This window comes from Quercus lobata, chromosome 3 (genome assembly GCF_001633185.2).
Source record: "Quercus lobata isolate SW786 chromosome 3, ValleyOak3.0 Primary Assembly, whole genome shotgun sequence".
Classification (NCBI taxonomy): Eukaryota; Viridiplantae; Streptophyta; class Magnoliopsida; order Fagales; family Fagaceae; genus Quercus; species Quercus lobata.
The window spans coordinates 70,215,419-70,287,507 of record NC_044906.1 but is presented as its reverse complement, the minus strand read 5'-3'; the positions used below and the strand labels follow the sequence as shown (position 1 = coordinate 70,287,507).

At 34.4% G+C, this 72,089-nt stretch overlaps 1 protein-coding gene and 1 pseudogene across 1 annotated transcript; both read left to right on the top strand.

Annotated features, from left to right (window-relative positions):
- Positions 1-48,693: 48,693 nt before the first annotated feature.
- On the top strand, positions 48,694-51,870 carry LOC115981371 (receptor-like protein 6). The gene has a single exon (XM_031103515.1). The coding sequence runs from the start codon at positions 48,694-48,696 to the stop codon at positions 51,868-51,870; it is 3,177 nt and encodes a 1,058-aa protein (XP_030959375.1).
- A 4,653-nt stretch (positions 51,871-56,523) lies between these two features.
- Positions 56,524-59,625, top strand: LOC115978826 (annotated as a pseudogene).
- The last annotated feature ends 12,464 nt before the right edge of the window (positions 59,626-72,089 follow it).

Genomic DNA, 72,089 nt, shown 5'->3' with positions numbered 1-72,089 from the left:
CTTGCGAACACCTAAATGCACACCTAGTTTCACCGAATATTTTGGTGTTAATTTATAATTAGATTATGGGTAATTCTACCGTACCCCCCACAAAAAAAGGGGTATGTTACCCCCTAGTAGGTAACCTGCTATACCAAGTTATCTTTTTCTCACATTTGATGGTTCTATCCTCACATTGTGCAGTTCTAACGTCACATGTAACAGTTCTTTTGTCATATTTGGCGGTTCCCTTACTTTTTTCTCACAATTGATGGTTCCTTATTCATATTGTGCAGTTCCAACGTCACTTGTGACATTTTTTTGTCACATTTGGCAATTCCCTTACTTTTTCCTCACATTGTGCAATTCCAACATCAAATGTGATAGTTCTTTTGTCACATTTGGTGGTTTCCTTAATTTTTTCTCACATTTGATGGTTCCATCCTCACATTGTGCAGTTTCAATATCACATGTGACAGTTCTTTTGTCACATTTGGTAGATCCCTTACTTTTTTCTCATATTTGATGGTTTCATTCTCACGTTGTGCAGTTCCAACATTATATGTAACAGATCTTTTGTCACATTCAGTGGTTCTCTTATTTTTTTCTCACATTTGACTGTTCTATTCTCACATTGTGTAGTTCCAACATCACATGTGATAGTTCTTTTGTCACAGTTGATGGTTCCCTTATTTTTTTTTTCTCACATTTGATAGTTACATCCTTACATTGTGCAGTTTCAACATCAAATGTGACAGTTCTCTTGTCATATTCGATGGTTCCTTTATTTGTTTTCTCACATTTGACGATTCTATCCTTACATTATGCAATACCCACATCACTTCTGACCTTACTTTTTTCACATTTGGTGGTATCCTAATTTTTTTTTCTCATATTTGACAGTTTCATCGTCACATTGGGCAATTCCAGTATCACATATGACTGTACTTTTGTCATATTCAATGGTTCTTTTTTTTTTTTACTCACATTTGACAGTTCCATCGTCACATTAAGCCGTACCAACATTATATATGGGCATAGTGCACCTAACCTAACCCCACCGAATTACTCAATAATCAACGAATATATATAACAAAAATACTCGTAAAGTCTCTAAAATTCCAAAATACCCCTAAATATACTAAAATTACCAAAATGCATTCTAACAATTAAAAATTACCAAAATAACCTCGAAACTCTTGAAAATTATTGGGATATCCTTAAAACCTAAAAAATGATCGAAATGACCTTAAAATCTAAAAAATGATTGAAATACCCTCTAAAGCTAAAACATTATCAAAATACCCTTAGATACTAAAGACAATTACCTAAATGACAATGAAATCTAAAAAATGACTAAAATGACCTTGTAACTTAAAAAGTGACAATAATGCCTTTAGAACCTAAAAAACAACTGTAATGCAGCTTAAACCTAAAAAATTATTGAAATACCCATAGAGTCTGGAAAATTACCGAAATGACCCTAAATCCTTAAAAAATTTTGAAATACCATTGAAGCTTATAAAATGACCAAAAAAATACCTTATTAAACTTAAATATGACCAAAATACTCTCAAAACCCTCAACAATTACCAGAATACCCTTAGAACCTAAAAAATGATCAAAATACCTTTAGAACCTAAAAAATGACCGAAATAACCAAAAAACCTAAAACAATGACCAAAAATACCCCATAACCTTTGAAAATGACCAAAATACCTTCGAACCCCTTTAAAACTACCAGAAGACCCTTTAAACCTTAGAAATAAGTTAATGATATTGAAACCTAAAAAATGACTTAAATGATCCCATAACCTAAAAAATTACTTAAATATGCTCAGAATCTAAAAAAATGACCGTACTTTTGTTATATTCTGTGGTAATCTATTTTTTTTTTCTCACATTTGACAGTTTTATCGTCACATTGGGCAGTACCAACATTACATTTAATTGTACTTTTGTCACATTTGGTGGTACCATTATTCTTTTCTCACATTTGATAGTTCTAACGTCACATTAGGTAGTACCAAATCACATATGATTATACTTTTGTTATATTCAATAGTACTATTATTTTCTTCTCCCAAAAAAAAAAAAAATTTTGTCCTATTTTTTTTTAGTCACATTAGATAGTACCAACATCACATATGACTGTACTTTTATCGATTCATAACAATCTTGATAATAATTAAAATGTTAACAATGAATTATACCAAATTACCAAATCCTCACATTTGATGGTTCCATTCTCACATTGTGTAGTTCCAATATCACATGTGACAGTTTTTTTTGTTACATTTGGTGGTTCCCTTATTTTTTTTCTCATATTTGACAGTTTCATTATCACATTATGCAGTTCTAACGTCACATGTGACAATTCTTTTGTCACATTTGGCGGTTCTCCTTTTTTTTTTTTTTTTTTTTTTTTTTTTTTATTTGACGGTTCCATTTTTATATTATGTAGTTTCAACATCACATATGACAGTTATTTTGTCATATTTGGTGGTTCCCTTATTTTTTTCTTACATTTGACAATTTTATCCTCGCATTGTACAGTTCCAATATCACATTTGACAATACTTTTGTCATATTCAATTTTTTTTTTCTCACATTTGATAGTTTCATTGTTATATTGGGCAATACCAACATAATATCTGACTGTACTTTTGTCACATTTGGTAGTACCCTAATTTTTTCTCATGTTTGATAGTTCCATCATCACATTGGATAGTACCAACATCACATTGAGCAGTACCAACATCACATCTGATTATACTTTTGTCATATTTGGTGGTACCATTATTTTCTTCTCATATTTGATGGTTCTAATGTTACATATTGGGTAGTACCAAATCACATATGATCATACCTTTGTTATATTCAATAGTTTTATTTTTAGTCATATTAAGCAGTACCAACATCACATATAATTGTACTTTTGTCGATTCATAACAATCATGGTAATAACTAAAATGTTAACAATGAATTTTTCCTAAATAGTTATAAACTTGAAAATTAACAAATATCACTAGAAATTAAGGATTTCAAAAAATAGTCCTAAAATATATAAAATTACTAAGATACCCCAATGCCTCAAATATTACCAAAATACCTTCATTAACCTATAAAATGACTAAAATACTTTTTTAAACTTTCAAAATTAATAATAAAAAAACATTAAAAATGAACAACGTACGCTAAAAATACCTAGAATGATTAAAATACTAAATATTTTGAAAATGACCTTAATAGCATCAAAACCACTCAATTTGGCCATTTTAGAGTGATATCTTTGATTTTTTTTTTAGTGATTGTAAAGATATTTCAATCATGTTAGAGGTTTTCAAGACAACTTGATGATTTTTGACATCTCATTGGTATTTTAATCAAACACATCTTAGCTTTTTTGGTGCCTTTATGGTGTTAAATTTTCTCAATGAAAAAAAAGTGACCCAAAGCAAACGTTATTTGTTAGGAAACATTTTCTCCTCTAAATGATTCCAAACAAGCTGTATGTTTAGACCATACAATGCTGTAACTGTGAACTCTAAAGAAGAAAAAAAAATTGAAACTTAAAACAATTGTGTTTTCTTGAAGAACTTGAAATTGAAACCTAAAATAAATTTAGGCCTCAGAGTGTGTTCTTGAAGAACTTGATATCCAAAATATGAAGGGAAAGAGAGTGTAAAATTGAGAAGCAAATAAATTATGCATTCTAATGAAAATAGTTAATGATATTCTTGTCAGGAAATAACAAAATGAAGCAACCAAGCAAAAGCAAAAACACATCAAACCAGACGCAAGCTATGATTACATTTCAAAATAATTTTAGATTTCAAATCTACCTAAATACGATGCTATCAATAGTTAAAAATTACTTTCAATATTTTTGCAACAATTTTCTCATCAACTACTTGTTAATTTTACAAATAAAGATCATAGTTGTAGCCAATTAGCTCAAATAGTTGCTCAGATGTTATAGAAACTTATAATGCACTGAGATTTGGTTTGAAGGAAGCTCTCCATTACCAAATTTAGCTCCTGTAAATTGATAAAGCAAAGGAAAAAAATTAAAAAATTTCCCAATAATGTGAATACGGATAGAGTCAACTAATAATGCAAACCTAAAAGAAAAAAACAATTGGTTGGATTTGTTGCTCATACAAAAGCTTGATGATTGTTTCGGCATGGGAAATTGTTTTGGACCTATAATTAGCCTAGGTACTAATGAATAACCAACGTTAGTAATTTAGTATTCTCTTGAGAACTTTGCAAACACTATGTCAAAAGAGAAACAAAGCAAGTGACTTTAGGATATAAATTAAAATAATCATAATGGGACTAAATCCTTTCTACCATACCTCCATTTGTGGATTGAGGAAGGGTGCTTGCCAATGGTAATATAGTGGATGCTGATATGACAAGGAATGAACCAAGTTTGATGGCTAGGAACTTGAACTCTGCACATTAAATAAAAAAGAAAAATTAATGTAGCCATTACATGAACAACTAACTATATAGGTAGGAGGAAGGGTATTTAGGGAATGTTGACATGAATCTTTCCTACTCCTTTTTTTTTTTTTTTTTTTTTTTTTTTTTTACGAGGCTCAACTACATAACTTGTTTATACTAAATGTTGACATGGTTGGTGTGCATTAGGAGAATTCACCTCATTACCTCTTCCTCATATACTTCCATCTCCTCTCTACTATGTTTTCATTGAGTGGACATATCTCTTCCATCTCATTTTTGTCTTTGTTTATTTTTTAAAATACAAACTATAAGAATCTATAGCTAAAAAAAAAAATTCGTGCATGTAATGTCACTATAGCAATCTCAGAAACTAATGTCACTTCAACCCAATAATAACAGGGACAACTAAGAATCCTAATTAGCAAATATTAATCTGTACATAAAAATATCTGGCTTAATTAACTAAAACAAGATAATATTTGTAAATGCATGGCAACATGCTTTGTAAATCTACAATGTCTTGCCAATAGAGTAGTCACTGTACCATCTCAATGTTTCATAAATTTTAAATGCCAAGGCGTGGCTATTACATTTTACTTATCAAAAGCGAAAGATTTCTAAATCCAAGGTATATTACACAAAGATGTCTCATTAAAGATATGCCCAAAATGGTTCCAGAAATTATCTCTTGGAAAAATGAGAAAAAAAAAATTATTTTTTCTACAACTTTGAATTACAGAATTTTCACAACTAGAAAATCCAAGAAATAATTTCCACTCAAGCCACTCTACAATAAAGATTGTATTTTATTTTCCTCTGAATTTCTCAGTACCTTTAGAAGAGTGACAACAATCCAGTCTACTAATAATAGGGACAACTACCCGTTGATTGACCAAAGGATAAAATTGATACTTCAAAATTGAAAGTGCAAAGTACAGTAAACCATTTCTAACTCATTCTAGTAATTTAATCACCATTTCCAGCAATACAATTATACAACTGATACAACCTAACCAAAACAGTCAAACACAAACACAAACACAAAGAATATATGTACATGTATATGTGTATACCTTGCCTATATGACCTTACAGTGTTCTACAACAAACCGAAGGAGTTTGAAGCTAACCAGGGTCCAAGCCTATGACCTAGCATTCCCGGAGCCTGTAAAACTTGATACAAAAACCAACCAAATCTAAGAAACAACCAACACACAAAAAAGCAAAAGCATTGAAAAATGAAAAAAAAAAAAAAAAAAAAAGAAATTTAGTACCACTTTCAACCTTAGCAAGCTTAATGGGAAAACTATCTATATTTTATAGTGGTAAGTTCTCCTTGTTATTTTAGTATTTGCGTGTTTTGGCTTTGAGTTAATTGTCACATGCTTGTTCTGAATATCCCTCATTGTGAGTTTGTGACCAGGCTAGTAACAAAATTACCTGATGTCTGCCTTCAGTCAAGATTAAGATTCAATCACAATGGTGTACCACCTTTACATTATCATCATGAAGATTATAAACAACTAAGAATGTGATAAATTATGACTATGGAGCACTTAGATGGATAAAAATTATAGTCAGAGAAAGGGGTGACAATCTGGACTACATCATTTACTTCGCATAAATTCAGTTTGAAAAATTTTCAATGCAGTTTGAATGGAATGGTTTTATTGATGCTTTGAATATGTAACCTGGACATTAAATTAACTATTGATAACAAAATTTAAGATTTTGATAATTTCTTGGTCTAATAAAAGAAAAAAAACATGTTAAAGTCTGTATTTTTAATATTTTTATAGCTACAACTTTTAAAATTTGTATCACTGACTCATACAAGTATCTCCTAAAAATTCCAGCTCATAGAAGCATTTCTTCAAACACTTTGCATTTCAACAATTTCTTAACAAAACTAAACCAGCCCAGTGCACATCTATAAATAGTTGTGCACTATTCATGAGAGCTAAAAAAAATATTATTTTATTAAATTTCTCTCTCCTTTCCATTAAAAAAATATTTTCTCTTTCTTTCTTTTTTTTTTCTCTCTCTCTCTCTCTCTCTCCAGCTTCTCTTCTTTCCTCCTCTTTCCTTCTCATTTTTTTTTCTCTCCCTCATCTACTCTCTGCTTCACCGATCTATTATGGATCTTCATCATTGCCGATCTTCATCGTCATCGCCCATGTTGCCGTCCCACATCGCCGACCCATCTCGTCCAATCCTCCATCTCACCGCTCACCCAACGCTGACAAGCCTAGTCCTTCATCTCACCGCCAATCCAAGCTCCAATGTCGACCTAAGCTTCATCATCGATCCAAGCTCCACTGGCATCGCCTTCATCGAACTCAAGAGCGCCGCGGATTTCGCGGTTGGATTTCGTTGGTTTCTCTAGGTTTCGTGATGGCGGTTTGGCTGGGTTTCATGGTTGTTGAGTTTCGTGGTCAGTGATAGTGTGGTTGTGTTGGTGGTTATTTGTGTGGTAGTTTTTGACTAATTTGGATTTTTGGCAGTGGTTGTGGGTAGTTGTTCTTGGCTTGCTAGTTGTTGTTGGGTAGTTGTGGGCGATTGTTTTTGGTTGGCAATGGTTGTTGTTGGGTGGTTGTGGGCGGTTGTTCTTAGTTGGCCATTGGTGGATCGGTTTGTGGTGTTTTTATTATAGTGAGATAAATTATTTTATTGTAGTATATATATATATATATATATATATATTATTTTATTATGATATTTATATTATTTTATTATTTTGAAAGTTAAAATAAATCCACTACTGCAGTATGTATGTAAGTAAAATTGATAAAATAACTTTTGATGAAACTAAATTGATAAATTTTTAACTCTATTACTGTGGATACTCTTACCAAGATTCCAACATATTTTGTCCGTACAACGTTTTTTTTGGGTTTCATCGCAACAAGATCTAAATCCTTGGCCTTTCGGCGTAAACTATAAAACTCCCTGTCACTCTATCTCCAATCCCTATGTCGATCTGCGTCCACGAATCTTGGGCTTTTAAGCGACTTGCCTCACAAAAGCAAAGACCCCTACTTTTCAACAAAATAACGACAACGCCCTTACAAACGCTTGACTGACCGTATTGCCCCTTTCCTCATTTCTTGTGTTTGTCAGCCTAATCTCACATGTGGTCCCCATGCAAAATCTCCCCATTCTTTCCCTCCCATTGGAACACAATAAATTATTATTAAATTCCACTATTTGTTTTTCCTCGTGAATGTTTTTGATTGATGGGCTATAAAAAATGGAAATTCTTTCTCAACTTTTTACCATAATTTTAATGTGATAGATTATAAGTAGTTGTCAATTTATTTACACATGAACTTATCATTTTTTCTATATCATCATACTCTGTCACATTACAATTGTGACAAAGAAGTTGAGAAATAATATGTTATTCTATGCATTTGACCCATCATCATAACTGGTTATTAGACCTAAGTTTTGTCTTATTATAAAAAATGATATTAAGGGTGATTATGCATTTGTTAGAAAACAATTTTTTTTTCGGTCAAAAGTATGTTGAAGTATATTTGTACTTTAAAAAAAAATGAAAAAAATTGAGGTTTTATAAAACTGTACATAAAAAATAAAAGCAAAAAAATGGCTTGTAATCCAATGCCAAACGCAACCTCTATATAATCATAATATGCTATCTTAAATATTGTGAAAAAAGACATATTTGAACTATCTTACACTAATTTACTATGTAACTTGTATAAATAATACACATAAATTATCTTATAGTTGTCCCTAATAAGTTTATTTATTTATTTATTTATTTTAGAGAAAGTGTTGCCCCGAATAAGTTGGGAAAACAATTGGCTCAAACACGAATTTTCAAAGTCAAACTATTTCATGTGAAAAAAAGTAGATAAAACTTATTGTATGTGTAAAATCGTCTCTTTCTCCTAAAATTATTCTGTACATCCCGTGTATTAAAACCTTTTTTTCTTTTTTTTACCAAAAAAAAAAAACCTTTTTTTTTCAACACAAAATGGACCCCACACATATAGGTCAATGATCAAATGTGTATATTATATAAATTTAACTTTTATATGATAGGACGGTTTAGTACAAACGGGTGTTATCGAATGATTTCCTTCTCTCTCTACAAACATCTGACTGACCAAATTGCCCCCTTTTTTCCATTTTGTGTGTAATCTACCTATCCATCTATCTCAGTGTGGTCCCCACGAAAAATCCTCATTATTATTTATTTATTTTTTTCAGTTTTACGATTATATTCCCTTGAATAGGCAGTTAAGATTGTATGCAGGAGCTCTGTTCTGTGAATAACAAGGATATGATGTTCAATTTCTAGCCAATTAAGTTGACAGGAATGTCTCTAAGTGGGTCCAATGTTTGGTAAAATATGCAAATCATGGGGTACATCAAAAAAAGAGTTTCATTTGATTAGGCTTGTGGTGTGGTGTGGAAGTGATGGAATGGATTCTCTCTCTTTTTCTTTTGGGGCAGAACAGAAAAATTTTGGAAAGGGTTTTATTTTGGCCCATTTGGCCTGCAACATCTTGAGCCTAACAGTTTTGTTTGGGCCAATCTTGGGCTGTACTGATGCTAAGCGTTTAGCAGAGGGCATAAATAATGTGCCAAGAGGCCCAGAACTCAGAAGATACTGCACATTTCCAATTTCACCAAAGTTGAGTTCCTTTTTTTTTTTTTAAATCAACCGTACTCCTACCTCTTCTTTTACAATCACCATGAAGAATTTGAATCCTAAATGTCTTTATTAGCAATATCAAGAAGTGCTGGCTAGTGAGCTACAACGTCCTTGACAAAAAACTGACTGGGTACTTGAATAGTTAACATATACATACATACCTATATAAGGAAAATAATAAGTAAGTTGACATATATGCACCAAGTTAATTGTTTTTGAGTATTCATTCAGAACAGCTTGAAGTTTGACCAAATAATTTAGTGTGTTGGACCAAGTTATGGAATTAATAATCTTTTTATTCCTAGAATTTATTTATTTTTGAATAACATTACATGTCCTTGTACCATGAAAATTTGCTTATATTTGGTTTTCTTGTTAAAACAGTACAAGGCCATTCATACGGGTGTTAATTGTGACTTATAAAGCATCATGAAACATTTATTAACAATCAATTCATTTTTTGATGAACTTTTTTTTTTGATAAACTTAACAATCAATTCATTATTTGATTGTATAGACCTCTTGCCGTGGGTAGCCCAAGCCCCAAAGCATTCCTAATGGTTAAGTAGACTCAGTCCAAAATAGTACAAGGCCAATTCAATTTTCCTTTTGACTTCCAAACTACGGGCCTATAACTTTGGTGAAGATGGTTTTACAATGTTTTACTATTCCACAATGTTCTTATTTTATAGAGTATAGCATAGATTCATCATTCCGTTCATGAGTTCATCTCTAAATTAAATATGCTGATGAAAATTCCGTTAAGTCCTATATAATGTGGATAGAAAATTCATGATATGAACAAGGTAACATTTTTACTATAATTATACATGTGTACTCTTTGCAGCATAATTTTTGTCCAATACGGAAAGAGTAATTACAAAACATATAACATTAACCAAAAAAAAAAAACCTTATAAGTACCACTATATATGTTAAATTGATACAAGGTATTTTATAGCTTTCAGTCATAACTACAAGGGTTTGAAGGTGGGGAAAATAAGTCAGTTAGTCCAATGGTTAAAAACCCAGGTTATTATGTGATATCCAATGGAGTGTTAAGTGTTGGTATCAACCTTGACTTGTGATGCAATCCTTATATGTTTAAGACCAAAAAAAAAAAAAAAAAAAAAAAAAGACCGGAAATTGGAGAGATAGTTCAACCTCTTGCTCAAATGGCATCTCTTCTCCTTATAATAATTACCTTAAAAAAAAAAAAAAAAAAAAAAACTATCAAATTAGCCAGAATCCAAACTCAATCCTAAAGAGAAAGGGAGATAAAAAGCCACAAAATTTGGCTAACATATGACGAGAATTTTGCCCTAACAAAGAGGTAATCACTCACAACCACTAAAGTTTCACAATGTTCAATATTAATTAAATCTCACCACTCAGGACAGCTATCTTTTTTCATTCCAGGAACAAATAGCATGGTTAGGTTTCGATTTGTCAATTGCATGTCAAGAAAAGTGCAGTACCAAATAAAGAGTGGTAATTTAAGTCCGGTCCCAACCACCTAATTGCTAGCCACAACTACAAAAAGACACTTACTGTCAGATTAAGAACTCCATGTTGATGTAATCTCAAATTAGCACATAAACCCCCCTAAAAAAAAATTTCTAATTACAAGAAAAACATTTTTAGCTGATGTATTCTAGCAAGCCTCTAACTACAATTTGCATTTAGGAAAGTTACTTATGAAACAAGTAAAATGGCATATGTGGCGGCGGGCTACTATTGATATCACAAAGTACTTTCTCTGTTATAGATAATAAATGTTGATATCAAGGATAGTAGTTAATGAAGACTACCTCATCTAATTGCCTGAACTTCTTTGGATCACGTAATCTCTTGTATCATATGATTGTCTTTTGTGTGTGTATCATTATTTTTTATTTCTGTTTTTTGCATCTAGCAGATCTTGAAATTTGTATATATTCGGATATTCCCAACACTTCCCTGGATCATCTCCCTTCCGATTTTTTTTTTTTGGGTGGAAATCTCCCTTCTGCATTGATTTCAAAGGAGTATTGCTTACAGTAAAATTAAAGAAAAACTAACTAACTAATTAAAACAAAAAAGTTGGCACTCAAACCCGATACAAAGCCTAGAAGGTATTAACACTGACAAATCAGAACTAGGAAAAAATAAACACATAGATCTAATAGCCAGGAACAAGTCTAAGGACAGGATTTTTCGATAGGAAACATGGGAGTATAAATAGTTAAAGCAGTGAGGTGTCAAAGACATAAACTAAACTGTTACTCCAGTTTTCAGATGCAAATGGTATTATCATGATTGATTTGAAAGTAAATAGATATTTTTGGAACAATTAAAATGGGAAAAATCAGAATAGGATTTTTGTTTCTGATCTAAACCACCATAAATTTTAATTGTACCTTTATTCTCGCTTCCTTAAAAATGGGCAGAAAAATAAAAACATGATCAAGTTGGAGTTTCGGAAGATAGGCTGCCATATATGTAATGGAAAAAATAAAGCTATATATAATTAGAATTTCTGGAAAGACAAACAAATAGAATTCAAATCAAATAGAGTTGTATTAGTTGCCTAGATTGTACCATGTGGATGGAGGATATTTCGTCTCACATATTCGCTGTAATTCAAGCCAATATAGCAAGTTTGGTTTAATAAAGTCTGATGTTTTTCTTCTCAAAAAAAAAAAAAAAAAAAAAAAAAAAAAATCAAATAGAGTCATCAGAGGTTTCAAGATGACCCAGGACAAAACAGAACTATGATAAGAGAACTAGCACAAACATGAGAACGATATAATTAAAAAACAATCAAATTAACTAGAACCAACATTTTTGTTTCCCCTGGAACTAAAATGATACAGCCAAAAGCATTAGAATACTCAAATTGATGAAAGGAAGTTAAACTGCTTAGAAAAGTATAAAACAAACAAAAGTCAAGAATCACAAAAATGAGAGAGATTTAAAAGTAATCCATTACCAAAAAAAAAAAAAAAAAAACCAGATTTAATTTTCAAAGAAAATTTCTCAACACCTTTAGAAACAGATTTAATATCCACAATTGTTTTCTTTAAGATTAAAATACTTAAAGAGAAGATTAAACCCAGTTAGTAATTAGTTTAACTATTTACAGAAGGCCATCAAATTTCTTTCTTGATCATTAATAATTTTCTACTGAATTATAATTTTTTTGGATTATTTTATTGACTTATTTAATTTAAATAGAATTATTTTATCAGGCTCCTAAAATCCTAATTAGGATTCATATCACAAATTTGACCTTCGAACATCGATTATTATAGAATCACCCCATCTTTAATTTTCCTACTCTTTCTTGTTTGTTTGTGAACATGTAAAGAGAAATATTGTTTTTATGTCTGTAATGTTTTTGTGGTACTTCTTGTTTATGGTTGGAATCTGACCACCCATTCCCCTACTATCCATCTATCTTAAAAGAAAAGAAAAAAAAAAGGAGGTTTTAAAAAACTATATGCTCCTTTTTAGTATGAAAATAATCAGTCTCTCTTTTTCTCCCTCTATATATTTCATGACCAAAACATGATACATATATGAGATACAATCAAACAAATAAAATGAAATAAGCATAGATTTCAATAGATATCAAGAATATTCAGATCCCTCAACATATTCATTTTCATCCAAACAATTTGAAATTTCAAAATATAGAAACTGAAAAGTGTTGTGGGATCATTTTGTGATAGGAGTGTAGGACCAAATTAATCAAAAAGAGGTAAGTTGTGATTGAAGCTTGCCTACTAATTAAAACAAGATACAAAATCTATTAATTTCGATAGAATCATAATGATTTTATTTTAATCCAAACTTTAATTGCACTATAGGCAAATGGGAAGTGATGAACAATGTGATTTGTAGCCTCCAACTCAAATCTATGGTTCATGCCTTGTGGGAGTGTACCTGCTAGCTAGAGCTTTTTGGATGGAGGGAAGTGCTGTCATACAAAAGTGGAGGAATAAGCAAGGTAGCGATCCAACCCTAGTTTAAGCAATGTGCGATAAAGTATCTTGCGAGAAGTTTTAACTACTCTTCCTGACAATGGCAAAGGAGATATCTTGTTAATATGTAATACTTCGTTTGCTTTGATAGAAAACCTTTTGTGTAAATAGGTTTTTTTATATTTAGTAGTATCAAAAAAAATATATTAAAGGAAAACATCTTTGGTTAATGGAAAATCCTATTAAAAATAACTTATATTTGTTTTTCCCTAAAATTCACCCCCCCCCCCCCCCCCCCCAAAAAAAAAAAAAAAAAAAAAAAAACTTCAGTTCATACCATGCTAAATTAAAAAAAAGTTAAGATGTAATATGGAAACTATTGAAAACAACTCTATTTCATTTTTAAGGACACTACCAAATATAGGAAAATGAGATAGTTTTTCTAGGAATACTACCAATTATAGGAAAATTAAATGAGATAGTTATCCAAAAACTACATTTTGAAAAATCACTCATTTTTTAGAAAATAATAATGTCTAAACAAATGAACCGTTAACAAGAGGCAAGCCAACCCTTTTATTTATTTATGTTCTTTTCATTTTTTTTTTTTTTTGAGAAACTTTCATTTTTTTTATTAAAAGAAAGTAAACAAAATTTTCAACTTTTTTTTCTATCTTTTTTTTTTTAAAAAAAATTTAAAAATTTCAACATGTCAAAAAGATGTTGTTTTGGGACATTAAGGGTCCATTTGGATTGAACTTATTGTTGCTGAAACTGAAAACTGAAAAATGAAAACACTATAGCAAAATAATTTTTAAATGTGTGAATAGTGTCATGGGACCCGTGAACAGTGCATGAACAATATATGAACAATGTTTTTTTCTCTGTACAGTGATTTTACTGTTCACATGCAGGGAAAAAAAAAAAAAAAAACGCAGAACTAAAACGCAACTTTCAGCCCACCCCAAACGCTCACTAAATGGAAATTGCTCTACTAGATGTGGATGAAATGATTGAATTGAATAAAATTAAAAGTTAAAGGACTAAATTGATGAACAAAATTAAAATTACATGATTGAATTGAATTTTAGGCTCAATTATATGGTATAATTTGTCATTTAACTTTTTTTTTTCTTTCTTTAAAAAAAAAAAAAAAACTCTCAGCCCCATATTATAACCTAACCTCATGAGTCATTACTCAAACTTCATCTTAGGACTTAGATACTTATGATACCTAATAAGGACTTAGAACAGCTAGTGATGCACCTGTTATTTTCAAACCAATCCACTTCACGGACCCCAAGTTCACCCAACACTCTTTTGTCACCTTTTAGATAATAAATAATTGAAGGGATACAATATTTTACATTTTTATTCATAATTGTTAAGATGTAATATTCAGATTAATATTAATAAAAGTGAAATTAGTGATACAATTAAAGCGATATTGTTCTAATTACAATTTACTAAATTAACAAGTGTGAAAAAGAGTGATTTTTTTTTATCCCTTGTTGTTATTGTTTTTTTAACATATAAGATAGAATTTTAAACCTATGATGTCTGCTCCATGATAATTTCTCTTTATCATTTAGTTACAACACTAATTAAATTTTAGTGTAGTTAGGTAGAGATCAAATTTGGGATTTAAACTCCAAATTTTTTATTCGATGATAAAAATCTTTACTAGTTGAGCTAATTAAAACCGTCCAATAATTCTTTTTTTTAATGATAGTTTAAAACAATTTAAACAAGAGAGAGTAAGACTTGAGCGGCTGCTGACTGTTGTCAAGTGTCAACCCTAACCCGTGCATGATTATTTTATTTTATTTTATTGATAACAACTAAGAACTAATCCATGCATGGTTTACATTACACTATAAATGGCAAATCATTTCTGACTTTTCAAAAACATATGATTCGTCAAGAAAACTTTTATTTGGTAGGCGTGCTTTCTTTACTTACATAGTTAAATGCATTTCAAATATAATTTAAGCTGTCTCTATTGAATCACATCCCAATGTCCATAGAAAGTTTTCATTCAAGAAATAAGAGCAATTGAGCCAAAGATCTAACAATTGCATAGAGTTATTCTTTGCTTGTTAATGTATATTATGTTATGGGCTTAAGGCCCAGTTAGGTTACTTTACTTGTATAGTACACTTTACTTGTACCGCACACATACACTTTACTTGTACCGCACACATATGCCTCCTATATAAAGGCACTGATGTATATTCTTTTACTCATGAAATACAATACAATTATTCTGTATTTCTAACATGGTATCAGAGCCACTGCTCTGACCTTTTCTTAGCAGTCTTGTCTTCATTAGTGTGACTTCCTTCTTTTACTAATGCTTCCGCCATCACAACTGCCGCCGCAGCCTCTCGCCGTTGAACCTCCGACGTCATCCAGCCGTCGTCCTTGGATTCCGGACTTGCAGCCGCCATCGTTAAGGAGTTTCACACTGCACAGACTACTGCTCTTTGCATCACCGCTGCGAATATTGCTCCGATTTCATTTTTGAAGGTACCACTGAGATCGTCCTGCGCCGCTCTACACATTCATGGAAGCTTCGCCGCCATCGGAGACCGCACGCGCTCCCACGCGCTACTCAAAGCTGCTGCAACGCTGATCACGCGCCTCACGCGCCACCACGCGCCGCAGTTTCCTTGCATGAGCCTCCATGCGCCGCCACGCGCTGCCACGCGCGGGACCTGGTTTGCTGACGTCATCACCTCTGCCACGTCAGCCTTAGCTGCGTCAGCATCCACTGTTCTGCTGACGTCATCGCCACGTCATCCTCTGACGTCATCTTCTGACCGTTGACCGTTGACAGACCGTTGACCAGCCGTTGACCGTTGACTTTGACCGTTGACTTTTCCAGGGTTGACTTTTTCTGTCCAGGTTCTCCTTACCCAGTTTTTCGCGTAGATTTCATTTTTGCAGTCTGTTTTTGCATATTGTGTCTCTAAATGGATAAAAAGGATGTTTTTCTTCCTCGCCCCATCAATACTGTATTGGAGGGGAATAAAAATTACTTATCTTGGTCTCAAGCTATGCGCAGTTTTCTTAAGGGTCGCATGCGCTGGCATTATTGTACTGGTGCAATGACTATTCCTGTCAAGGGAGCAAGTGAAGAAGATGCTGCCTTCCTTAGTCGCATGATTGAATGGGATAGTCATAACCACATGATCCTCACATGGATTCGGAACACTTCCATTCCCTCTATTTCCAATCTGTTGGGCAGCTTTGATGATGCAAAATCTGCATGGGATATGTTGGCCAAAAGATACTCCACTACTCATGGATCCATGAAATATCAGTTAGTGGTTGAATTGCATCAACTCAGGCAAGAACCAGGGCAATCCATCAATGACTATTATGATTAGCTTCGCTTCATTTGGGACCAAATTGACCTTTCTGATCCAACTTGGGCATGCTCAAAGGATGCTCAGCAATATGCTTCCATTAGAGATGAATTTTGCCTCTATGAATTCTTGATGTCACTACACAAGGACTTTGAGCCCATTCGTGGTCAACTGCTAAATCGCAGTCCTGCTCCCTCTCTTGATACTGCTGTGAATGAGTTGGTTAGAGAAGAAGCTCGTCTTGCAACCCTTCAAGCCCAAAATAAGCTCAATGTTTTGGCTATTACTCCATCTACTCCACTCATAGAGCAGCCTCAGCAATCAGGTGATTCTTCTAGCTCTAGCAATCGTCGCAAGCAGACCAACAAAAAGTTCTGCAACTATTGCAAGCGTCCTGACCACACCATTGAGACTTGTTACCGTCGTAACAAATCTACTGCTGCTATTGCTAGTACTGAGCCTACTCCGCCAATGGTTTCCACCTCAGCTGAGTCCCAGTCTTCTGGATCTACTATCAACCTCTCCCCCACTAAACTACAGGAGATCATAGCTCAGGCTGTTCGTATGGCTGGTAATGCATCTCTTTCCACTGCCTTATCTGTTCTACCTGGTAAGTCTCAAACTTGGCTTTTTGATTCTGCCTGTTGCAATCATATGACACCTCACTCATCCTTGTTCTCCAAACTTGACCCTGCACCACATCCTCTAAATATTCATATAGCTGATGGTTCCACCATGCATGGGAATAGTCTAGGTTTTGTTTCAACCTCTAATCTTTCTGTTCCTGGAGTCTTCCATGTACCTGACCTATCCTATAATCTGTGCTCTGTGGGCCAATTAGCTGAACTAGGTTATCGCCTTATTTTTTACTATTCTGGGTGTATTGTGCAGGATCCGAGGACGGGGCAGGAGCTTGGGACCGGTCCTAGAGTTGGGCGTATGTTTCCCGTGAACAATCTTCATCTTCCACCTGTTGCTCCTGTTTCTGTTGCTGCTGCAGTTGCTGCAGTTTCTTCCTTACCTTCTCTTGCACTTTGGCATTCTCGTCTTGGTCATGCACCATCTTCTCGGGTACAACAGTTAGCGTCTAGGGGTCTGTTGGGTTCTGTTTCTAAAGACAATTTTGATTGTACTTCATGTCAGTTAGGAAAACAGCCAGCTTTGCCTTTTAATAACAGTGACGTTTGGGGACCTTCTCCTGTTGCTAGTATTGGTGGATCTCGATATTTTGTTATTTTTATTGATGATTATTCTCGTTATAGTTGGATTTTTCCTATGAAATCTCGTTCCGAAATTTTACCAATATATAACAATTTTGCAAAAATGGTTGAAACACAATTCTCCAAACGTATCAAAACCTTTCGATCTGATAATGCTCTTGAATATACTCAATATGCGTTTCAAGCTCTGTTACATTCCTATGGCACTGTACATCATCTAACTTGTCCAGGTACCTCTCAGCAAAATGGTTGAGCCGAAAGAAAACTTCGTCATATTCTTGACACTGTTCGTGCTCTTATTCTTTCTGCCAAAGTTCCTGCCCCATTTTGGAGTGAAGCTGCTCTTCATGCTGTTCATGCAATTAACCGCATTCCAAGTGCTGTCATCCATAATCAGACTCCGTATGAGCGTCTCTTTGGGTCACCCCCTGACTATCATCACCTTCTCTCATTTGGATCTGCCTGTTTTGTTCTTCTTCAGCCTCATGAGCACAACAAACTTGAGCCTCGATCTAGACTTTGTTGTTTCCTTGGTTATGGCAAAACTCAAAAAGGGTATAGATGTTATGATCCTGTCTCTCATCGTCTTCGTGTTTCTCGTAATGTTGTCTTTTGGGAACACCGATTGTTTGTTGAACTCTCTTACTTTCGTTCTTCCTTGACTAACTCCTCTGTTTTAGAAATCTTTCCAGATAAGTCTCTTGTTCATTCTACAAATACTTTTGATCCTCCTTTGGACTTCTCTCCAGATATTTTTGATGCTTCTCCTAGAACAGGTTGCAGATGAACAGATTGATGACGAGCTACCCCACCTTGAGCCTGGGTCCCCTGCTCCTGCTCTGCCTGAAGATCCTCCACAAGACATTCCACCTCGCCACTCAACTCGGGTAAGATCCATTCCTCCACACTTACTTGACTATCATTGTTACACTGCCCTTGCTACACTTCACGAGCCTCAAACCTATCGTGAGGCCTCTACTGACCCTTTATGGCAGATTGCAATGAAAGAGGAACTTGATGCATTAACCAAAAACCATACTTGGGATCTGGTTACTCTCCCTCCTGGACAGTTTGTGGTTGGTTGTAAGTGGATCTATAAGATCAAGACTCGCTCTGATGGATCCGTTGAGCGCTACAAGGCTCGTCTTGTTGCCAAAGGTTTTACACAGGAGTATGGGATTGATTATGAAGAGACTTTTGCTCCAGTTGCTCGTATCTCATCTGTTCGTGCTCTCTTAGCTGTTGCTGCTGCTCGTAAATGGGATCTTTTTCAGATGGATGTTAAAAATGCCTTCCTTAATGGGGATCTGAGTGAAGAAGTCTATATGTAACCTCCTCCTGGTCTCTCTGTTGAATCAAACAAGGTTTGTCATCTTCGACGTGCACTTTATGGTCTTAAACAAGCCCCACGAGCTTGGTCTGCCAAGTTCAGCTCCATTATTTTTCGCTTGGGTTACATTGCCAGTCCGTATGATTCTGCCTTATTTCTTCGTCGTACTGATAAAGGCACTATTTTGCTTCTTCTATATGTGGATGACATGATCATAACTGGTGATGACCTCAGTGGCATTCAAGAACTCAAGGATTTTCTCAGTCAGCAGTTTGAGATGAAAGATCTTGGACATCTCAGCTATTTCTTGGGTCTTGAAATTACTCATTCCACAGATGGTCTTTATATTACTCAAGCCAAGTATGCTTCTGACCTGTTGTCTCAAGCTGGACTCACTGACAGCAAGACTGTTGACACTCCAGTTGAACTTAATGCGCATCTGACACCCTCGGGGGGGAAACCATTGTCTAATCCTTCTCTTTACAGACGATTGGTTGGCAGCTTAGTTTATCTCACAGTTACTCGTCCAGACATCTCCTATGCTGTTCATCAGGTGAGCCAGTATTTGTCTGCTCCACGATCAACTCACTATGCTGCTGTTCTGCGCATTCTTCGATACCTAAAGGGTACCCTTTTTCATGGCCTTTTCTACTCAGCTCAGTCTCCTCTTGTACTCAGTGCATTCTATGATACTGATTGGGCAGGAGATCCTACTGATCGCAGGTCCACTACAGGTTATTGCTTCCTCCTTGGTTCTTCTTTGATTTCTTGGAGAAGTAAGAAACAAACTTTTGTGGCCCGCTCCAGTACTGAAGCAGAATATCGTGCTCTTGCTGATACCACATCTGAGCTCCTTTGGCTACGATGGCTTTTTAAGGATTTGGGTGTGTCCACCTCCTCTACTACTCCTCTTTATTGTGACAACCAGAGTGCCATTCATATTGCTCACAATGATGTCTTTCATGAACGGACTAAACACATCGAGATTGATTGTCATTTTATTCGTTATCATCTTGTCCATGGTGCTCTTAAGCTTTTCTCCGTCTCCTCCAAAGATCAACTTGCAGATATCTTCACCAAGTCACTTCCTAAGAGACGCACTCGTGATTTAGTTGACAACCTCAAGTTGGTCTCACATCCACCTTGAGTTTGAGGGGGGCTGTTAATGTATATTATGTTATGGTCTTGAGGCCTAGTTAGGTTACTTTACTTGTATAGTACAATTTACTTGTACCGCACACATACACTTTACTTGTACCGCACACATATGCCTCCTATATAAAGGCACTGATGTATATTCTTTTACTCATGAAATACAATACAATTATTCTGTATTTCTAACATTGCTCTTCACATTCCTGAAATTTTTAATCAGGTACAGATTTTTCTCTCATTTCTATTACATATGATTCCAATCTATATATTGTCTCATATCTCTAATTATTTCATAGGTAATTTTGTTTATAGATATGATAGAATTGAAATCTATAAAGTTTGCTCTATTTTGTTGTGGAGGTGAGATGTGATTATAAATCTCATTTTTATAATACAAAAGTTTATTAGTTGAGTTAATTAGTGCACAGTTAATATATGTCTACTCTATTTTTTGTGTACTCACCAGTCACCATTCGTTGCTTCAGTTTAGTGGAATCCATTATATTCAGATTGAAGATCATCAACTATCAAGTATAGGAGCTTTGAAACCAGCGAGGTGGGGTATGCTCATTCTTGATAGCCAGAAAAATATGGATAAACAGAAAACCTTGAATATTAGAGTCTGACTCGTTTTTGGGTATATATGAAGGTTCAAATTATATACCAACAAGGCTTGGAATAGAGATATGAAGAATAGAGATTCAACATGCCTCTCAATGTCAGTGATATTCTTGGTGTTTCAGTTTTATTTATGGCCCATGTTGATAATGAGCATTTCTCATTCAACCAAGATTAGTCAAGGTATGCGTTACAAAATCCTTCTTCGTTCTCTTCGTTTTTTTTTTTTTTTTTTTTTTTTTTTTTTTTTTTTTTTTTTTTTTTTTTTTTTGATTTTGTTTTTCCTTTTATAGATAGGATAGGATTGAAATTTATAAACTTTAATACACTGACTTAATTTGCTTATGACTAAGACTGTCGTTGGTCCACATGAGCAATAGCTAGACAATTTGATAGACAATAAGTTTATAAGAATTTCCTTTCTAGTGAGGGACCTTCACTGTGATTTTTTTTTTTTGAAAACTACCTTCACTGTGATTTACTCTTCTAAGTTCTAAAACTTTTTTTTTTCCCTTCTAACACTTTCTAATTCTTTTGTATATGAGGAATTATTCTATAGGTGCACTCTCCCACTTACATAAGGGTGTGTCTTAAGAATAAGTTCCACTCTCTTAGCTTGAGCATTAGTAATTGCCATTGTGTTTTACATGATTAAAACGAGTCCACGAAAAAACCCTTATGTGAAAGTAAGACATAATAAATTAGGTACTTTGAATAATTTGACATTATTATCAAGTTAAGACACTAATAGATTTTTGATATAAGCAAGATACAAACCTAAATCTCTTGTTATTATTTGAAGAACTAATATATATATATATATATATATTAATAGGCAGAGTTAAGAGAAAATCCAATTAGATTTCAAATTGGAATTCAATTAGATTCTAATTTTTCATCATGTGTCTCATCTAATCTAAGCTATTGTATATGTAGTGTCCAATAGTGATTTTCAAAATTATATACATAACAGCAGTGCAATGAGAAACTTGACGTAACCAATATCATTAAAATTGCAAGAGAAAATCATTTTAGTACCTTCAAATGTCCTGGTTGAACTAATGTTTTATATTTTTAGTGTGCGTTTGACATTGATTTTTTTTGTCAGCTTATTTTACTATTCAACTCATTTTTGCTATTATTCATGGGTTCCATTACACTTTTTGGTACTGTTCATGGGTCTCATTGTACTATTTTAGCTAACTTTTACCTTTATCTACAGTACATTCAACAAAAAGTTTTCAGTTTCAGCTAAATAAGCTGTTCCCAAACGGACACTTAATAACCTAAACTAACATCAATTACATCATTATAATTCATCATTCCTGTGTATAAGTAATGATCACATACTAGTAACTACTAATTCAAAGTAATGATTTATTATATGATGATAGTTGGCACTGTTCTGTCAATGCCCTTGCTACATTCCGTTCTCATATAAAGAATATTGTCATTAAGTGTCTGTTTGGCAAAAATTATTTTTACTAATTTATTTTACTATTCAGCTTGTTTTTGCTACTATTCATGAGTCTTACTACACTTTTTGGTACTATTCATAGGTTCCACTGTACTATTTCAACTAACTTTTACATTTATCTACAGTACTTTCAGCAAAAAGTTTTTAGTTTCAGCAAAATAAACGAATCCCAAATGGACCCTAAATACTTACCTTCTTTGCAAAAACGCCCAAATAAAAAAAGAGAGAGCATTTTGGATTTATTTATTGAACCATTAATTTTTAAACTTTATATTGTTAGGAAGTAAATTAACCGTGTATATTAAGCACATGGCATATTACTAACAAACTTAATTGTTAAAGCTTGATTCCACAGTCAGAAGGAACAAAATGTTTATGAAGCCATAGCTGCCTTTATACTATTAAATAACAATTTTTATTTTTCTTGTAGCAAAAAATCCAACAAACTAATTCTTATTAGTGTAGAAATAATTTATATAAAGCAAACAATCATCAATATTACTCTTATTTTTTTCTATGTAATTAATTTTGTTAAAATATCCAATACCCAAAAAAAAAAAAAAAAAAAAAAAAAGTTTCAATTTGGAATAATCTTGAAGCTTCAAGCTTAATGGTGGGGCTAAATTTCTTTCAAATTCTTATGGTGGCAGATATGAAAAGTTTAGAATCCAAATCAATTAGCAAGCCAGAAGCAAAAGATATCAGCTGTGATCGTTCCCACAAAAACTATGACTTCTGTACAATCAGTGGCCCAACAGTACTGGACCCTACTATCTTAACATTCTTTGTAATGGACCCCAAAACCTTGACCCCACAAAAGCCCACGGTAGAAAAAGTCAGGCCCTATCCACGAAAATGGGAAACTCACACAATGTCCAGAATCAAAGAGGTCACCCTCATTTCGAGCCCAATAATCCCAAACTGTGAAATCCAACACAAGGCCCCAGCCATAGTACTCAGTGCTGGTGGACTCACTGGAAACATCTTCCATGACTTCAATGATGGCTTCATCCCCCTCTTCATCACCGCCAATTCAATCTTCCCTGATCAAGATGTTGTACTTGTGATATTGAAGGCTCGTGATTGGTGGGTTAGTAAGTACACTGAAATATTGCGTACTTTTACTAAATACCCTATTATAAATCTTGATAATGATACTACTACCCATTGTTTCCCTTCTACCAATGTAGGTATTATATCACATGATTTGGTCACTATAAACCCAAAATTAATACCAAACTCAAAAACTTTCACCCATTTCCATGCCTTAATTCACAAAGCCTATGGCCAAAAGCAAAACCATCCCTTTAAATTTAATCCTTCTAAATCTAGGCCAATTCTTGTATTGATTAGTCGTAATGGTGGTGTTAGTCGTGTACTCTTGAACCAAAATGAAGTAAAATTTGAAGCCGAGAAGATTGGTTTTAATGTGGTTATTTTTGAGCCAACACCTATGACCCCTATGCACAAAGCTTATGAATTGATACATTTGAGTCATGCAATTATTGGTATACATGGTGCAGCCCTTACACATCCAATTTTTCTCCGGCCTGGCTCCGTGTTCATGCAAGTGGTGCCGTTTGGGACTGAATGGGCGGCGGAGGTTTGCTATGCGAGATTGGCTAGGAATGTGGGCCAGAGTACATGGAGTATAGGATCGAAACTGAGGAGAGTAGCTTGATAGAGAAGTATAGCAAGGATGACTTGGTATTAAGAGACCCAGTTGCTTTTAGAGGAACAGATTGGTCTCTCATGAATGTGTACTTTGAAGGAACAAAATGTTACATTGGATTTGGACAGGTTTAGGGAGTACTTGAAAGAAATGTACAAGAAGGCCAAGAAATTCATGAACAAGGAGGGATAGTGATAGTGTTGATAGACATATATATTGGTTCATCAAAAAAAGAAAAGAAAAAAAGATATATATATATATATATATATATATTGAAAGAACATTAGATGATTCAATAACTATTTTTTTGTTGATTATTATTATTTTGTGGAATTCATGGGTGGAAAAGAAAAAACCCTTTCAGTGAAGCATAACGCAAAAAAAATTAAAAATATATTTTGCCAAGCCAAAATCACTTATTGACATGTTATTACTCCTCCTAGTAGGTTCTCCAGTAGTAACATAATTAAGTTTGATCAGAGAGCAGCGAATCTTAGCATTTACTATATTAAAAAAATGTATGAGCAATTCTTCGATTTACTAGATATTCAGATGGTGTTAGCTCTATTGCTCTACTGACCATTTAATTAGTTGATCGACAGCCCCCAAATGGATGTTTCCATGAAGATCAAACCGAAAAATTCAGCTTGATCCCATTTTTTTTAACGAGTGATTGAAGTTATTTGTTAAAAATATTATTAAATATTCAATTATAAGCTACAATGCACTTTTTGAAAAAAAAAAACTTGCAAATAGTTTATTGATTTGCAGGTACCGATTTAGTATGATTGTGTGATAATTTGTACACGATTTGACTTTAATTGAAAAGAGAATAAAATATTATTTAATAATTGTTAAGGAAAACTATAAATTGAATAAATTACTGAAAAATATGCTCATCTAAACTAGGGGTGGCAATTCTTGTTTGCACGTCGGGTTCGTGTCGTGTCAACTCATGAGTATCCGACTATATAGGTCAACATTAACCCGACATGTTTATTAAACAGATCGATATTCCTCAACTCTAACACGACCCATTTATTAAACAAGTCAATCGTGTCGACCTATTTATTAGATTTTATCAAAATGAAAAAAAAAAATTATGAAAAAACAAACAAATAAATATTTTTAATATAAAATTCATAACTAACAAGTAACTGTATCACCAATAATCATTCAAAACTAAAGCATATCTCAATATCACAAATAATCAATCACATTATGTCAAAGAAATTAAACCACAACAACTAATAAGTTTATATACCTAGGGTATGAAGGGTATATTAGTAAAATGTTATCTAATTAAACGGGTTAAACGAGTTTCATAAGTTGAACACTAACCCAACTCATTTATTAAACAGGTTAGTTGTGTCAACCCAAATATGACACGAACCCATTAAGTCTTAACCCATAACCGTCTAATTTCGTTTTGTATTGTGTCAGGTTTGCGGGTCGTGTCCAATTTTGCCACCCCTAATCTAAACACATAGAACAAGTGTGGTTTGCTAATTTAAGATGAGAAAAGCTCGTGAATATGTTGCAAGGAATGGCTTATAAAAAAGTAAAAAAGAAAATTATACTTCAACCTATGACATCTGCTCTTGATTATAGTTTTTTATCATCAAATCAAGACACAAATTAGTTTTTGGCGTAGGTGGGGATTAACCCTCAAATCTTTTATTCAACCATCAAATGTTTTATCAGTTGAGTTAATTGAGAATGTGATAGTATTAACTAAGGAAGTAAATATTGTAGTTGTTTAGCCGAATTGGTGGTATGTACCATACGGAAATTGGTACTAATACTCTTCTAAAATGTACTGAATAAAATATCAGGCCCAGAAATTCATGAACAAGGAGGCAAGGAGGGATAGTGATGATAGTCATAAAATATTGAAAGAACGTTGGATGATTCAATAACTATTTTTTTGCTGATTATTATTATTTTGTAGAATTCATGGAGAAAAAAACCCTTACAGTGAAGCATAACGCAAAAAATAACATTCAGGGAAGCCGAAATCACTTGTTGACATGTTATGTTGTTTTATAAGAGTAGCATATTACTGCGCTTAGTAGGCTTTTTCTTGGCCAACGAGAAAAACTGAAAAAGGCTTTTTTTTGCCATTGATTAGAATTGGTTAATGGGACTTTTAAATATATATATATATTTTTTGGGATAATCAAGTTAATGGAGGTTTTTTTTTTTTTTTTTAATAATTTTTTTAAAGAGAGTTTCAACCTATTGCATCTGCTCTTGATGACAACTCTTTTTCATCAAACTAAGACACCAATCGGTTTTTAGTGTAAACAAAGATTGAACTCTAGATTTCTTATTCAACCATAAAAAACTTTACCAGTTGAGTTAACTGGAACCCACAATTAATGGAAGTTGTTGAGAGTTGATTTGGACTAAATTAACACTAAAATGTTATCATTATCACCGTATTCATTGGTTTTTATTTAAAGATTATTTTAATTCAGAGCAATAAGGGGCTTTACTATATAAATATTAGGTTTTACTAACTTATGTCTTTGAGGCATATATTAATAAACCATTTAATAAAATGTTTTATGGAAAAAAAAAAAAAAAGTGACCAATTATTTTGACAATTTTTAAAAATTTTTTTATAAAAAATTTCATAAAATGGATTATTAATGTATGACTTAATTGGACTCATAAATATTGTATCCTAGAAATTTTTGGTCACTAGACTTTCTAGAAAAGCAAGTCAATGATGGCGTATTAGTATCCTTAATCATTTGATTTAGACGGACTTTAACACTAAAATGTCATTATTATCACCGTATTCATTGGTTATGATTTAATTAGACTATTTCAGTATTTTAATTCTAAGCAAAACGGGACTATGCTATATATATCCTTAAAACTTTTGTTTACCAGACTTTCTAGAAAAGCAAGTCAAGGGCAGAGTGTTAACATCCTTATTAATCACTTAAAATTCTAAAGAACAGTTGGGTTCTAGTTAGTTCAACTAATAAAATCTTTTGTAGTTGTTATTGAATAAGATATCTAGAGTTTAATCTCCGCTTACACCAAAAATCAATTGGTGTCTTGACCTTATAATAAAAAAAAATTACTATAAAGCAGACGCTATAAGTTTCAAATACTATCTCTCTCTCCAAAAAAAAAAAAAATCTTGGAGAAGAGTGCTATTTATTGATTTAAAAATAAATATATCACAAGTATAAATAAGTATTTGACTAATATCATTTTGGTTTCTATTTAAATTATGATACAACAACAAAAATAAAGATTTAGTCCCAAACTTTTATAGTCGGTTACAAATTTTCAACAAATTTGTTAAGAATGGCGACATGTCATATTTTCCTTCATTTTATTCAAAATAATATCTTACATGACTTCAATAGAGTTTAAAAAGATATAATTTTGAATGAACAAGTGTCATTTTGAGCTTCGCTAATAATTAACAAACACCTCATCACAACATATTAACAAAACGACTTAAATCCAAATGATACGTACAAATTCAAAATTTGAAACTTAAGAGGGTAAAATCAAAATTACACCAAAATTCAATTAATGGAAATATACTTGTGCCAACTTATTAATAGTGGAGATATGGTGGTACCAAATATTTATTCATTATAAAATGTATTGATATGGTCTTGTTCTCCTACTATTAACAATTGTGTTGCCCTAATAGATGGTCTTATGGGTCAATTAATCCATGGTATATAAATAATTAAATTACAAAAAATTGTCTTCACAGACTCAACAGTCTACACCATTGATTTATTTATTCATATTGTCCTATATGGTGGTACCAAACATTTATTCATTATGAAAAATGTATTGATATGGTCTTGTTCTCCCACTATTAACAATTGTGTTTTCCTGACAGATGGTCTTCCAGGTCAATTAATCCATGGTATATAAATACACTTTTGGTCCCTACATATTGGTCCCTAAATTGATTTTGTGCCTACCTTTGTCCTTGAAATCAGAATTTTTTTTTTTGTTTTGGTCCCTACCATCAACACAATAACAAAAAAAATCCTACATTGTAAACGAAGTGTCCTATTTGCATAGTAAATGCTGACTTGGTTAATAAAATAATAATAAAATATTTTAGTTTGCATTTTTTAAATGACATGTTTGCATTTTAATTTTTTTTAAAAGCCACTTCAGAAAATTCAAACAAAAATATAAATTAAATTAAAAAAAAAAATCTTAAGTCTAATTTAATTAAAAAAATTGTTACTTTTCATTATTTTTTCATAAGAACATTACAACTTATTCTTCATGTTCTTTCCGGATCAAACCTAGCAACCAAGTACTCAAACCCAGATCATAAGAACACAAACGAAAAAAAGAAGAAAAATTAAATTAAATACTACCAAGAAGAATGAAGAACAATGAACCCAATCACCCAACTTCATCAAGACAACCCAATTGCCCAAATTCATCAAACCATAAAGAAATCATCAAACCTCAAAGAAAACCCAAATTCAACACAAACTAATTGCCTAGCACCATCAGATCCACTACAAAACCACAGAGAAAACCCAAGCCAAAATCATCAACAGATCCAACTGACCAAAGAGAGACCAAACACAAATAAACCAATTGACCCACACCAACAACAAACCCACCACAACAAATGAATCCAAACCAATCCACAACCACCACCACCTAGGTTCACAACACCATAGTCACCAACCACAGATCTATGTTTCACAACACCCACCAGTAAGACCCCAAATATTTCACATCATTTTCTCCACATCAAGACCCCTTGGCCTCTAGAATCAAAATCTTGAAGATCAATCCCTTGATCTGCTTGCTGTTAGTTGAGAGAGAAGCCACTACTACGATGCATGGTCAGATCGGGTGTAGAGTTTTGAGCGGAGATGAGATTTTGAGATTAGAGAGAGTTACGGTCAGATCAGCGGCACGTGGTGGAGAAAAAGGCTGAGTTTGTGAGCTTCACCCTCGCCCTTGTCCTCTACCTCCCAATCCTTACAATAATCAAACCCAACAGTATTGATGATTCGATCCAAACCAGTCGGTTCGTCCACCTCACCATTTTTGCCCCAAGCCGTTGGATTATTGGAAATGGGAACTCGTTGAGCAACCTCCGCCTCCTAATTTTGGTAATCGATTTTGTGGCCTTTAAAGAAAGAAGAAAAAGAAACATACAAACACAAACATGCACCAAGAGGGAGAGAAAGAGAGGAAGTCATGACCAGCATCTAAAAAGAAAGAAGAAAAAGAAATAGATACATGCACAAAGACAAAGGCCTCGTTTGGGAGGAGAGAATGGAATGGAATGAAAAGAATCATTTTAGAATATTTTTCCATTTCCTTGTTTGGGAGTTTTAATGGAGGGAATGAAAAGCATATTCCCTTGTTTGGGAGTTTAAGTGGGAGAGAATGGAATGGGTAGGAGGGAACACTCATTCCTCTCTATTCCCTTAAAACCTCAAATTTTCATTCCCCTCGAAATTGGGAGGAATGGGAGGAAATAAATTTAGATTTAATGATTTTTTTACTAAAACTCCCAAAATACCCCTATACATTCAACTCTTTATTTTAAAATAGGGGTCTAATAGTAATATTGTCATAAAATGATTCCATTCCATTCTCTTAATGTTGCTCCCAAACAAAATTACTTACATTCCATTCATTTTCAATCCTTTATTTTAAAACATTCAATCAAGGTTACTTAATTCCATTCTTTTCCATTCCTTTCCCTTACTTAAATACAATCCATTTCATTCCCTTATGAACTCCCAAACGAAGCCTAAGAGAGAGATATAAGATTTTTTTTTTTTTTTTTTGGTTTATCTTAAAAGAAATTAGAAAATGAAATAGATACAAACATAAACACATAAATGCCAAAATAGAGTGAGGAGTGTTAATTTAGTTTTTGTTTCTTGAGAAAGTTCAAGAAAAAATTGAATGCTATAAATTTTTTTTATAAATCTTTAAAATAAAAAAGATTTTTTTTTGAATTTTTTGGTTTAAATTGAATTTTTTTATTAATTAAAATACTGACGTGTCATTTTCTAAAAGCTAAATAATTTTTTTTTTTATATTATTTTATGAGGGTGCTACGTTCACAACATTTTTACAGCAAATAATAGGTGATTAGTTGTTATTGGTTCAAATTTGAACCTATCACTGAGATTATTTTTTTTCCCCAACAATAACAACTAGTAACAACTTGTCACTTGGGATTTGTTGTGAAAATATTGTAGACATATCACTTCTTTAATTTTATTAGCCACACCAGTATCTAATATTCCACCTATGCACTCAGTTTACCATGTAGGATTTTTCTATTAGTGGGTTAATGGCAGGGACCAAAACGAAAACAATTTTCTGATTTCAGGGACTGAGTTAGGCGCAAAATCAATTTAGGGACCAAAATGAGAATAGACCCAAAATGTAGGGATCAAAAGTGTATTTTTGCCATTTATTTATTCATGTTGTCCTATATGGTGGTACCAAATATTTATTCATTATAAATGTATTGATATGGTCTTGTTCTCCCACTATTAACAATTGTGTTGTCTAGACAGATGGTCTTGCGGGTCAATTAATCCACAGTATATAAATAATTAAATTACAAGCAATTGTCTTCACAGACTCTAGTCTACACCATTGATTTATTTATTCATATTGTCCTATATGGTGGTACCAAATATTTATTCATTATAAAATTTATTGATATAGTCTTTTTCTCCCATTATTAACAATTGTGTTGCCTTGGCAGATAGTCTTGCAGGTTAATTAATCCACAGTATATAAATAATTAAATTACAAGCAATTGTCTTCACAGACTCTATAGTCTACACCATTGATTTATTTTTTCATATTGTCCTATATGGTAGTACCAAATATTTATTCATTATAAAATGTATTTATATGGTCTTGTTCACCCACAATTAACAATTGTGTTTTCCTGACATATGGTCTTGTTGGTCAACTAATCAATGGTATATAAATAATTAAATTACAAGCAATTGTCTTCACATACTCTACAATCTACACCATTGATTTATATATTCATATTGTCCTGTATGGTGGTACCAAATATTTATTCATTATAAAAAATGTATTGATATGGTCTTGTTCTCCCACTGTTAACAATTGTGTTGTCCTGATAGATGGTCTTGCAGGTCAATTAATCCATGGTATATAAATACACTTTTGGTCCCTACATTTTGGTCCCTAAATTGATTTTGTGCCTACCTTAGTCCTTGAAATCAGAAAATTGTTTTCGTTTTGGTCACTGGCGGCAACCCACTAACAGAAAAATCCCACATTGCAAATGAAGTGTCCTATTTGCATAGTAAATGCTGACTTGGTTAATAAAATATTTTAGTTCGCATTTTTTAAATGACATGTGTGCATTTTAATTTTTTTTAAAAGCCACTTCAGAAAATTTAAACAAAAATATAAATTAAATTTAAAAAAACCTTAAGTCTAATTTAATTAAAAAAAATTGTTACTTTTCATTATTTTTTCAGAAGAACATTACAACTTGTTCTTCATGTTCTTCCCGGATCAAACCCAGCAACCAAGTACTCAAACCCAAATCACAAGAACACAAACAAAAAAAAAAAGGAAAAGAAAAAATTAAATTAAATACTACCAGGAAGAATGAAGAACAATGAACCCAATCCAATCATCAAACCCAAATCAACCCAAATTCATCACAATCACCCAACTTCATCAACACAACCTAATTGCCCTAATTCATCAAACCATAAAGAAATCATCAAACCTCAAAGAAAATCCAAATTCAACACAAACTAATCGCCTAGCACCATCAGATCCACTACAAACCACAGAGAAAACCCAAGCCAAAATCGTCAACGGACCTAACTGACCAAAGAGAGACCAAACAAAAACAAACCAATCGACCCACACCAACAACAAACCAACCACAACAACTGAATCCAAACCAATCCACAACCACCACCACCTAGGTTCACAACACCATAGTCACCAACCATCGATCTATGTTTCACAACACCCACCAGCAAGACCCCAAATATTTCACATCATTTTCTCCACATCAAGACCCCTTGGCCTCCAGAATCAAAATCTTGAAGATTAATCCCTTGTTCTGCTTGTCGTTGGTCGAGAAAGAAACCACTACCATGATGCAAGGTCAGATTGGGTGTAGAGTTTTGATCGAAGATGAGATTTTGAGATTAGAGAGAGTTATGGTTAGACTAGCGGCGCGTGGTGGAGAAGAAGGCTGAGTTTGTGAGCTTCGCCCATGCCCTCGTCCTTCCCCTCCCAATTCTTACAATAATCAAACCCAACAGTTTTGATCGTTCGATCCAAACCAGTCGATTCGTCCACCTCGCCATTTTTGCCCCAAGCCGTTGGATTATCGGAAGTGGGAACTTGCCGAGCAACCTCCGCCTCCTAATTTTGGTAATCGATTTTGTGGCCTTTAAAGAAAGAAGAAAAAGAAACATACAAACACAAACATGCACCAAGAGGGAGAGAGAGAGAGAGGAAGTCATGACCGGCATCTAAAAAGAAAGAAGAAAAAGAAATAGATACATACACAAAGACTAAGAGAGAGATATAAGAATTTTTTTTTTTTTGGTTTATCTTAAAAGAAATTAGATATTGAAATATATACAAACACAAACACATACACGCCAACATAGAGTGAGAAGGAGTGTTAATTTTGTTTTTGTTTCTTGAGAAAGTTCAAGAAAAAATTGAATGCTATAAATTTTATTCTAAATCTTTAAAATAAAAAAGATTTTTTTTTGAATTTCTTGGTTTAAATTGAATTTTTTTTATTAATTAAAATACTGATGTGTCATTTTCTAAAAGCCAAATAAATTTTTTTGATATTATTTTATGAGGGTGCTACGTTCACAACATTTTTACAACAAATCATAGGTGATTAGTTGTTATTGGTTCAAATTTGAACCTATCACTGAGATTACTTTTTTGCCCCAACAATAACAACTAGTAACAATCTGCCACTTAGGATTTGTTATGAAAATATTGTGGACATATCACTTCTTTTATTTTATTAGCCTCGCTAGTATCTAATATTCCACCTATGCACTCCGTTTACCATGTAGGATTTTTCTATTAGTGGGTTAATGGCAGAGACCAAAATGAAAACGATTTTCTGATTTTAGGGACTGAGGTAGGTGCAAAATCAATTTAGGGACTAAAATGAGAATAGATCCAAAATGTAGAACCAAAAGTGTATTTTTGCCATTTATTTATTCGTGTTGTCCTATATGGTGGTACCAAATATTTATTCATTATAAATGTATTGATATGGTCTTGTTCTCCCACTATTAACAATTGTGTTGTCTAGACAGATGGTCCTGCAGGTCAATTAATCCACAGTATATAAATAATTAAATTACAAGCAATTCTCTTCACAGACTCTACAGTCTACACCATTGACTTATTTATTCATATTGTCCTATATGGTGGTACCAAATATTTATTCATTATAAAATTTATTGATATTGTCTTTTTCTCCCATTATTAACAATTGTGTTGCCCTGACAGATGGTCTTGCAGGTTTATTAATCCACAGTATATAAATAATTAAATTACAAGCAATTGTCTTCACATTCTCTACAGTCTACACCATTGATTCATTTTTTCATATTGTCCTATATGGTAGTACCAAATATTTATTCATTATAAAATGTATTTATATGGTCTTGTTCTCCCATAATTAACAATTGTGTTTCCCTAACAGATGGTCTTATAGGTCAATTAATCCATGGTATATAAATAATTAAATTACAAGCAATTGTCTTCACATACTCTACAATCTACACCATTGATTTATTTATTCATATTGTCCTATATGGTGGTACCAAATATTTATTCATTAGAAAAAATGTATTGATATGGTCTTGTTCTCCCACTATTAACAATTGTGTTGTCCTGAGAGATGGTCTTGCATGTCAATTAATCCATGGTATATAAATACACTTTTGGTCCCACATTTTGGTCCTTAAATTGATTTTGTGCCTACCTCAGTCCTTGTAATCAGAAAATTATTTTCGTTTTGGTCCCTGCCGTCAACCCACTAACAAAAAAAATCCCACATTGCAAACGAAGTGTCCTATTTGCACAATAAATGCTGACTTAGTTAATAAAATAATAATAAAATATTTTAGTTTGCATTTTTTAAGTGACATGTCTGCATTTTAATTTTTTTTTAAAAGCCACTTCATAAAATTTAAACAAAAATATAAATTAAATTAAAAAAAAACCTTAAGTCTAATTTAATTAAAAAAAATTGTTACTTTTCATTATTTTTTCATAAGAACATTAAAACTTGTTCTTCATGTTCTTCCTGGATCAAACCCAGCAACCAAGTACTCAAATGCAGATGACAAGAACACAAACGAAAAAAAGAAGAAAAAATTAAATTAAATATTACCAGGAAGAATGAAGAACAATGAACCCAATCCAATCATCAAACCCAAATCAACCCAAATTCATCACTATCACCCAACTTCATCAACACAACCCAATCGCCCAAATTCATCAAACCATAAAGAAATCATCAAACCTCAAAGAAAACCCAAATTCAACACAAACTAATCGCCTAGCACCATCAGATCCACTACAAACCACAGAGAAAACCCAAGCCAAAATCATCAACGAACCCAACTGACCAAAGAGAGACCAAACACAAACAAACCAATCGACCCACACCAACAACAAACCCACCACAACAAATGAATCCAAACCAATCCACAACCACCACCACCTAGGTTCACAACACCATAGTCACCAACCACCGATCTATGTTTCACAACACCCACCAGCAAGACCCCAAATATTTCACATCGTTTTCTCCACATCAAGACCCCCTTGGCCTCCAGAATCAAAATCTTGAAGATCAATCCCTTGATTTGCTCGTCGTTGGTTGAGAAAGAAGCCACTACCACGATGCAAGGTTAGATCGGGTGTAGAATTTTGATCGGAGATGAGATTTTGAGATTAGAGAAAGTTATGTTCAGATCAGCGGCGCGTGGTCGAGAAGAAGGCTGAGTGTGTGAGCTTTGCCCACGCCCTCGTCCAACAGTTTTGATCATTTGATCCAAACCAGTCAGTTTGTCCACCTCGCCATTTTTGCCCTAAGACGTTGGATTATCGGAAGTGGGAACTCGCCGAGCAACCTCCGCCTCCTAATTTTGGTAATTGATTTTGTGGCCTTTAAAGAAAGAAGAAAAAGAAACATACAAACACAAACATGCACCAAGAGGGAGAGAGAGAGAGGAAGTCATGACCGGCATCTAAAAAGAAAGAAGAAAAAGAAATAATACACAAAGACTAAGAGAGAGATATAAGATTTTTTTTTTTTTTTTTTTTGGTTTATCTTAAAAGAAATTAGAAAATGAAATAGATAAAAACACAAACACATACATGCCAACATGGAGTGAGAAGGAGTGTTAATTTTGTTTTTGTTTCTTGAGAAAGTTCAAGAAAAAATTGAATGCTATAAATTTTTTTCTAAATCTTTAAAATAAAAAAGATTTTTTTTTTTAATTTTTTTTTTAAATTGAATTTTTTTTATTAATTAAAATACTAACGTGTCATTTTCTAAAAGCCAAATAAATTTTTTTTTTTGATATTATTTTATGAGGGTTATCCACAACATTTTTATAACAAATCATAGGTGATTAGTCGTTATTGGTTCAAATTTGAACCTATTACTGAAATTACTTTTTTGCCCCAGCAATAACAACTAGTAACAACCTGCCACGTAGGATTTATTGTGAAAATATTGTGGACATATCACTTCTTTTATTTTTTTAGCCACACTAGTATCTAATATTCTACCTATGCACTCCGTTTACCATGTAGGATTTTTCTATTAGTGGGTTAATGGCAGGGACCAATACGAAAACGATTTTATGATTTTAGGGACTAAGGTAGGTGCAAAATCAATTTAGGGACCAAAATGAGAATAGATCCAAAATGTAGGGACCAAAAGTGTATTTTTGCCATTTATTTATTCGTGTTGTCCTATATGGTGGTACCAAATATTTATTCATTATAAATGTATTGATATGGTCTTGTTCTCCCACTATTAACAATTGTGTTGTCCAGATAGATGGTCTTGCGGGTCAATTAATCCACAGTATATAAATAATTAAATTACAAGCAATTGTCTTCACAGACTCTACACTCTATACCATTGATTTATTTATTCATATTGTCCTACATGGTGGTACCAAATATTTCTTCATTATAAAATTTATTGATATAGTCTTTTTCTCCCATTATTAACAATTGTGTTGCCCTGGCAGATGGTCTTGTAGGTTAATTAATCCACAGTATATAAATAATTAAATTACAAGCAATTGTCTTCATAGACTCTATAGTCTACACCATTGATTTATTTATTCATATTGTCCTATATGGTAGTACCAAATATTTATTCATTATAAAATGTATTTATATAGTCTTGTTCTCCCACAATTAACAATTGTGTTTCCCTGACAGATGGTCTTATGGGTCAATTAATTCAGGGTATATAAATAATTAAATTACAAGAAATTGTCTTCACATACTCTACAATCTACACCATTGATTTATTTATTCATATTGTCCTATATGGTGGTACCAAATATTTATTCATTATAAAATTTATTGATATAGTCTTTTTCTCCCATTATTAACAATTGTGTTGCCTTGGTAGATGGTCTTGTAGGTTAATTAATCCACAATATATAAATAATTAAATTACAAGCAATTGTCTTCACAGACTCTACAGTCTACACCATTGATTTATTTTTTCATATTGTCCTATATGGTAGTACCAAATATTTATTCATTATAAAATGTATTGATATGGTCTTGTTCTCCCACAATTAACAATTGTGTTGCCCTGACAGATGGTGTTAAGGGTCAATTAATCCATGGTATATAAATAGTTAAATTACAAGCAATTGTCTTCACATACTCTACAATCTACATCATTGATTTATTTATTCATATTGTCCTATATGGTGGTACCAAATATTTATTCATTATAAAATGTATTGATATGGTCTTGTTCTTCCACTATTTACAATTGTCTAGCCTTGATAGATGGTCTTCCGGGTCAATTAATCCATGGTATATAAATAATTAAATTACAAGCTATTGTCATCGCAGACTCTACAGTCTACGCCATTTATTTATTTATTCATATTGTCCTATGTGGTGGAACCAAATATTTATTCATTGTAAAATTTATTGATATGACCTTGTTTTCCAACTATTAACAATTGTGTTGCCCTGACAGATGGTATTGTGGGTCAATTAATCCATGGCATATAAATAATTAAATTACAAGCAATTTTCTTCACAGACTCTACAGTCTACACCATTGATTTATTTATTCATATTGTCCTATATGGTGGTGCCAAATATTTATTCATTATAACAAATGTATTGATATGGTCTTGTTCTCCCATTATTAACAATTGTGTTGCCCTGACAGATGATCTTGCGGGTCAATTAATCCATGGTATATAAATAATTAAATTACAAACAATTGTCTTCGCAGACTCTACAGTCTACGCCATTGATTTATTTATTCATATTGTCCTATATGGTGGTACCAAATATTTATTCATTATAAAAAAAAAGTATTGATATGGTCTTGTTCTCCCACTATTAACAATTTTGTTGCCCTGACAGATAGTCTTGTGGGTCAATTAGTCCATGATATATAAATAATTAAATTACAAGCAATTGTTTTCACAGACTTTATAGTCTACACCATTGATTTATTTATTCATAGTGTCCTATACGGTGGTTCCTACCCTGCTTGGTATTTTCAATAAAGAAGTGGAAAGTGGATTGGCCAACGAGAAAAAGAAAGGCTATTTTTGCCATTGATTAGAATTGGTTAGTGGGATCTTTTATTATTATTATTATTATTTATTAATCAGGTTTTTATTTTTTATTTTTTTTATACAAGATAGAATTTCTATTCTAGCCTCATCTAAGTGTATATGTGTTTGAAGTTCTCTCCTAGAAACTTGAACCCCAGCTCTTGACCCCCACACCCCACAAGCACTTATAATTGTGGAGTGACCATCGCACCAAGGGTGTACGGTGGTTAATCAAGTTATTGAGTGTTACTTAACACTAAAATGTCATCATTATCACATTATTGTCGTATTCACTAGTTTTTATTTAAGTTGGCTATTTTAATTCAGAGCAATAAGGGCCATACCATTTCCATATTATATCCTTTTTTTTTTTTTTTAATATATTTTGTGGAGAAACCAGAGTGGAAGTCCTATGTATTATATCCTTAAAACTTTTGTTTACCAAACTTTCTAGAGAAGCAAATCAATGATAGAGTATTAGTATCTTTAATCATTTAATTTAGACGGACTTAACACTAAAATGTCATCATGATGACCGTATTCATTGGTTTTGATTTAAGTAGACTATTTTAATTTAGAGAAAAAAGGGACTCTATAGATACAATAATCAATGGCAGAGTGTTAACATCTTATTATTCACTTAAAATTCTAAAAGAAGAGTTGGATTCCAGTTAATTCACCTGTAAAGTTTTTTGTAGTTATTTTTTTTTTTTAAATTTTTTTTTTGAGTAAAAAGTTTTTTTTGTAGTTATTGTTGAATAAGATATCACTCCAAAAAAAAAAATTAAAAATTAAAAGGAAAAGTTTTATTTATCTATTTTAAAATAAATATATTACAAGTATAAATAGTATTTGACTGTTATCATTTTGATTTCTACTTAAATTATGATACAATAACAACAACAACAAAGATTTAATCTCAAAATTTTAGAGTTGGCTATGAATTTACAATTGATTTGTTAAGATTGGCCACATGTGTTATTTTCCTCATTTTTATTTAAATTATAATGATTTGGAAAATTTTAATTCCTTTGCTTAACTAAATTTGGCGAGATCTAGACCACATCTGATGAGATCTCAACAAAATTCAGTGAGATCCATCAAATCTCCATCGGAAGTAATAGCTCCACTATGATCGACAATATCTCGACTAGATCTTGTGGTTTCAACCAATCCAACCATTGGAATAGTGAAGTCATGGCGGTCAAAGACCCATATCCCCTTGGTCAGTGATAGGTGGTGCAATTCTAGACCAGAGTTGATAGGATTGAGTGGCAGTCTGACCCTAAACTTGACCTATGGACACTCCTACTTATTTTATAGTGGATAAATAAAATTTAAAAAAATTATATTTGAAATCACTTTTAAAAACTCTAAAGAATCTTAATCAACTTCCAAAGCGTGTTACATTTTTGGTCTAGTTTGTTCAATTATCAATGCTTGAGCTTAACCTACTTTTCATTTAATATCAGGGAAAACTATTTCATAAGCTAATTAAGCTAGAAAGTATCAAAGATATTGAACAGGTAATTTAGTGAGTCTAGGTTTTTTTGAGAAACTAGTGAGTCTAGGTTACTAATTAAGTCTTCTAAAAAACAAAAAGGTTACTAATTAATTTTTTTTTTTTAATTAAGGAATGTTTAGTTTTCAATTAAGGTGAACCCAAATGTTTTATTATGTATATGTTGAGGGCCAAAATCACTCTACACACAAAAAAAAAAAAAAAAAAAAAAAAAAAAAAAAAAAAAAAAAAAAAAAAACAAAAAGAAAAAAGGAAGACCACCCCAAAATGTCTAGATAGCTACATGAAGCCCACCAAGTCTACCAATTGGACTTAGGAAGTTTCGTAAACCAAAAAGTTTAAGTAGACTATTTTAATTCAGGAAAAAAAAAAATTGAAATACAAATGGGGTCATATATCGCATTTGTAGCAGTAGAGCTAAATAGGTATAATTTTTAGCTGAACTACTACAGTGCACATCTATCTATAGATGTGCACTGTAGTAGACATCTAAAAAAAATTAATTTTTTATTCACCCCTCCGGATTAAAATAATACCTGTTTGTTTATTTTTTTCATTCTTTTATTCTCATCTCACCGTCCTTTCTCTCACTCTCAAGCTCCCATCTGAGAAATTTCTCTCAAGCTCTCACCTTTCTGAAACTCTCAAGCTCACTCTCACCATCTCACCTGAAACTCACCATCTCTCAAGCTCAAGCTCTCAGATAGATGCCGTCCCAGCCGAAGCTCAACCCATCGTCGTCCCAGCCACCGATCGCCTCAGACCGATGTCGTCTCAGCCGCCCATCTCTCTCAGATTGCGTCAATGCTTGCTCGGAGTGCTTGCTTGTCGATCAGTACTGCTTCACTAGACCCACGCCGGCATCAGTGTTGCTTCACTAGACCCACACCGGCATCAGAGCTGCTTCACCAGACCCACGCCACTGATCAGAGTGCTTGCTCTCCGATCGGGTGGGTTTCTAGTGATCTTTTATTTTGTTTGGTCTGGGTTGAGGAAAAAAATTGGAGATTTGGGTTTTTTTTTTTTTTTTTTTTTTTTTTTTTGCCTACTGTGTACTGGTGGTGGTGGTGGTGTTGGTGGTGGTTGTGGCTGATGATAGAGGTGGTTGTGGCCATTTCTGTGTATGTTTTTTGTTTAGTGGGATATATTATTTTATTGTAGTGGTTATATTATTTTATTATGATGTTTATATTATTTTATTGTGTTGAAAGTTAAAATAGATCCACTGTTGCAGCATGTGTGTAAGTAAAATAGATAAAGTAACTTTTGATGGAGCTAAAAAGCTAAATTTTTAGCTCCACTGCTGTGGATGCTCTAACTTTTGATTACTAGACTTCCCAGAAAAGCAAGTCAAGGGGTCATATATATGTAAAAGTTGTGTTTACTAGACTTTCTAAAACACCAAGTCAATGGGGGGCATATTAGTCATTTAAAATTCTCCAAGAAGAGTTTTATTTATCAACTTTATAATGAATATATTACGGGTGTAAATAAATGTTTGACAATTACTATCATTTTAAGGTCTACGATACAACAATGACAATAATAAAGTATAATAGTACCAAAATTTTAGAATTTGCTACGAGTTTTGTTAGTATCGGCCGCATATATTTGTTTCCTCCTTTCTATATTGATTTGGACAGACCTGCAATACTATAATAATAATAATAATATTATTATTATTATTATAAGTTTATCACAATATTCATTGGTTTTGATTTAATTAGACTATTTTAATTCAGAGAAAATAGGGCTATACTATATATATCCTTAAAACTTTTGTATACCAAACTTTCTAGAAAAGCAAGTCAAGGGGTTATATATATCCTTAAAACTTTTGCTTACTCGACTTTCTAGAAATGGAAAAGTTAGGATGTTCTAAAGGCATTAGTTTAGGAAATATTTTGAGAAATTTTTTATGAAGAAAAAATAGTTGAAATTTTGCTTTAGATATGTGTATTCTCTTTTGCTTCTTTGGTGGGGTAAGAATGTTTATGATTTAATTTAAACACTTGGAATTGATGGTAGAATGTGTTGATAGACATGCATAGTCTATGCTTTCTCTGAATTGCTACTCACTCTAAACGTTGCAGATTGGACTATTCGGTATTTAGTTTAAACACTTAAGAATTGATGGTAGAATGTGTAGATAGTTGATAAGTGTTCTAAATTCTCTTTGTTTCGGTGATTTTGTACCATTGGAACGAAAACTATTCGCAAATTAGTACAACATTGTTTTGATTAGGTCCTCTCATTAAATATGGAGGCCAATTTTCCTTTAAAGGCTCTGTTTCTCATGTAATTATCTGCTATCAGTAATTTGGAAATTGGTTACCAATTTAAGTATCCATGACTCAATTTTCCATCTCTTATACTCAACAAATTTCAGCTCATTCACGGTCACTGATTAGGGAAAGGAGCTTGTCATGTATGGTATGGATATAAGGCCGAGAGGGAAAATGAAGCTTACCGAGAAAAGCTAGTTAATACGGTCTTTAGCTGGGTAGAAAATTGAGAAATTTCAAATTTTAAATACTTCTATTAATCGATTACATCCAACCTGGTCAAACAAAAATGGTGGAAAATTTAACTGCTCTCTATTATGATCTTGACAAAGTGAGCAAATTTCCAAAGTGGAACTTACGTGAAATGATAATTGAGTGTGAAATTATGGCTTAAAAACAAATTTCAGTTCTTTCATAGATCCTCCAAAGTCCAAAGTCCAAAGTCCAAACCCCACCAACTACGACAACGGAAGAATCTCCTAAAGTGCAAATTGACATAAGGCCGAGAGGATGAAAATTGATAGGGAGACTTACCAAGAAAATTGAACAGGGGTTACTGTACATTCACCAACTTTTGTCAAGAGGACATATAGAAAAGCTAGTTAATATAGTCTTTAGCTGCGTGGAAAATGGAGTGTGAAAGTATGGCTTAAAAAATTTTAGGCTTCATTAGTGCAAAATATCTCGACTCTAACTGCAGCAAAAACCTTTAATTACTAAATATGCAGATTCATTACTAAAAGGGTTTGTTGATATGGTGTTTGTCACCTAAAAAAAAAAAATTCTGCTACTAATATCATTTTGAATGGAAATGAGATTGTTTAAGTCTTTTGTAAAAACATTTTATTTGACGTTCTTGCTTTTGTTGTCAAAGGTCTTGTAACACAATGGTATAACTTTTTTCTTCTTTGTTAGGAGAACTAGAGTTCAAATCTTGATTTTCCTATTATTGTAATTATTGAATTATTAAAAAAAAAAAAAAAGAGCCTAGATTCATTACTTCGATTTACCAAATGATAATAAGTTTTAATGTGGTGTCAAAGGCCTCAGGACTTAGGGACGAAGCTATTGTTGGATGTCGGGCGACAGTCTCCCCCCACCCCGGTTTTTTTTTTTTTAGTATATATATAATATATTATTTTTAGCCATTTGTTTCAATAAAATTGCACTTTGCCCCCTTCAACAATATTATTGATATTTTTAAAAGTTATAGAAAAATATTAGCCCAGTAGCAAAAATTAAGCCCAAACAACACCCCAAAACAAACACAAGCAAAAAAAAAAAAAAAAAAAAAAAAAATCAAAAATCAAAAATCAAAAATCAAATTCCAGCCCATCCATTGGTTCCTCCAAACGCGAAGTATGATCTATGAACAAGGACAAAGAGAGAGGAAGAAGATTAACAAGGGAAGAACTTACCAAGAAAATTAATCAAGGTGACAACATCCTCAAAACTTTTGTCTTTGCTTTAACCTAGTCAATATATTGTCTGCCAATATTATTAAGGCACTGAAAATTGTAAATAGAGATATAGCATTTGACTCATTTTGTCTATGATTGATGGCTAAAAATTGTATTATTTTCGTTTAGTGTTGTTCACTTTACTCTATTATCTCATAAGTTTTGGTCCAATACAGAGGGAAAAGGAGATTAATCCTCATGTTACTTCTAATATTATCTTCTTATACTCACTATTTATTCTTTTAAAATGAAATTAATGATGGGATTAGCCAAAGATTAATAAGGAGAAAAATTCCTATTCTATTAAAATTTTTTTGGCTAAAATATTTTTTTCCCCAAATATTGTATGAATTTTGTTTTTCGTCACTCAACTTTAAAAAGTTCATTTGTCACTCCTCCTAAACTATTAAAAATTATACTTGTCAATTTCATTTTTAATTCCCAAACTATTGTAAATTTTTCTTTTCATCCTTAAACTATTGAAAATTTTCTTTAAGAAATTTAAGGATGAAAAACGAACATTTTAAATTTTGGGGAGGAAAAGAAAATTTTATTCAAACTTTAGGTTAGAAAACAATATTTTAGCCTTTTTTTTTATTCATTGTCTATCATTGCTTAAGTGAGGTTTTCATAAATTCTTCTTATATATGATGTTCCACAAAGTTTTATATACTTTTCGGTTCTCTCCCTCGGTAGGAATTTTTTTTTTCCTCTTGCCTTAGTACAAGTCCTCTCTCCCTCTTCCCATACGGATCTCTCTAAGTCTCAGTAGCCTACAAAGGTTTGGTTAAAACCCTTCAGCAACATGGATCAAGCAATCACTGGAGGATCTCAGCATCTTCAACTCACTACAGAGGAGGAAGATGAAATCTCCATTTCAACCATGAGATCGGACCTTTTAGAGGAGTGCACACGAGCCTTCAAGTCCTCTCTAAGAATTGCCTAGAAGATGGGTTTGGTTTTAAGGTTTGTAGATATGGGAATGAAAGTCTTCCATTTTAAGTTTTGTTCTTGTTTTCAAATGGAGTGGCTTCCTTTCTTTTGCTTTATTTGTGGGGTTTTGGGTCTTGGAGAGAATCATTATTCTGGGTTTCAAGGTAAGTCCAAATGTCACAAGCATTTTGGAGACTGGACCAGAGAAAACAGTGGTCTTAAGGGAGTTTTTGAGAAACATGGAGTTGCTTGCAGGGGTGGATCGAAGGAGGAAAGAATGGAAGAAGACACTGGTGTCCAGCACATTCCGATGGTCGTTTGTCTGGCGAGTCTAGGTACGGAGCACTCAATTGCTTTATCAAATCACACAAGCTCCAACAACACAAATCGGGGGCTAGGCAGCTGGTCAGTTGTGCTGTCAGTGGAGAACCAGAGTAATGATGCTCTGGTGAGCCCCTTGAGCCCAGCGCCCTCCCCTGTTGTGCACTCTCGTGTTTTCCCAAAGGTTCTCAGTATGGGCTTTCAAATGTCTTTCTCTGTGGCCCACAAATCACCCAGCCCGAAACCCACAAGTAAACCCTCTCCTACGAATGAGCCCACCAATATCCCTTTATGCCCAATGATAGGGAATTTAAAAAAGGTTGCTAGAGCCCAGGAAAAGAATGTCCAAAATTTTAATATGCAAGCACTAGAATACTTATGGGCTCTCAGGTTCATTGAGGAGAGGGGTGTGCTGTTGTCTGTTGTTTTTCTAGTTGTTGTTTGCTTTCTCTGATGTATCTCTTTCTAGTTGAATGAATAGTTCATGTTTTTATCAAAAAAAAAAAAAAAAAAAAAAATTGTATGGGTCTTGGTAGAATGTGATTACTGTGGGAAAAAAATCATTTCCAAAAACTACATGTGCATTCGAAAACTATCGTGGTAGCAAAACATCATTTAGCGGCCCCATCCGAAATAATTGAGTCTTATTTAGGCGGAATTTTCTAAAACTAAAAATCTAAAATATTGCTTTATTATAAGCTTTTGTAATGAATCTTTATGTATTGTGTATAATATGTATCAACAAATTTTTAAATTTGGATATCAAACAAATAAAATTGATTTACAAATAAATTTTTGTATCAATGAATGATCAGTGGTACAATTATTAGTGTTTATATTATACTACAATAGAATAATCTTCTTATTTGATTTTCTTAAAAGATTCATTGATTAAAAAATTATACCAATATGGTCTTATTTCTAACACTTGATATCCTCTACTTTGATTGGAAAGCGGATTGAGAGATTTTTGAAATGGAATTAGATCAATGTCTGATTGCACATTGTTAAAAACTCTTTGAAATTTTGTACTGGAAGTTCTTCGAGGCTTTAGAATCTTCAATACACAACGTTTCACTGATTTAGAATTTTGGTGAAAATACTATTTTGGTCCTTACATTTTAGGGTCATAGTTAATTTAGTCCTTACATTTTAACAGCAATTAATTTGGTCTTTGTTATTTTCAATTTGCAATCAATTTGGTCCCTACCATAAACTCACTAACAAAAAATGCTTACATGGCAAACGGTGTGCACAAGTGGCACACTTGAAGCTAACGTGACTAAAAAATAATAATTAATTCACGTTAAAAATTCCACATCAGCATTAAAAAAATATTCAAAATCTTATTTTCTTTTCTCTTTCTCTCCCCTTTCTTACTAACCAAACAAATCTAAATTCATTTGCTTTCATGTTTCTGCAGATCCAATAATCACACAAATTCTTACAAAAATAATCACACAAATCAACACACGATGACCAAACAGATCTAAATTATATAAATAAATAAACAAATCTAAACTCGCTTCATTTTTTTTTCATATTCTCCTATTTTTCGTTTCCCTCTCATCTGTGCAGAACTATCTCTTAGAAAGAAGGAGAAGATGAAGAAGAGCTTTGGTTTGGAGGCTCTGGTATTACTTGAGACTCCCATCCCAATCCCAGACCATACAAAAACATTTTTTTAAAATAAATAAAAAAATTCATTTCGAACAACTTCTTCTTCTTCTCTTTTCAATATTTTATACACACTAAAATTTCTCTTCCATGTCTTTCAAAGGAGTAAATTTTTTTACTGCAAACAATTTTTCCTTTTTCCTTTATAGTAGATCTCATCTAACTTCGGGTTTAGCACTTTTTGAAGTGAAGATTCTTTGTTACATTTGGTCTGCATGTCATGACCAAATTTGAGATTGCAGATTGAAACCACGGACGAGTTCATGAAGGTCCAAGAATAACTCAGTTTCTTGGTCGGGTCAGAAGCATTGGAGCAAATGAATTTAAAGATATTAAAATTTTTTTTTTTTAATGAGATTTAAAGATCTTTTTGGTACAATAAGAAAGGGGCAAGAAAGATTAAAAGAAAAAAAGGATTTTGATTTTTTTTTTTAAATTTCAAATGATGAGGTGTAATTTTTTAATGTCAATTAAAATCTTTTATAATTGTTTTTTAGCCATGTCAACTTTAAGTGTGTTACCTGTGCACACCATTTGCCATGTAAGCATTTTTCACTAATAAGTTAACGGTGGGACCAAATTGACTGTAAATTAAAAATAATAAGGACCAAATTGACTACTGCCAAAATATAGGGACCAAATTGACTGTAACTCCAAAATGTGAGGACTAAAATGCTGTTTTCGCGTAAAATCTTTTGAAGTTTCAAGAGGCCCTTTGAGCATTGATTCCAATATTAAAAAGAAAGTTTCATATCTCTCTTCTCCCATTTTTGTAACTATTGAATTATTAAAAAGAAAAAAGGGGGAAAAGAAGAGAGGAAGAGAGTCTACATTCGGTTACTTTGATTTACCAAATGATAATGACCTTTAACGCAGTATCAAATTTTGCATTGTCTCAAATGTCTAATTGCAAATACAATGACATTCATTGACTCACGACTAGGTCCTCTCATAGAATATGAGGAACCATCTTCGTTTGAATATTCTTCTTCTAATTATTTGCTAACAAGAATTCAGAAAGGTCCTTTGATTCTCATGTAACTATTTCCTAACAAGAATTTGGAAAATTGGTGCGGGAGTTTATATCAAATTAAGGGCCTCAGGACCCAAATTTCCGTCTTCTACACTTCAAGATGACAAATTCCAGCCCATCCATTGGTCCCTCCAAACACAAAGTATGATATATGGATAAGGACAAAGAGAGAGGAAGAAGATTGACAAGGGAGGAACTTACCAAGAAAATTAAGCAAGGTTATAACATCCTCAAAACTTTTGTCTTTACTTAAACCTAGTCAATATATTGTCTGCCAAGATTATTAAGGCACTAAAAATTTTAGATAGAGATATAGGATTTGACTCATTTTGTCTATGATTGATGACCAAATATTTTAGTATTACTTTTGTGTAGTGATTTTATCTTCACTCTATTGTCTCATGTTTAAGTTTTGGTCCAAGGAAGAGGGGAAGAGGAGATTAATCCTCAGCTTACTTCTAATATTGTCTTCTTACCCTCACTATTTATTCTTTTAAAATGAAATTAATGATGGGATTATGAAAAGATTAATAAGAAGAAAACTTCCTATTCTATTATTTTTTTTGGCTAAAATATTATTTTTATTCCTAAATTTTACATGAATATTTCTTCTCACTCCTCGTAAACTATTAAAAATATTATAATTGTCAATTTTTAGTTTTAAAAGTTCATTTTTAATTCCAAAACTATTGTAAAAAAGTTATTTTTTTTCATCCATAAATTATTGAAAAATTTCTTTATTTATAAGAACTTTAGGTTCAAAAACAATATTTTAGCCTTATTAATTATTTATTCGTTGTCTATCATTGTTGAAGTGAGGTTTTCGTAAATTATTCTTATATATATGATGTTCCTTAACCATTTTTTTTTTTTTTTTGGGTAGACAAGCCAGCCTGAATAGGTGTTGGTAGAATGTGATTTATGAATTTTGGTTATTATACCAGATATCCTCCACTTTGTTGATAAGATATTTGTTACCTCAACAACCAAAAAATATCACCGCTAAAATTACTTTTCAAGAAAATGTGCCTTTTGAGAAAACATTTATTCGGCATTCCTAATGTTATTAGGTCCTCCATTACTTCGATTTATCAAGTGATTGGCCATTACATATGGAATATGGGCTAATATTTATAACATTTTATTAATATTTATCACCCAAAAATTCGTTACAGATAATCATTGTTTGTAAATATGGAATTAGTAAAGGAGGCCCAAACCCATAACAAATAAAACACTAACACAACGGTGTATGGAAAGATGAGCACTTTTTGATGGATTCTAGAGTAGTAGGAATAAGATGAGCACCTTCACTATCACAACGGTGTATCATGGAAAGAAAATTCCAGTCAATACTGATAGCTCTTATGATTTAATTATATCAGACGGTCCTTTCAAATCAATATGGTGAAATCCAATTCGATTTAGACCACTTAAAATAATAAATAAAAAAAATAAAGATAAATATATAGTTACTTTAGTCCTTTCAACTTGGCTCCCATTCCCATTATCTGCATTATCGTGTGTGTATAAATATCCACTCATATGATCGCTTCTTTATCGCTTATAACACTTGCCACCCAATTCTCCATTTACTTCCTCTGCTGTAAAGATGTTCAGTATGGGGAAAATGAATCATCAATACCTGCCTTTATTCCTTGCCACTTGTTTGTTCTTCATTTCTCTTTCTCAAACTTCCTCAAATACTTCCTCTCATCATCATTGCCTCCCTGACCAAAGTGCTCATTTGCTGCAACTAAGGCAAGAATTTGTTGAAAGGAATTATTCTGATTATTCTGATTACTATGATTACTATAATGGTTCTTATCCAAAGATGAAGTCTTGGAAGGCAGATAGTGATTGTTGTTCCTGGGATGGGGTCACATGCGATACAGAGAATGGTGAGGTGATTGGCTTAGACCTGACCAACAGTCGGCTTAATGGGCCTCTCAACTCTAACAGCACCCTCTTCAGTTTTCGTCACCTTCGGAAACTCAACCTTGCCCTCAACAACTTCACTTTCTCCACAATCCCGTCTGAATTTGGCCAGCTTGTAAGGTTGACGCATCTCAACCTCTCTTTTTCCTTCTTACAAGGCCGAATCCCGACGGAAATTTCATGGCTATCCAATTTGGTTTCACTTGATCTCTCTTTCAATTATTTTAATTACTTTGTTGGTGGTGATTATCATTATAAATTGTTGGTTCTCAGAAGAATTGATCTTGAAGCACTTATCCAGAACATGACATATTTGAGAGAGCTTCATCTAGCCGACGTGAACATTTCATCCTCACTACCTCAATCCCTGGCAAATTTGTCTTCCTTGACTTCTCTTTCTTTGTCTTCGTGCCATTTGCAGGGTGAATTTCCCTGGAATATTTTCCTGTTGCCCAAGATACAAACCATTGATCTGTCATATAACAATGAACTCATTGGTTTTCTTCCCAAATTTCTATATCGCAGTTCCCTAAAGGAATTGCATCTTCGTGCAACAAATTTTTCTGGGGAATTTCCCAATTCAATGGACAACCTTGGGTCTTTGAATGTTTTGGATCTTTCCAAAACAAATTTATTTGGGGAATTGCCAAATTCAATCAGCAACCTCAAGTCCTTGAATTATTTGGATCTTCATTCAAGTAATTTTTCAGGGGCAATTCCCCCTTCTTTTGGAAACCTATCACAGCTTACTTATCTTTCCCTCTCATATAACAATTTCCATGGTCAGCTTCCTTCCACATTTGGAAACCTTGCAAAACTCACTTCTCTGGAACTTGATAGTAACCTTTTCAATCAAGAAGTACCATCTTTCCTTGGAAATCTTACTCAACTTGAACAACTTAGCCTTTCAGATAACAACTTTGGCGGCATCTTCCCGATTTGGCTAACAAATATTACTAAACTCAGATATTTATATCTCTCAGGAAATCAGTTGAAAGGGCCAATCCCATCCGAAATAAGCAGACTTCGTAATTTGTTTGCCCTTGTTTTGTCACAAAACTCACTCACAGAGGCCATTCCCTCAAATTTGTTTACTATCCCTTCATTGTCTGTACTAGTTCTGGATCAAAATCAGCTTACTGGCCCGCTCAAATTCCAAAATATCTCTTCGTCACCATTATATGAATTGACATTGAGTGAAAACAAATTGAATGCATCGATTCCAAGATCAATTGCCAATTTCACTAAGCTACAAGTGCTATATCTTTCTTCGACCAACCTAAAGGGCAATGTGGATTTAAACATTTTCTTGGAGCTTAAAGAGCTTCGCGAACTCCGTCTTTCAGGTAACAAAGTATCTGTTTCAAAAGCAAATATCAATTCAACCCTCCCCAAATTTTTAGATTTGCAATTGTCTTCTTGCAATTTGCTTGAATTTCCTGATTTTCTAAAAGCCCAAAATGAATTGCGAATTTTAGACCTTTCCAACAATAGCATTAAAGGTAAAATACCTAAATGGTTTTGGAATGTTGGAAAAGAGACATTGTATTTCCTAAATCTTTCTGTTAACCTTTTAAGCAAATTTGAGCAACCACCATTAGTTCTTCCATGGAAAAACATGCAAATTTTAGACTTGAGTTCTAACATGTTGCAAGAGTCATTTCCGATTCTTCCATTGTCTACAATTTATTTTTTTGCCTCAAAAAATAATTTGACCGGAGGTATCCCACCAATGATTTGTAAGGTGCGTGCTCTACAAATTCTTGATGTGTCAAATAACCAATTGATTGGTCAGATTCCACAATGTTTGCTTAACTTAAGCAATTCTCTTGTAGTATTGCATATGAGAAATAACCACTTTCAAGGAAACTTGCCTGAAATGTTCATAAATGGATGTCGTTTGAAGACACTGGACTTGAATCACAATCAGATAGAAGGGCAGATTCCACGATCCTTAGTTAAATGTCAAATGCTATATGATCTGAATCTTGGAAATAACAAATTGAACGATACATTCCCTTTCTGGTTGGAGTCTTTACCAGAGTTAAAGATTCTTGTCTTGCGAGCAAATGGATTCTACGGTCCTATATGGGATCCTCAGATAAATTTCGGCTTATCCAAGCTGCATGTCATTGACCTCTCTCATAATAATTTTTCTGGCAAGTTACCATCCGAGTACTTTCAAAACTGGAGTGCAATCCTACGGTTCACTGGCAAAGACAAATCACAACCAAGGTACATGGGAGGTGACTCCAATTATTACAAAGACTCAGTGACTATAGCGAGTAAAGGACTAGAAATGGATTTTGTAAAAAATTTGACCATTTTCACAGCTATTGATCTCTCTAACAATAGGTTTTATGGAGAAATCCCAAATAGCGTGGGGAACCTCAAGGCACTAATTGTACTCAATTTATCAGGGAATAACTTTATGAACCATATCCCATCATCATTGGGAAACCTAAGTGAGCTTGAATCTTTGGATCTTTCTCGAAATAGCCTCTTTGGTGAAATCCCTCAGCAACTAACAAGTCTCACATTTCTTGAGTATTTAAACCTCTCTCAAAATCAACTTACTGGTCCAATTCCACAAGGTGGGCAGTTTTTGACATTTAAAAGTTCCTCTTTCGAGGGAAACTCTAGATTGTGTGGCCTTCAATTGTCAAAGAAATGTGGAAATAATGAGATACCAACTTCTGAAATGAAACACGAATCATCATTGGGAGAAGGATTTGGTTGGAAAGCGGTAGTGATTGGATATGCTTGTGGATTGGTAATTGGATTGCTTACCGGACATGTTGTCACCACAAGAAGGACGGATTGGCTAGTGAGAAATTTTGGAGTGAACTTACATAGGTGAAGATTAAGGTTGTGTTTGGCATTGGCTTAAAAAGCCAGCTTTTTTTACTATTTAAGTTATTTTTGCTACTATTCAGCTTATTTTTGTAATTATTTATGAGTCCTATTGCACTTTTTGGTATTATTCATGAGTCCCATTGTATTATTTCAACTACTTTTTAGTTTTATCTACAGTACTTTTAGTAAAAAGTTTTTAGTTTCAGCTAAATAAGCTATTCCCAAACAGACTCTAAGACAAGCAAAGGCACTTGCTATAGATTTACAACAATTGTAATAATTGTATTTTAGTGTGTAATAAGAGAAACCTAGTTGAGTATATTGAAATAATTATAAGAGTCTTAGAATTATATTTTATTATACAAGAAGAAAAAAAGCGTGCACACCAATATTATATAAGTATGTCACCAACTCACTATAGCTTAACACAAATCACTACATCGCATCTCAAAATTAAAAAAAAAAAAATTATAGCTCAAGGGACAATCTAGAGTCGTGATTTGTGGTTAAAACAAAGTTTTGAATTTCATTTCAAAAACTGTTTCGGATTGACTATTAGAATATAATATTTTGGTACTAGTATGTACCGGTATACTGTTTCAAGATTACTGTTAGGACAGAGTTTGGCTACAAACTTGGTTGTAAATTAAGACTATAACTTCCATTAAAAAAATTAACATGACCATGTAATTTGAAAATCTAACAATTAAATTGTATGTTTTTTATACTCTTAACACACATGTAAAATTTTGTGCCAATTATATATTATTTACTGTATGTTCCATTAGCTTTATATTTCCCCAATGCAATTGCTAAATTCTATTCTCATATAAAGAATATTGCCATTTGATACTTCCTAGATCAGACTATTCACTTTGCAACAACACCAACAAAATATACTTTAAATCATTAGGAAGTAAACCATTAAATATGCACGCAAATTGGAGACTCACACAATGTCCAGAATTAAATGGGTAACCCTCATCTCAGGCCCAAAATGTGATATCTAACACAAGGACCCAACCATAGTATTCAATGCTGGCGGATTCACTGGAAACATCTTCCATGAATTCAGAGTGATGGCTTCATCCCATCTTCATCACTATCAATTCAATCTTCCATAATCAAGATGTTGTACTTATGATATCAAAGGCTCTTGATTGGTGCGTCAATAAGTACACAGAAATATTACGTGCTGTCACTATATACTTTATCATAAATCCTAATAATTATACTATCTTTGATTATATCCCTCTTGCCAATGAGAGTATTATATCGCATGGTTTGGTCACTATAGACCCTAAATTAATACCAAACTGAAAAAGTTCACACATTTCCATGCCTTAGTTGACAAAGCCTATGGCCCAAATTCCAAATCAAAACTATCTCTCTAAATTTAACCCTTCAAAATCTAGGTTAATTCTTGTGTTGATTTGTTGTAATGGTGGTGCAGGTCATGTACTTTTGAACCAAAATGAAGTAAAATTTGAAGCTAAAAAGATTAGTTTTAATGTGATTATTTTTTAGCCAACACCTATGAACCCTATCTACAAAGTTTATGAACTGATACATTCAAGCAATGCAATGATTGGTATACGTGATGCAGCCCTTACACATACAATTTTTCTCCGGCCTGGCTCGGTCTTCATGCAATGGTGCCACTTGGGACTGAATGGGCAGTGGAGGTTTGCTATGCAAGATTGGCTAGGAATTTGGGGTCAAAGTAAATGGAGTAGAGGATACAAGCTGAGCAGAGTAGCTTGATAGAGAATTATAACAAGGATGACATGGTAATAAGAGACCCAGTTGCTTTAAAAGGAAAAGATTGGTCCCTTATGACTTATGAGTGTATAATTGAAGGAACACATTTGTTTGAATACTCAGGGTTGACTAAAATAAATTTTGCCAGCATATTATTCCGCTTAGAGTCTTAGAAAACCAAAAAATGTCAATAGAGTTAGAAGACTCTTGACTTGTATTAATAACAAAATTAAGTTTGAGGAAGTTGCAAATCTGCGCTATATTCACAATGTGTAAGCAATATTTTAGTTTACTAGATATCAAACGGTTTGTAGTGACCCTTTTAGTTAGTTGAAGATCGATGGCCACCAACAATTTGATCCCATCTTCATCTTAAAAGGGGCCGGGTCTTTTAAATTTTAATGAGTACCTAAAGTTGTTTGTCCAAAAAAAATTAAATATTCAATAAATAGTTGTAATGCATAATGTTTTTTTTTTTTTTTTAAAAAAACATTTGCCAATAATTTTTTTATTTACACTCATAAAATTGTTGGGGATATTGTACAAAATAATAATGGAAGAACAAGGTTAACACAAAAGACAAATAGAAAATAGAAAATAGATAACTTGGAGGCACAATATCGTTTTTCTTAAACAATATTTGCCCTCCACACTATTGTTGCTAAAGGGTTATTGCAAATTTGTCCCTAGGATACAACTAGGATGTTGGATTCTTCAGATATCAATTCTAGAGAATAACCATAGGATTTCTTGTGTTTCTCTTTAACTTACTATTTTGTGGAGTTATTTTTCAAGTGAAAATAAACCTCTATTTATACCCATAGGGTTATATTTCATCAAAAGGCACATATAGAGAGTTAAAATGTTTCATAAAACCGTTCACAAGACTTGAAACCTCTTCAACCTTTGAGTTTCGATCGATCGAGAGGTTCTTTCGATCGATCGAATTCTCTTTTCGATCGTTTGAACAGGTTTTGACTAGCGATCGAACTAGGCAGAAGCTCCAGGATTTTTTCTTTACCATTTCGATCGATCAAGCCAAAGCTTCAACTGATCAAAAATACTTAATTCAGAATTTTCACTTAGAAAATTCCAGAACTTAAATTTTCACTTTATGAAACAATATTCTCCAAACTCAAACAACATTATTTCAATCTATCCTTGTATATACCTATATATACAACAAAAATTGGTGTGTTTTTTCTTGATATTTGTACACAGTTTAACATTTTTTTTTTTAAATGTACAAGAATTTTAGTTAATAGTCTTGTTAAGCAAAGTCACAAAACAAGTGTAGTTTGCTAATTTAAGAAGACAGAAGCTTGTGAACAAGCTGTGAGGAAGGGCTAATTAGAAGAGAGAAAAGAAAAGTAAACTTTGATGCTGCTATCATGGATGCTAGGGTGGTCTTAACAGTAACATTCAAGGATTGAAGATGGAAGATTCACTAATGCTTAGGACTAATTTTCTTCTTCAGGGAGGTAGATGCATTATGGGAGAAGCCCAAGCTATCAAGCCAGCCTTGCTTGCTCTATCCAATGCTACCAGTTTGAATAGTCTAAAAAATATTTTCAAAGGTGGTGCTGGGAAAGTCTTAATCTTTTGAACTTTGAAGTCTTTTGAATTGTCAGCTCATTGGACTACTATTTCAACAATTGATGATATGTTAATGTGTTCAACCCAAACTAATCTTGTTGAGAATCTTATCAAAAATTTTGGGACTTTAGATTTGTTGATGTTGTTGGGGTTTTTCCATTGTAAGAAGAGATCCAATTATTCTTACCAATTAAAAAAAAAAAATTAAAAAAAAAAAAACAATTAGTTCTGCTTGGTGCTTACAACTTGGCCCAATAGGCTTTTGAATGTAATAGGTTCGGATGTATTTGGCTATTTCCATCCCTGACCTAGGTTTCGGTTCACTTTTGTATGGCAAAGATAGATAAATGCCTACTCATTCTAATAGAGAGCATGAAATATGTTGGTTTTTTTCTTTTAGCTCAACCTAGATTATCCTGTCTTTCATGGGATGTGCATAAAATATGTTGGTTTTTTTTTTTTTTTTTTTTAAATTTTTTTTTATGAATTTTTTAGCTGCGTAAAATATGTAGTTATGTACACAAAAAGTGTACAAATAAAATATGCATCTTACTAATGGACAAAACTTAGATACAGTATTTTAGGTACTGTTCTTTAGTTTTCCTTCTTAATATTCAGCCATGTGACTACTTAACTTAAAAATATACTTCCATCCCGTGTGAAAAAATTCACATGACAGAATCTTAAAAGGGGAACTTATGAAATAGCACCTAAGTACTGTACTTAAGTCTTGCTCTTTACTAATTATATTGCCTCACTACGTGTCAGCTTATAGGATGCATTGGATTTGGATGTTATGTTGGTTGACTTAGGGGAAAAAATTATTTCACCAAAACACAAACCTATTAAATAACCAAAACAAGAATGTGATCTTAGCGTGGGTATTTGGTTCATATCTTTGATGAGTTTTACTTTAAATAATAAAATCATTCCCCAATTATGCACAAAGGTAAACTTTTAAATTATGTCAATAACATTTTGCTTCAACCAAGTGTTGTTCAATTTCTTCTTCTATAAAAAAAAGTGTTGTTCAATTATGTGAAGAAAAATGCACTCTAACTCACTATCGACATTACATCACATTAATCATTTTCGACTTAGCAAAAATGATTAATCATCATTGAGCTTTTTTCTTTTTCTTTTTGAGAAACAATCATCATTGAGCTTTGATTGGGTATTTTGGATTCTCTTTTTTTCCTTATTTTTTTAGGGGGAGCTAAGTTAGGATGTCTTTCTCTACTCAAATACTTTTATAATGTAATTTAGCTGTCTCTTTTAAATCACAGCCTAACGTGTGAGCTTGCACCCTCCTAATGCTTCCCACGTCTCTTCCATGAGGTTGCACTCTCTCTCTCTCCAAAAGCTTCTTCCATAGAAAGTTTTAAGTCAAGAAAATCAGACATCAGATTGAGCAAAAGATTTACAAAATTCTTAGACTTCTTTGTTCTTCAATAATACCATTGTTTAACACTTTTTATTTTGCTTGAAGTTTTAGATTGAAGATCTTCAATTAGAGGAGCTTTAGAGCCTGCAAGGTGGGATATCTGTTGATTGTTTATAGTTTATGCCCAGAAAAGGATGAATAGATAGGAAAGCTTCAATCTTGGTATCAAAATCGAAATAATCTACAGAAAAGCTTGGATCGTATAGCGATATGAAGAAGAGAGATTCAACATGCCTTGCAATAATAGTCATTTTTTTGGTATTTCAGCTTTACTTATACTTATCACCAGTATCGAGAATGAATGTGTCACATTCGACCAAGACCATTCAAGGTATGTGTTGCAAAACCCTTTTACGTTCTCTTCATTTGTTGTGTGAAGGCACTTGCATTTGCTGTCTCAATAATCTGCGTGTCACATAGACTCTCTGTGATAAAAATCAGTCACAATAAGGTGTAGAGTCTTGTGGTTAAGTGATGAGTATCTCTTATTACAACATATATACCAAGCCTTTGTAAGAATTGGTTCCACTAAACTCCCTCGTGTTATCCTTTATCACTCACTAACTTGTTTTCTAGTTTGTATAAAAAATAAAAACTTATTTTCCAGTTGACAAGAGTCATGTAACTGAACTGGTTTAATACCTTTTAGTATGTTTATGATATTCAAAATTCAAATATTTCATTCATTGTTGTAACTATTGAATTATAAAATAATAAATAAATAAAAATTTTATTTTCTGACTGACTTGACATATATATTACATGATAGAAGAGACTTCCTCCTAGGTATCTAGTTCTCATCGTATATAAAAATTTAAAATATTATGGGGATTTTGGTTTGGAGGGATTGAGACAAAAGCTACATTGTGAAGGCATCTATTAATAAACCAACCTTGATCACAACTTAATCACTATGTGAAGATGCTTAGTAATATTTTATCCAATGATTTATATCTCTTTGGATCTTGTGACATTTCTCAAATTGATCAACCATAAGATTTCCTATTTCCCTTTAAAATTTAAGTATAAATATGGCATTTATTATCCTACCAATTAAATGGAGTCAAGTGGCATTAAGTGTGATATAAAATGATCAATTATAAGTCAATATGTGTCACATAGTTTTTTGTTTTTTTTGTTTTTTTTTTGGAGATAGTTTTAACCTATGATGTCCGCATCTGATGGTAACTCTTTATCATCAAATCAAGACAGCAATTAGTTACCACCGCACACCCTTGGTGCGATGGTTACTCCATAAGTATAAGTGCTTGTGGAGTGTAGGGGACAAAAGCTGGGGTTCAAGTCTTCAGAAGGGAGCTTCACACACATATACACTTAGATTAGGTTAGAGTAGAATTCTATCTTGTATCCAAAAAAGACATCAATTAGTTTTTGGTATAAGTAAAGATTAAACCCCAGATCTCTTATTCAACCTTCAGAGATTTTACCAGTTGAACTAACTGGAACCCACGTGTCACATAGTATTTAAATATTTATTGCTTCTCGAGATTTAAAATTATTAATTAAGTTTTACAAAAAAAAAATATTATTAATTAAGTTTTTTTTTTTTTTTTTTTTTTTTTTTTTTTGAGATTCTCTTACTATATCATTTTTCAATTGATAATATAAATTTGGTTCACAAAATTGAAATAGCCTCCTATCTCTAAACTTATTTTTAGGACTTTCTTATGATTGCAGATAGAAAACACAGGTTACCCAAATCAATCAACAAGAGGAAAACACTCACTCCACCATTTCCACAATCCATTCAAGCAAAAGAAATCAACTGTAATCGTACTGACAATTTCTATGACATTTGTTCAATCAATGGCCCAACAGTCCTAGACCCCACTATTTCAACATTCTTTCTAATGGACCCTACCATCTCTACCCCCACAAAAGCCCATGGTGGAAAAATTGAGGCCCTATCCACGCAAATGGGAGAGTTTCACAATGCCTAGAATCAAAGAGGTCGCCCTTATCTCAGGCCCATCAAGCCCAAAATGTAAAATCCAACACAAGGCCCCAACTCTTGTATTCAGTGCGGACGGGTACACCGGGAACTTCTTCCATGACTTCAATGATGTCTTCATCCCCCTCTTCATCACCGTCAATTTAGTCTATCCTGATCAAGATGTTGTTCTTGTGATATTGAAGGCTCGTGATTGGTGGGTTAGTAAGTATATAGAAATAATACATACTTTTAGTAAGTACCCTATCAAAGACTTGGATAATGATAATATCACTCATTGTTTTCCTTCTGCCAGTGTGGGCATGATAACACATGGCTTTATGACTATAGATCCTAAATTAACACCAAACTCAATAACCTTCACCCATTTTCGTTCCTTCCTAGATAAGGCATATGGCCAAAACCAAAACCAAAACTATCCCTCTAAATTTAAACATTCAAAGTCTAGGCCAATTCTAGTGTTGGCTAGTCGAAGTGGTGATGTTGGTCGAGTACTCTTGAACCAAAATGAAGTAAAACTTGCAGCTGAAAACATTGGTTTTAATGTGATTGTTTTTGAGCCAAGAACTACAACCCCTTTGAAGGAATCTTATGCATTAATAAACTCGAGCCATGCAATGATTGGGATACATGGTGCAGCACTTACACATTCATTGTTTCTTCGACCTGGCTTTGTGTTTGTGCAAGTGGTGCCACTTAAGGCTGAATGGGTGTCACAGGTTTGCTTTGAAAAATCAGCTAAGGATATGGGGTTAGTGTACATGGAGTATAGGATAAAAGTAGAGGAGAGCAGTTTGATAGAGAAATATGACAAGGATGACATGATGATTAAAGACCTAGTTGCATACAGAGGAAAGAATTGGTCCCCTGAGGTTATGAGCATATATTTGAAGGAACAAAATGTTAAGTTGAATTTGGCTAGGTTTAGGGAGTACTTGAAGGAAATGTACAAGATGGCCAAGAAATTCATGGAGAAAGAGGGATAATGATAATGGTCCTGTGTATTGAAAGGACACTAGATGATTATTTTCTAATTCTTTTTGTTTATAATTCAGAGTTTGAGATAAACAAAAATGGAAGCTTTGAGATAAGCATAAGAAGTTCGTTAAATATGTTTACTAAATGAATTTCTTGTAGAGTGACCATTATGTCAAGAGTGCATGGTGGTGAAATTTAAAGGAAAAAATCGTTGACACAAAACTAATAATGAAATGGAGCTATTGCTTCTAAATTTTATAAGAAATTATCATTTCTATATTATATGAAAACAAAGGTTTTACATCAGATGAAGATCACACACTCAGGTTCCTCATCTAACATGAGAATGAATACATAATACAATATCACCATTGCCTACTACACCCAACATATCTCTCTCTCGTTTGATTGGGTAGTTTAAGTTGTTTAAAGCACAAGAACAACTTAGTTTTAAATACATTTCATATAGGTGGACATAAAAAAGGTTCCCAAAAAAATTTTTAAAGAATAAATGAATAACCATACTAGTATATCAAAAACTTGCGAGTTAAGCAAAGATTAAAATCTTTTACTCCTTTCTAATTCTCAGTTAGTTTTGTGCTAAAATCTTTTACTCCATTCTAATTCTCGGTTAGTTTTGAACTAAAATCTTTTACTCCATTCTAATTCTCGGTTAGTTTTGTACTAGTAAATTATGAGAGAGAGAGAGAGAGAGAGAGAGAGAGAGAGAGAGAGAGAGAGAGAGAGAGAGAGAGAGTTCAAATTTGAGAAATTACAAAGAAAATTTAAGTATCAACTCAATGAAATTGGTTCATTCTAATCTTGATTTTTAGAGTTTCACAACAATTAGGGGAAAAAAAATCAAAGCCTTTTAATTTATTTGTCTAGAAAAACTACATTTTTAAACTTGAATCGATAGAGAAAGAGAAAGAGAAAGAAAAAAAGTATGGATATATAATTTTTCGGATTGTGAGCTATGTCATTCTACCTCAAAACTAATTGATGATGAGAAAGACACACTTAATTCTTTTATGGTCTTTGACATCACACTACGCGGGCTTGTTTTTAAAGTGATTGTAGGGAGTCAAATTGTAGTTCCCCTAACAATCCTTCTCTCACAATGACACTCCTGTGACTCGAACCCATGACCTTAGCTCTGATACTATTTGTTAGATTGTGAAGTATGTCATTCTACCTCAAAACCAATTGGTGATGAGGGATATACATACAAGTCTTTTATGGCCTTCAACATCACACCACACATGCCTGTTTTTAGAGTGGTTGTAGGGAGTTAAATTGTGGTCCCCCCAACATAATTGATGTAATGAAATAATGTCATGTTTGTATTTATTTAGGGGGGGTAAACTATGATAGAAACCTTTTTATTAAAATCTATTAAGCCTCAACCCATAACTTATTAACTTCATGTCATGTCAGGTTCGCGGAATGTAACAGATTTCGCCACCTCTAATTGATGCCCCTATCGACTATGAAGATCCAAGCACAACATTAACCAATCTAAATTCAAATCTTACATATACCAAGAAAGAAGCCAAAATTCATTGATGACTTTTTTCTTTTTTCTTTTTTGAGAAAAAAATTCATTGATGACTTAACTTAACAGTTAAAAAACAATTTTCATATAAAAAAAATGTAATAAGTTTCAAATCCTATAATATCTATATAAAAATAATAATAATAATAATAATTGTGGGGATAAGGGCCTAAGATCATATATTAGGCCTTGGGCTTTGTCTGAGGACATTGATTGGTCCGAGGAGGAACAAATAGTTATTAGGGGTTCCCATTTAAAGTCTCATAAGTAGGGAACGAATAGAGAGTGATTCAAGGAGGAACTACTCCTCGGATATGATCAATGCAGCTCAAGTATCTATTTTAGTGATTAGAATGACCTTCCAGAAAGCTCCAATGATAGGGACATGTCTCATGAACATACGAGAATGAAGGAAACCCAAAAATATCTAAGGAAAAGTTGCTACCACCATATTAAATGCACTGCAGCTACTTTTCTGGTCACATTTATGTGGAGAAGACCTCTGAATAGTGCTGCCTTGGCTATCACAACTCACAGAAAGCCAAAGAAGGTGTCTGATGGGACAGGTACTCAAGTAAGAGTTCAGACGATCAACAAGTGTAGGATCAAGATGATCCTAAGGGAGCTATATAATGTGAGAGGTCCTTCATGAGAAAGGATTGGAAAAATAGAGAGAGAACACTGTAGCAATCTAAAATTTTATTGTACTTAATTGTGATCAATTTATATAAGTGTGACCTCCTCAGACAGTGAAGTGGTTCAGTTTTATTTTCTTTGTTCTTGCTTGATCACCTCCCAAATCCATACTAGCTGTTGTCAAATTCATTAGGACCTAGTTCTTCGACCCACTCTCTACAAATTTATTGTACTGGGCTTATTGGACCAAGGTCACATATACCTTGGGCTTGGGCTGCAAACAGGGTCCTTACAATTGGAGCCGTCTGTGGGAAGAACTTGTGTGATAGTGAAAACAATGGTCAACTATGGTAGATTTAGGTCCACACCAAGTAGAATCCATAGCATCCCAACGTGAAAATCCTTTCGCCAACCTTAAGCGTAGGAGAGATCAAGAGGGCACTATACACACTACGCATACAAGCAAAAACCACTCTCGAGTTGGGAGTCACGTCTCTCAAGAGCAACATAATAAAACCATGCAAAGGGAGATCAACCATCTAAAGAGGAAGAAATGCCATGCACAATGAAGACGAACTCCCTCCCCATCTGATTTCTCTTCTGACGATGAGAAGGATAGTAGTTATCGACGTAGATCAAGGACTCCTCCTAATGAATCCTTATCATATGAAGAGGAGCACCACCATGAATGTAGATGCAAGAGCCCAACTCACAGAGAGCTAGGAAATAATGCTATGAGCAAAGCTTTGAACCAGATTTCCAAGTTGCCTTTAATGCATAGGATTAAAAGGGCAACTCTTCCTCGGCATTTCCATCAGCCAACATTCACCATCTACAATGGGTGAACAGATCTGGTGGAGCATGTAAGCCATTTCAGTCAGAGAATGGCTATCCATTCTAAGGACAAAGCCTTGATGTGCAAGGTGTTCCTATCTAGTCTAGGACTCATGGCGATGAGATGGTTTGACGGCCTAAGGGCAGATTCCATAAGTTCATTTAAGGAGCTCACTCGGGCATTTGGCTCTCGTTTTATTACATGTACCAGGGTCCCTCGGCCCTTAGACTCCCTACTGTCTTTGTCCATGCGAGAAGGGGAGACCCTGAAAACATACTCGGACAGGTACTGGGAGACGTATAATGAGATAGATGGTGACTTTGATGACGTCACCATCAGTACTTTCAAGAGTGGCCTCCCAACTGAGCATGGTTTAAGGAAGTCCCTAACAGGAAAATCTGTCACCAGCCTGCTCCAACTTATAGACCAGATTGACAAGTATAAAAGGGTTGAGGAAGACCAGCAACTGGGTAAAGGAAAGGCTAAGGTTATCCCTCAAGAGAGGAGGGATTTCAAGTCAAACCGATTTAATGACAACCAACCTTGGAGAGATTTTGCTGGACAATTAGGATCTACCAACACCCAGACAGTTAATGCAGTATTTCGAGAACCGATGCATCAGGTTCTAGAGAAAATTAAGAATGAGCCGTTCTTCAAATGGCCGAACAAGATGGCTGGAAACCCCATGAGATGCAACCAGAGCCTTTATTGCCAATACCATCAAGACTAAGGGCACACTATAGAAGATTGCAGGAATTTGTGGGACCATTTGGACCAGCTGGTCTGAGAAGGGAAGTTGAAGCAGCTGCTGCACCATTCTAGTGGCCAAGTGGGGTAAACAAGTTCGGATCCCCGGAGAGTTGCTTCTTCAAGACCTCCTCTGGGAACGATCAATGTCATCTTCGTTGCCCCTGGTAGGACTGGTTCTTACCCCTTTAGAGTGATGTTTGTGGCTTGGCTATTCATTGAGGACAACAATTCAGAGCCAAAAAAAGCCAGAATAGAGATCCCGCTAATTCTGGGTTTCTCGGATAAAGATAAGATTGGAACTATTCAACCCTATAACGATGCTTTGGTGGTCACACTCAGGATAGTGGGGTATGATGTGAAGAGAGTGTTTGTAGACCAGGGAAGTGCTGTCGAGATAATGTACCCCGACTTGTACAAGGGGTTGAATTTGAAACCCAAGGACCTAACGGCGTACGATTCCCCTTTAGTAAGTTTTGAGGGGAAAACTGTTACTCCAAGATGTCAGAATAGATTGCCCATACAGACCGGTTCGAAAGTGGTGGAAGTGGATTTCATTGTGGTGGATGCTTATTCACCCTACATAGCTATTGTGGCTAGACCTTGGCTTCATGCCTTAGGAGCCATCTCTTCTACCCTGCATTAGAAGGTGAAATATCTGTCGGATGGCCAGGTTAAAGAGATTGTGGGGAATCATTCCATGGCTAGACAATGCATGGTGGCTGCCATCTTACATGGGTCCAATGTTGAGTCCTCGGCCTCTGCTGAAAAGGGCTTATAGCAATCAAAAACTCTGGTATTGCCTGATAATGGATCAACCGAGGAAGCAAAGTGCGAAGACTTAGAAAGGGTTATTGTTGGCGACGATCTGGAGAAGTTCTTTTAGGTTGGCTCCCAGCTACCTCCTCAAGAGAGAGAAGAGCTAATTGAGTTCCTTAGAATAAATGTGGATGTATTCACGTGGAGTGCTTATGAAGCCCCGGGGGTGGACCCAAACTTCATTTGCCACCATTTGAATGTCAATCCATCTGCTACCCCCAAAAACCAACCTCCTCGACACTCATCTAAAGATCATTCTGATGCTGTCAAAGATGAGGTGATAAAGCTTAAGCAGGCAGGGGCTATCAAGAAAGTTTTCTACCCTGAGTGGCTAGCCAATACTGTGGTAGTGAAGAAAAAGAATGGAAAATGGTGAGTATGTGTGGACTTCACGGATTTAAACAAGGTTTGCCGAAAAGATCCCTTCCTTATGCCTCGAATAGACCAGCTAGTAGATGCCACTGTTGGCCATTCTCAGATGAGTTTCTTAGATGCCTTTCAAGGATACCATCAAATACCACTAGCCCTGGATGATTAGGAGAAGACAGCCTTTGTCACTCCCATTGAAAAATACCATTACAAAGTAATGCCCTTTGGCTTGAAAAATATGGGATCTACCTATCAAAGAATGATGACTAAGATGTTTGAATCGCAGTTGGGCAAAAGTATTGAGGTCTATATAGACGACGTGGTGGTGAAGAGTAAGGTGGTGTTTGAACATGTGGGAGACCTCGGAAACATTTTTGAAATTCTGAGGAAACACAAGCTACACCTTAACGCTTCCAAGTGCTCTTTTGGTGTGGGATTAGGCAAGTTTCTGGGCTATATGGTGACTCATTGGGGAATCGAGGTTAATCCTGACCAGATTAAGGCGATAAATAGTTTACAACCACCTTGGAATCCAAAGGAAGTTCAGAAACTAACCGGAATGACTGCGGCCTTGAACCGGTTTATCTTCCGGTTAGCGGATAGATGCAGACCCTTCTTCCGGTTGATGAATAAATGGAAGGGATTTGAGTGGAACGAGGAATGCCCTTTGGCCTTCCAACAGCTTAAGGAATATCTCTCTCATCTGCCTATCATGTCTAGCCCTAAGATGGATGAAATTCTATTTGCTTATATTGCTATGGCCCCTCATGCTTTGAGTTTAGTGTTGATACGAGTTGACAGTGACATACAACAGCCAGTTTACTACGTAAGCAAATCACTACATGAGGCCAAGGTTTGTTACCTACCGCAGGAGAAAGTTATCCTGGCAGTGGTGCATGGTACGCGAAAGCTTCCCCATTACTTCCAAGCACGTATAGTTGTCATCCTAACTCAGCTTCCACTCAAGACCATACTTCGAAGTGCTAATTACACGGGGAGGATTGCTAAATGGGGCATAGTTCTGGGGGCTTTTGACATCAAGTATATGCCTCATACTTCTGTCAAGGGCTAGGTCCTTACGGACCTGGTGGCCGAGTTTGCTGAACCCCCATTAGAAGAAGTAGCAGCGACATAGAATATGGATGGAAAATTGGTTGGCACAATCTCCCTGCAAGAACCTTTATTCTGGAAGGTATACGTTGACAGTGCGGCAAATCAAAGGGGCTCTGGAGTGGAGCCAGTTCTGATCTCACCTGAAAAGCTCACTATCGAAAAATCATTAAGATTGGGCTTTTCGGTCACAAATAATGAGACTGAATATGAAACTTTGCTAGAGGGAATGTCCATGGTTCAAAGAATGGGAGGAAAGTCAGTAAAGATGTTCTCAGACTCAAGACTAGTTGTCGGCCAAGTGAAGGGCGAACTAGCAGTAAAAGATGAGAGAATGCAAGGGTACCTAAGTCAAGTTAAGCATTTGGAATCAGGATTTGAGTCTTTCAGCCTATTGCACATCCCTAGAAGTGGAAACACATATGCTGATTCCCTAGCCACGCTTGCAACCTCCTCAGCACAGAGTTTACCCCACGTTATTCTTATAGAAGACTTGTGCAAACCCACAAAGGTAAAGGGAAAGATGGTCTATGTTCACCAAGTCAGAGCAAGGCCTAGTTGGATGGGTTCCATAGTACTATTTCTAAAAGAGGACATCTTGTTGGAGGATAAAACGAAAGTTGACAAAATACGGAGAAAGGTGCCTCGTTTCTGGCTATCTAAGGACCAAAAACTATACAAGCGCTCTTTTTTTTGGGCCGTATCTACTCTGCATTCACCCTGAGGCATCAGAGCTACTCATTGAGGAATTATATGAAGGGATTTGTGGAAGCCATACAGGAGGTAGATCTTTATCTCACAGAGTCATCACTTAGGGTTATTGGTGGCCGAATATGCAGAAAGAAGTGCAAGAGTATGTGAGGAAATGTGATCAATGCCAAAGTTTTGTGCCTAATATACATCAACCAGGAGGAATCCTTAACCCCCTATCCAGCCCTTGGCCATTTTCTCAATGGGGCTTAGATATCGTTGGTCCATTCCCCAAAATTGCAGGGAACAAGAGGTATTTGCTGGTCGGCACAGACTACTTTACTAAATGGGTTGAAGCTAAGCCCTTGGCGAATATTAAAGACTTGGACACCAAGAAATTTGTCTAGAAAAACATTGTTACTCGGTTCGGGATCCCTTGCAATCATCTCAAATAATGGCTTTCAGTTTGATAGCAAATCTTTCAGAAGATACTGCTGTGATTTAGGAATTACGAACAGATATTCTACACCGGCTTATCCCCAAGGGAATGGACAAGCCAAGGCTGTTAACAAGTTCATAGTGAATGGACTCAAGAAGAGGTTGGATGATGCGAAGGGAAAATGGGTGGAAGAACTGCCACATGTCTTGTGGACATATCAAACCACACCTCGGAGGTCAACAGGGGAGACCCCATTTTCAATGACTTATGGAGCAGAGGCTGTCATTCCTTTAGAAACTGGTTTCCCAATGCTAAAGACCAGCTCATTCAGTCTGAGCAGTAACAATGAGTTGCTAGAAAAGAGTTTAGATTTTATTGAAGAAAGAAGAGAAAGTGCAATGGTTTAGTTGGCATACTACCAACATAAACTCAAGCAAGGTTATGATGCCAACGTAAAATTGAGGCCATTAGTGCCTAGTGACTTGGTATTGAGAAAAGTTCTAAGTACTGCGAAGAACCCAATGTGGGGAAAGCTAGGGCCCAATTAGGAAGGACCATATCGCATTACCTCGGTGGCTAGTATAGGAGCATATTTTCTAGAAGACTTAGATGAGCATGTAATATTGCGCCCTTGGAATGTAAACAACCTGAAAATGTATTATTATTAATAAAAGTTTCCTTTGTCAATATGTTCATTTGTTGTATGAAGGCATTATACTTTCCATTATTCATTCTTTTATAAGTATTTAAATAAAACCTTAGTCATGCCTGGGTCCTCGGACCAGATACTTTGGGGAAATTAACACACTATGACATCTATCTAAGTGTTTAAACAGAACCTTAGTCATGCCTGGGTCCTTGGACCAGATGCTTTGGGGAAATTAACACATTATGACATCTATCTAAGTATTTAAATAGAACCTTAGTCATGCCTGGTCCTCGGACCAAATGTTTTGGGGAAGTTAACACACTATGACATCTATCTAAGTGTTTAAACAGAACCTTAGTCATGCCTGGGTCCTCAGACTAGATGCTTTGGAGAAATTAACACACTATGACATGTATCTAAGTGTTTAAACAGAACTTTAGTCATACCTGGGTCCTCGGACCAGATGCTTTGGTGAAATTAACACTCAATGGCATCTTTATAAGTGTTAAACAGATCCTAAGTTATGTTAGGTCTCTCAGACCACATACTTAGGTGAAATTAACACTCAAGGGCATCTTCATAAATGTTAAATAAATCCTAAATTATGTTAGGTCTCTCGGACCACATACTTAGGTAAAATTATCACTCAATGGCATCTTTATAAGTGTTAGACGAATCCTAAGTTATGCCATGTCTCTCAGGCCGCATACTTGGGCGAAAGTAACATTCAATATCTGACCCTCGCTAAGTGTCAAAACAGATCTAGGATTATACACAACTCCTCGAATTGATGGCTTCGAGTAAGTTAAGGACCTTGATTATTTATACAAGTGTTGAGTCATTTCACAGTGCAAGCATAGGGTAAATCTCTTTGTTACTGATACACAGTTGTTTCCAGTTTTTATTATAGTTAGCATAGCAACAATTCGATACTATTTATGACAGTCATAAGCTTCGAAGCACATGAAAGTAAAGGTACGAGATAAGAAAGAAAAATATTTTTCATTAAACAAAAGAGGGAATACATTGTCAGAGGGCAGAACGCCATTACAAAAAGTTAAAAAAAAAAAAAAAAAAAAAAAAAAAAAAAAACTACTACTACAAAAGAAAATCCTATATTTGGGATCCTAGGTCTTGGCTTGAGGAGGGTCTTTCTGGGGATCAGCAGCCTCGGAGTGGACATCACCAGCTTTAGATTTAGCCTCTGCATCCTTGGCCTGGGAGACCACAGCCCTAATTATGAGGACATCCTTGGAGGGGTTGGCCTTCACCGGAGGCTGAGCCTTCTCACCCACTCCAGCCCCTTTAGAAATTTCAGCTTCGGGATGGGGAGCTTGGGTGGTGGGGAATTGCACAAAATGAGGAACCGTACCCGGAATTTCTTGAATATCCTCTAGGAAGAAGATACTCTCAACCCTCCTCAGCTCAGAGTCTATAGGGACTCCCTACTCCCTAGGACTCGTTGCAGTAGTCCTTGTACACTGCAGCCACCTTCTCTGCCAGGCGGGCCTCCGTGTCTAGCACCCCACGTTCATAGGATGCAGCCACTGTGGCCTCAACGACTTCCTTGGCCACTCGAGCAGCATTCTTGGCTTTCTGTAACTCAACCTTAAGATCTAAAACGTTTTGCTTTTCGGTGGCTAGGTTTATCTCAGTTACATGTAGTTTTTGGCGTTGATCCTCCATTTGCCTCTCCATCATGAGCGGGAGTGGGCCTCAGCTTTGACTTTGTCATGAGTGTTCCTGACCCACTCCTCGGCCACTTAAATCTGCTGAGTAAGCTGCATGACAATAGCATAATGATCAAATATATGCATATGAATAAATAAGAATCCTGGTGTTAAACTCAATAGAATGTTGATTGACTTACCATGGTAAGGTCCCTTTTCAATAACATGAAGAGGTCAGGTTACCTAGTACGCCTAAGGCCCTCTATATCCTGGGGGAGAAGTAGAGGTTACTCTAGAGCCTCGGGGAGGACAGTGGCGTACCCCCTTTGGGATTTCCAGATCATGGCATCCCAAGGAATAAGAGCATCATCCACCTCTAGCCGAGGGGCCTAGAAGCGCTGCCCTCGGCATACTTCAACTTCATCTTGGCTCTCCACCGATTTGACCTTTCTGTCTTGGGGATCCTTACCTTTATTTTTTTGCTTGGCCCTCTTTTAAGGTGTCACCTCGCCTTCTTCCAGGTCTTCAACTGGCCTTTTCTTCCTCAAGTTTGGAATGGCCTTCAGTCTGAGGTCTGTAGGTGGAGGAGGAGGAGGAAGAGGGAGATTGGAAGGAACTTAGGTCTTAGAAACTTCCTTTTACGTGAACCCTTTGTTCTTGTTTGCCAGCAACCCCTTTAAGCCGGACCTTGGCTTCAAATCCATTCCTTTTTCTTCGATTTCTAAGCTAGTGTCAACCCGAGCGACAATTAGCTTCGGAGGATGAGCTGTAGAGAATCTATCGGACTTGTGTTCAGAATTCAAGAGCTCTACAGTTCTTTCTGGTGCTCGTTCTGCCTCCTCGAAGCGAAACTAATCGATCTTAGCGTCAAGGGAATGCCGAGAAGAGGCTGACTCCTCTCTCAAAGCAGCTACCTGAGGAGGAGTGCATTGAATAGGCAATTCAACAGGTGGGAGATTTCTTCGAGCCAAAAATCCTGGTTTGGATACGTCTATGCGGTTCAGCCTAGAGTTACCGGCCCTTATCGCCTACCCTGCGTCCTGGAATTGACGAGAGAAAGGCTCGTAATCTAAAACCAAATGAGTAGCTCTTAATTGTCCGTCTTCGCTTATAAATACTTCAGACCTTAGCAACTTGTTGAGAACTGGTACGTTGACAAGACCTAGTCTCGGGGCGACGTGGTTTTTATCTGCAAAAAGTATCTGAGAAGGAGATTACGGTTAGATCAATTGAGACTATTATTTGAGAAGACAAAATGTTAAGGCAAGGTATAAAAAAATAAATAAAAAAAATAAAAAAAGAAAATTTTGCTAAAAAAAATTAAGAGAGCTAAAATCCCCTGCCAAATGGACTGATCCTAAAGGTACCCCGCCTGGCTTTCCCGTCCAAGTTGAGCAATGAAGATCGTCGTTCCACTCCCTGGAGACAATCAGGTAGTCATCCTTCATGCTCTTATTAGATTTGGGGAGACAAGATATCAACTTGACGACCTTGGATCGGGACTTAAGATAGTATCCTGCGCTGGCGATTTTGTGGCACTCGTACATGTGAACCACATCATGCCATGTGAGCCCTAACCCCATCTACTCGTTAAGAGCGTCTATGCAGCCCAAAACCCTAAATAGGTTAGGGGCGCACTGATGGGGGGTCAGTTTGTGGTTAATTAGGTAGTCCCTGGTTATTCTACCCATGGGAAGCATCATTCCTCCCTCTATGAAAGCGATCATAGGAACGACGACTTCACCCACTTCTTTATTGGTATGAATTTGGTCTAGGGCACAAAATGACAGGGCTACTCCCTGTGGGATGTGATATTTGGCCCTAAAGCCCTCCATGCTAGCCGAAGAGTCAACTAAATGTTTAAATCTACCTATTTAAACAAACTAAGAAGATGCGAAAGAAATTTTTTGAAGAGAAAGAAGGCCGAGGGGTTGGTCGAGGAGGAGAAGAAGAATGTTAAGAGACAGAAACTTACAAAAGTAAGTGTATTAATCCTAATCCTTTAGAAATGATCTTTCGAAAAATTTCTTAAGAACAGAGTTATAAAGTCTTAGGAACTTAGAGTATTTTGTAGGTTAGAGCGCTAGGATTCTCTAGAGCACTTGAAGATTTGTGAAGTAAAGAAGAAAATGAGTTCCCTGAAGGCTTTATATAGAGGGAGAAAATAAGTGGGAATACTCTCACTCAAAATTCTAGGAAAAATGTCAGCCGTTGGATTGGCGCCTCACCGTTGGATACGGGGAACATAAAGCCGCCAGGAGTAATTAATAATGCCTCGTGGGCTACGAAGCGTCAATAGCAATTATGAGGTGCGTAAAACCGCACTCCCGCACATGTGAATCAAGGAATCAATTGGTCTTATCTCTTAAAAATCAAAACCCACTTTTCTCCTTGGATGAGAGGGAAAAACCGGAATTTTGAGGGGCCATTACTTTACTCTATCATCTCATAAGCAAGTTTTGGTCCAAGGGAGAGGGGAAAAGGAGATTAATCCTTAGTCATGAAAGATAATCCTTAATCCTTAATCATGAAAGATAATATAGTCAATCTTGATTTCTTTACAAATGGGAAAAACCACTGAAGCAAAACCCCACTGGGTGAATTTAAAATCACGAGAATCCACCATTATGAAAGCAAGCGGTTATAAGTAAAAGGAATCCCAATACCTAATACCAACCTACAGTTGAACCCTTACCCCAATACCCAATTGGACTTGTAATGTAGTGACAATCTCTCATTTCAATGCACAGCTCCCAATACATGACTAACCAATTGATGCACAGATCCAAGTACATGACTAACACACCAACTTAAGGAAAATGTTGACTGCAAAGTTCTTCAGTTCATCCAACGAAAAAGATCAAGAAGCTCCTTGGTTACAAAACCCTTGTCGCAAAGACGCAGTAGCTTCTACAAGGAATATGATGAACTAGGGCAAATTCTGTCTCTGATC

Excerpts from the sequence above, each read along its gene's own strand:
- LOC115981371 (XM_031103515.1), top strand. The coding sequence starts at position 48,694 with ATGGGGAAAATGAATCATCAATACCTGCCTTTATTCCTTGCCACTTGT.